Genomic DNA, 71,864 nt, shown 5'->3' on the forward strand with positions numbered 1-71,864 from the left:
CAGCAACTCTAAACTTGATTCTGCTTGAATCCAGTGTATAAAACTTATAGATCTGGGCTCCCTTAACTCGATTAGCACGTAAATATTCTATCTTTATGTGCCCATATGCATCCATGAAGATAAAATGGCTCAAAAACATAGTAAAGGCTAGATCTAGGGTTCTCATGCAAAGTGTCTTCAAAAGGCAATAGATCCGGGCTCTACAACTCCTAAATGAACAGATCTGAGGATATCTCGACCTATTAAGGCATCCATACAACTATAGGGTTTGGAAAATACATCAAACTAGCCCTAGAAGTGTTCTAATGGAGGTTTAAAGCATAAAACAGAAGGAATCCGAAGAATACCTCAATGAACTCTGATTTTGCCCTTGGATCTTTGCTCTACACCTCTTCTTCTTGTTCCTTTCTTCTTCTTCCTCTTCAAGCCTTCAAAATCCACACAAAAACACTTAAACCACTCAAAGGATGGATTAGAGTTTCTCACAACTCTCTGAGGGTGAAGGAGGCGAGTTTGGGGCACATAGCATGGCTTAAATAGGGAGCAAACCGGGGATTTAGGGTTTCTTCCTGGCAGGCAGACTCGCCGAGTCCCGAATATGGACTCGTCGAGTCGCCGACTAACACGTGCACAAAATCCCGTCCCTACTCGGCGAGTCGGGCTATAGACTCGCCGAGTCCCTCTTGAAAACTTCTAATTAAATACTATGGAATCATCATACCGAAGACGAGTCGTTACAGTTAAATTTGATATAATGATTTCTATATACTAAATTGATATAATATATTGATTATTTTGAATTATATGATAATATATACATTTATTATAACTTCATAATCTCAATCGTTTTGATGACTTCTATCCGCGAGTTACACATGAATAAAATTAAATATAATATATGATTTAATATTATTTATAATTGTTTTTATTGTTAATTAATTTTTTTAAATTTATTTGCTTAATGTTTTAATTTTTATCATTATAACTATTTAAAACATCAAACATTGTTTTTTTTATTTTAAAGCTAACAATATAATCATTTATATAGAGTTGTTTTTAACTATTGTTATTGTAAGTTATTTTAAGTTACTTATTTGGAAACTTTTAACGATTATAAAAATATATTTAAGAAATATTTTAGTTAAATTGAAATTACAATTTTGTTTTTGCTTTTATCACTGCAATTTATCACTTTTAACTATTTACAAAATATTCTTTAGTTTTTTTTAAATGGAACTGAAATTTATATTTGAGTTGACATTGTAATGCACAAAAACACCTATAGAGTTGAAGTCTTTACAAATATATATTTTTTAAAATATAACACTAACGTTGTTGTTAAATTTGATATAATAATTCGTATATTAAATTGATATAATATATTGACTATTTTGAATTATATGATAATATATAAATCTATTATAACATCATAATCCCAATTGTTTGAATGACTTTTACTCGCGAGTTACATATCAATAAAATTAAATATTATATATGGTTTAATATTATTTATAATTGTTATTTTTAACTAATTTTTTAAAATATATTTGCTTAATGTTTTAATTTCTATCATTATACTTATTTAAAACATCAAACATTATTTTTTGATTTTAAATGTAATAATATAAGCATTTATATAGAGTTATTTTTAACTATTATTATTATAAGTTATTTTAAGCTACTTATTTGAAATTTTTTAACGATTATATAAATATATTTAGGAAATATTTTAGTTAAACTGATGTTACAATTTAGTTTTTTGCGTTTATCACTATAATTTATCACTTTTAACTATTTACAAAATATTATTTGGTTTTTTTATTGGAACTGAAATTTATATTTAAGTTGACACTGTAATGTTATATTTAAATTAACAATTTAAGTATTTTGTCTAAACTGTTCAAAAATTGTAGCTTTAAACTGATAATGGTTTACACGCAACAACATTTTAAATCTAATAAATTAAGTATAATATGTTAAAATTTAAAGACATAACTTTATAAATAGAAGTAAAGATATTATTTTAAAATTGAAATTTAGTCTATTTATGATTACACTTTAGGTTTGATATTTATTTAACCTTATTAACCAACTTACAATCATTATTAGAAAGACACTACAATTTATCACTTTTAACTATTTATAAAATAATCTTTGGGTTGTTTAAGTTAAATAAATTTTATATTTAAGTTGAGCCTATAATGTTATATTTTAATTAATAATTTAAGTATTTTATACAAATTGTTCAAACATTATCCCTTTAAAATTATAATTGTTTACATCCAACAATATATTAAAACTAATAAATTAAGTATAATATGTTAAAAAGTTTAAAAAAAAACATAATTTTATAAGTAGAATTAAAGATATTATTTTAATATTGAAATTTAGTTTATATATGAATACACTTTAGATTTGATATTTATTTAACCTAACTACCAAATTATAATTATTATTATAAAGAAATTGAAAAGTCATGAGAGTTTCAAATGAATGTGGTGAAAGAAAAAAAAGAATGGGGGTTTCAAATGCATGAGATTCAAGAAAAAATGCTAGCTTTATAAGTATGTATGATATTATCCACTTGTCAATTTTTCGTTTGTTTCAATTTTTAAAATTAAAGTTATATATATATATATATATATATATATATATATATATATATATATATATATATATATATATATATTATGTAACAACGTAAATTTCAAAACAAATTTTTCATTTTTCAACAACCAAATTCATATAAAAGCGTTCTCCAATATTTCCAATATTAGTTTTTGTAACATAGCATATCCCAAGATCATAAAATCAAACTCTCTCTCTCTCTCTCTCTCTCTCTCTCTCTCTCTCTCGTGTGTACGAATCACGTTGGCGCCTTCCCACGGCCCTCGCTAGTACCTGAAACACATAACACAACAACTATAAGCATAAATGCTTAGTAAGTTCCCCAAGATACTGCATACAACACATACGCCACTCGAGGCTAATATACGACCCTCTGGTCGATGTGTCTCAGCGGGACCCTCCAGTCCCGTAGCTCGTTGGACCCTCTGGTCCGGTCATAGCTCGTTGGACCCTCCGGTCCGGTCTATATCATCATACAACATACATATATCACATAGCACATAATCTCATACATAACACATAAGACCCTCTGGTCATCACATAATACCACTCTAGGTAACGTATAGTGAGAAGACTCACCTCAGGTGTCTCGGTAAGTCTCTAACTCGGTAGAAATGTGATCTAGCCTCCGCCTAATCACACAAAGTAAATACTTTCATAAATACAACTATACTCAACCCTAAAAGTCAACAAAAGTCAACGGTCAAACTTTGACCCGACTCGTCGAGTGCACTTGGGTGACTCGGCGAGTTTACACGTGTCCACTGACTCTCTTAGTCCCTCTCTTGGCACATCGAGTACTTCCCCTGACTCGACGAGTCACACCTGGCATGAATCGCGGGGGCCACCCCAACTCAACTCGCTGAGTCTCAAGAACAACTCGGCGATTTCCGCCTTGAACTCCAGTCCCCCTAACTCTTCCTGACTCACCGAGTTATTCCCCAACTCGGCAAGTCTACTCACTGAGTGATTTATGGGAAACCCTCATCCTACTCGTCGAGTCTGTTTTTCGGACTCGGCGAGTTCATTCCATGCACAAACTCCATAGGCTTCCTGAGGTCAGATCTGTTCCTTACATTCATAAATCTGGCCTTCCCAAGCATGATAATCACATAAAGTTCAGACCTTGACACTTAAATAACATCTACATGGTCTAACTTGGTGATTTAGCCCCAAAAATGACATCCCAAGCTCATGGCTCCCAAAATGACTCATAAAGCTCCAAGGGTTAAGGTCTCTGGACCTCTTTGGGTCCAGATCCAAAGCATAGACTCGAGAAGGGACCAAATGCTCCACTTATCCAACCTCTAAAAGGGTTAGAAAACCCTAACACTAAGAATTAACACCAAAACAGAAGAAGGTCCGAGCAAATACATCAATATGATCTCTATGAACTTAGAAGTCACCAAAATCGCACCCCCTTCAGCCTCATCTTGCCTTGGTTACCTCCTTCTTGCAAATACACCAACAAAAGGATCAAGAATAGCCTCTCCTTCCTCACAAACGCTCTAGATCTCTTAGGGTTTCTCTATGGGGTTTGGTAGCCGCAAATGACGGCCTAAAGGGCCTTTAAATAGGTCCCAAACCCAGGAAATTAGGGTTTCATTAAACAGCGTGGACTCGTCGAGTCCACTCATGAACTCGCCGAGTCCAGCTGTGAACCCGGATACGAATCCGCGACCATACTCGGCGAGTTTAAACACCAACTCGCCGAGTCTCCTCACAACTACCAAAAATAAAAGAATAAAATATTATACATGGGAATCCGGATGTTAAAATTCTCCCCCACTAAAATTAGACTTCGCCCTCGAAGTCTCACTCTGCAAACAACTCTGGATGCTGCTCCCGCATCTCACACTCCGGCTCCCAGGTCAACTCTGACCCTTTCCGATGCTGCCACTGGACCTGCACCAGAGGCATATCCTTGTTTCTCAAAACCTTGATCTTCCGATCCCCAATCGCCACCGGTCTCTCAAAATAATTCAGATTCGCATCCACCTGAATATCTTTTAATGGCACCACTGCCGACTCGTCGGCTATACACTTTCGCAGCTGCGACACGTGGAAAGTGTCATGAATCTGTCCCAACTCTTCTGGTAACTCCAAACGATAGGCTACCCTGCCTACCCTCGCGATCACCCTGAAAGGACCAATATATCGGGGCCCCAACTTGCCCCTCTTCCTGAATCGAATCACTCATTTCCAAGGAGAGGCCTTCAGGAGCACGAAGTCGCCGACCTGAAACTCGAGCTCGGACCGGCGTCTGTCCGCATAACTCTTCTGACGACTCTGAGCGGTCAACAACCTCTGTCTGACCTGCTGAATCTGCTCTGTCGTCTGAAGCACAATCTCGGTACAACCCATCACACGCTGCCCTACTTCTCCCCAGCAAATAGGGGTCCGACACCTCCTCCCATACAACAGCTCAAAGGGGGGCATGCCAATGCTCGAATGATGGCTGTTGTTGTAAGAAAACTCTGCAAAGGGAAAATACGTGTCCCAACTCCCGCCGAAATCCAACATACATGCTCAGAGCATGTCCTCGAGCGTCTGAATCGTCCGCTTACTATGCCCGTCAGTCTGTGGGTGGTATGCGGTATTAAAATGCAGTTTCATACCCAATTCCTCGTGAAACTTCTTCCAGAATCTGGAAGTGAAACGTACATCTCGATCTGAGACAATCGAGATCGACACTCCATGCCACGATACCACCTCTCTCACGTACATCTCTGCCAACCTCTCCGCGGAAGAGCTCTCACTGATGGCCATGAAGTGAGCACTCTTCGTCAACTTGTCCACAATCACCCAAATTGCATCGACACCCCTCGCAGTCCTTGGCAATTTGGTGATGAAATCCATGGTAATTTGTTCCCATTTCCACTTGGGAATCTCTAATGGCTGCAGCTTCCCATGTGGACGCTGGTGCTCGGCCTTAACCCTGCGACAGCTCAAGCATCTCTCCACAAACCATGCGACATCCCTCTTCATACATGGCCACCAATATTCATTTTTCAGGTCCAAATACATCTTAGTGGCCCCGGGATAGATCGAGAATTTCGATCGATGAGCCTCTTCCAGATCTGAGGTTGCTACCTCAGATCTAGGCTTGTGATGGTCCAAAATGTCATAAAGCTCCCTAGTCCTAAACCCTAGCCCTAGGGTGTTTTGGGCCTATATCTCCTTGGTTTCAAGTATAGTTTGCAACTTTATGTGAGGGTTAGGCTGTAGAAGAGTGGATCTATGGATTGGAGCCCCTGCATGGCTCGAAAAGCCTATGTATGGATTGAGAGCTGGAGAGACTCGGCGAGTCACATCGATGTACTCGACGAGTTGTATGAACATAAGCATGGACTCGGCGGGTTGGAAGAACAACTCGGCAAGTTTGTTGAAGATTGCCTTGGACTCGGCGACAACGAGTCTGTTCTTGGACTCGGCGGGTCAAGTCGCAGAACCCCAACCTCTTGTGGTTAAACCTCAGATCAGTGAATCGGTTGGCGACTTAGTAAGTTGGACAGGATGGAATTCCGAGTTCGTTGAACTCGACGAGTCTTGGGGCGACTCGGCGATTTGAGTCGTGTTATGGGAGTTTTTAGAGTATAAGAACTCGACGAGTCGACGGTTTGACTTGGCGAGTAGAGTCAACCATGAGGTTGACTTTGATTGAGGACTTTGACTTTGACCAAGAGTTGACCAGTTTGACTTCCAAGGGTATTTTGGTAATATTGGTATTTATGGAATTGGTTCTTTGGTAGTTTTCTGTGGTAAAGTTCGTGTCGATGGTCGGAGCAGCTTGGCCTGGTCTCTTCGGTCGACAATTGCAATGTGAGTTATCCTCACTATATCGACTGGGTCTACGACACCAAGGCCGACCCTTTATCGGACGGAAATCCGGATATTTTTTGTTATGTTATTGTTTTGCTAGAACTGCATCCTGGTATTTAGGATGGTGTTATGATAGTGACCTGGTTAAGGTTGGTACCCAGTATATAGGGTAATGTTATGCTAGTGACCGGTTAAGTCGGAATCCTGGTTAGGATGTTGATATGTTATGTGATATGTTAGACTGCTTGTCTGGTTAAGGATTTGTTATGTGATTAATTGTTTTATGTGCACATGGTTGTTTGACGGGGTTGGGTTGAGGCGGGTCCTGCTTTGTGCTGTAGGCCAACATACCTCGGGCGGATCGGATATCCCGAAGGCCCAACGAGCCGTCCGGATAGGCTGAAGGCCCAAGAGGGCGGACCAAACGTGCCGAGGCTCGGATAGTGGACCAAGCCGACTGAAGGCCCGGTGTGGGCGGACCAGTCATACTGTAGACTCATAGAGTGGACCAGGTGGATTGAAGGCCCAATGCGGGCGGACCAATCACAATGTAAACTCAATGTACATGGCTAGACTCGGAGGGTGGACCAGGTGGACTGAAGGCCCGGTGCGGGCGGACCAGTCACACAGTAGACCCGATGTGCATGGTTGTTCTATTTGCGATATGTTATGAGTATGTTTATGTGTGGATGGTATTTTGGGGGTAACTCACTAAGCTTTCGGGCTTATAGTTCAGTGTATTGTTTCAGGTATTTCAGGAGATCGTGGCAAGGCGAAGGCATGATCGTACCGCTCCTCATGTTTTATGATCTATGTGATATGGTTTTGGGGGATACTCTGATGTTTAAACTATTTTGAAAACAATATGTATGAACTTAATGTTTTTTGAATGAAATAAAATGTTTTAATTTGGCTAAAATTTTATGGGTGTTACAAGTTGGTATCAGAGCCTTGGTTTGAGTGAATTGGAGGAACATTTGTGTGAATCCAATCTCAAATCAAGGAGGGATTTTCAAAATGGTTTTCCAAAGGTTTTTCGAAATAAGTAAAGGATGATGCATAGGGTACGATCAACTAGAGCCAGTAAGTATACCCCAAAAATACCATACAAGTTATTTGATTATGTGATATGTTAGAACAACATGCTACTACTAGGCTAGGGATCTTCAAGAATTACATGATAGAATTCCCTGATTATGTGGTGCCCACTAGCCTAGGGTTTCCCTTTTATGAGATATTCAGCTTTCCTCTAGGAGTGAGGATTGAGCGCTCGCTGTGTGTATATGGTTAGGGTGTTGTGATGATACTTGAGACAAATATGGGTAGGTGTGGAAGGTAGCATGGGCCCGTACTACTGAAAGCACAAGACCCATACACGTATCAAGGAAATCACAACCCCTAGGGTTTTGTTGGGAGCTAGTTCTCGGGGTTATTATGAGGAATGCTTAATATCTTGTGGCGTATTTTCAGTATGGCGATTACGAGACGTTTCGAGGCAGGATCCGGTTCGGGATCGGGATCAGGAGAGGGTGGTCAGGATGGATCAGTACCACCCGAGGTCATTGGTCAGATGAGTACGGATGAGTTGGATGTCAGGATTCGTGAGATCCTGCATAATGAGGTTGCTGCTATGTTTCGGGATGAGTTGCCAGATATGTTTGGGGCGATCAAGACCGGTATGGTTGAGTACTTTGATGAGCGCTATGCAGCTCTTACAGAGACGGCTGCCGTCGCGGCTATAGCGGCTGTAGCAGCGGCAGGGGGAGGAACCGGTCGAGGTTTTCAGTATCGAGACTTCGATAATACGAAACCCCCTACTTCGATGGATTTCAGGATCCGATCGTTGCTATGAGTTGGTTGTTAGACGTGGAGGCTTGTTTCTTCACGTGTTCATGCCTTGCGGATCAGAGGGTGAGGTGTGCTCTGAACCTTCTGAAGCTCGGGGTGAAGGATTGGTGTAGGTTGACTACGGGATCTTATTCTGATGCGCAACGGTCTGCGGTTTCGTGGGATCAGTTCTGGGAAATGTTTAGTACTCATTATGTTCTGTAGGTTGAGAGAGAGAGAGAGAGGTTGGCTCAGGAGTTCCTTGAGCTGAAGCAGGATTCAGAGTCAGTGACAGATATCACCAGGATGTTCACTGAGAGGGCGATGTTTTGCCCGGAGTTTGCTTCGGAGCAGGCTCAGATGTCCCGATATCTGAGTATGCTCAAAAGGGACATCAGGCAATTTGTGTCTACGCAGAGGTGTGCTACCTTGTTAGAGTTGCTGGAGGCCGCCAGGCGGCGGGAGTTAGAGATGGAGTTGCAGTTACGAGAGCAGAGACAGGCCCCGGTGCAGTCGCAGCCGGTGCTGAAACGGTCCAAAACCGTTGACTCTAGGGTTGGAGGTCAGAGCAGCCACACTTGTGAGAAGTATGGGAAGGGTCATGTCGGAGTTTGTAGGTCCGGTGGTGCGTGTCGCAAGTGTGGGAAAGAGGGTAATTATGCGAGGGATTGCCGTAAGTCGGTCCCGGCTTAGGATATGAGGATCTGTTATCATTTTCATCAGGTTGGACACTTGAGGGTCAACTGTCCACAACTTGTTGCAAGACCGGTGCAAGCTCCAGCACTGGCCACTTTGAGGATTACGGGTAGAGGTCAAGGGGGAGCGGAGCCTCCGAGGGCTCAGGATCGTGTTTTCCAGCTTATTGCAGAAGAGGTCGGGGCAGAGCCAGATATAGCTGCGAGTATGTTTCCATCTTGTTATCTTGTTATTTGTGTGGTATTGTAAATCGGTCTGCCTTGTTCTGCATGATTCGTAGTATGATTGAGGATCTTAGTAGTTAGGAGTTGTAGTTGGTTAACGTTCAGGAGGACTCTTGGTCGAAAGATAAAGTATATGATCTTGTTGCTAGGAATAGCAACTACGATGCGAGAAGTGTTCAGTTGAGATTTGAACTTCCTTGGAGTTCGGAATGTGCGATGCCGGGAGAGTGTTATGTGGAGACTGCTCACTCCGGAGGGAATTAGTTCCTGGAGAAGGGGGAACTTTATTAAGTAAGGTCGATCGAGTTATGCCGATTTGTAAGCGGAAGTTAGTAGTTTGTACACTAAGTGGGGAGAATTGGAAAATTATTCGGTAAAACAGCAAGTATCCAGGGTTGGTTAGCTGTTTGGATTCATCAGTGTCATTAGCCGAGGGTGTGCTATGTTTGGAGCAAGTGATAGACAAATGGGGGCAGGGAACATACCTTGGTTTCAGGTAAGGTAGTTGGTCGATGTGAGGCCTAGGATTAGGCCGTGGAAAAGATTTCGGGAACGGATCTGGAGTTCGGAATCCCAAGAGGGCTAGAACAAACTGCATGTGGGAGGGATTCCTGAAAATAATGGTTCAGGGTGACGTACGACAGTTTTGAGCGGTCCGGATAGACTGAAGGCCGGAAGGCATACTAGTCAGGCCGAAGGCTTGGAGAACGGTCCAGACAGGCTGAAGGCCCAGGAGGGTAGTCCAGACATGCTGAAGGTTCTGAGAGTGGTCCAGATAGGCTGAAGGCCTGGAAAGGCGGTCCAGTCATGTTGAAGACTCTGTATGTGCTAGTGGATCTATATGCGGAGAATGGGTGATTATGTTGCCATGCAATAGCAATCGATATGGTCTGGCCTCAAGTATTGATCATTATGATGGAGTTGGCTGGAGGTCGTGCTTGGTCCTTGTTAGTTATGTGATCAGATTCAGAGTATATGGGAGTTCAAGAATGGCAGTTGCTCTACATGGATAGTGTAGAATGGAGTTTGGCTCGGTGGCACTTATAGGTGTGATAAGGGTTGTTGAGCAGACTTCCTAGAAAGGAAAGGTATGTAGCTCCAGAAGGGAGTGTGGGTCCTCTAACATGGAGACAGTAGAGTAAATGGATGATCGGAAGTGCTTCAGTTACTAGTGGTAAGCACTGGGATTGTACCAGATATATGGAAGCACATATGGGTTAGATGCCCGTTGAGGTTGTGGAATGGTTAGCATGGATGCCGAGTCAGAGGAGCTCGGAGGTGATGCAAGGGTATATCCTTGGGTCCCCAATTATGGTTGTCGTCATGAGCTATGTATGTAGTGGCGTTTCATCCTAGGGATGGCTGGACCATTGTAGGCATGCCTGGTTTTCCAGCCCGAGGCTGTTTGGGCCAGGTACGATGTGTATGAACGTTATAGTTGGGTGTTCAGGAGTGTTGCTCGGAAGCTATGAAATGTTCCATCATCTCAGCGTGGTAAGGGATTTGATTCAGGGAGGAAACGAGATGAGTTTCCATCGGTGCAAGTTAATAGAAGTAGCGCCAGTTGGGCGAAAGATAGTGGGTTAATACTGGGTCAAGCCCCAGTGGTTTAGAATGGTATCCAATTTTCGCAGGTGGCGAATGAATGCGTAAGGCATAAGTAAGGTAGTGTCTTCAGGTGACACTTAGTTGATGAGTGTTGTCATCAGAGAAGAGAAGTCGGTGGCTAGCTTGAAGCAATTATCAGGACCCTACAAGGGAAGATATGGATTTTAGGGTTTCGATAGCAGTGTTTGAAGGAATCTGGGTCAGTTTGAGATCAGTGGATGCATTGTGGGAGTATCATCCGGAAGTTTGTGTTGCCGCAGGCTTCGAGGACGAAGCCTAATTTAAGTGGGGGAGAATTGTAACATCCCAGGTTCGGAAGCAAGAAGTTGAAGGGTGCTAAGTGTAAATTAAGGAAGCTACTCGTCGAGTCAGAGCGGGATTTGATCGTGGGTTAAGTGGCCAACTCGCCGAGTCGGAAGCTGTACTCGACGAGTTGGTGTTGGAATGAGAAAACCCTAATCCCGGGGGTTGTGCCCTATATAAAGCACATTATAACCCACCCTCAACCTCTTTGCTACCCTTTTGAGATCCAGAAACCCTAGAATCGAGTGAGCCTTCATTAATAGAGAGAATAGAGCTTTGGAGGAGAAAATCTTGGAAAGGGTTTGAAGATTAAGAGGCTTGCTGCAAAGGAGTGGTGTAGATCCGGGATCTATTTCAGTTGGAGCTTATATTGGAGGTAATAATCTGTTGCTTGGGATCTTTTGCATCTAGATCTATTATCATTTGAGATTTGGGGTATTTTTGGTATGATTGAGAGCTATTTCGAGTTAGAGGCTTAGATCTGAGGTTGCTACCTCAGATCTAGGCTTGTGATGGTCCAAAATGTCATAAAGCTCATGTCTAAGAGTTGTTAGTGAAGTCCCCTAGTCCTAAACCCTAGCCCTAGGGTGTTTTGGGCCTATATCTCCTTGGTTTCACGTAAAGTTTGCAAATTTATGTGAGGGTTAGGATGTAGAAGAGCGGATCTATGGATTGGAGCCCCTACATGGCTCGAAAAGCCTCTGTATGGATTGAGAGCCGGAGAGACTCGGCGAGTCACATGGGTGTACTCGACGAGTTGGAAGAACAACTCGGCGAGTCTGTTGAAGATTGTCTTGGACTCAGCGAGTCTATTCTTGGACTCGGCGGGTCAAGTCGCAGAACCCCAACCTCTTGTGGTTAAACCTCGGATCAATGAGTCGGTTGGCGACTTAGTAAGTTGGACATGATGGAATTCCGAGATCGTTGAACTTGACGAGTCTTGGGGCGACTCGGCGATTTGAGTCGTGTTATGGGAGTTTTCTGAGTATAAGAACTCGACGAGTCGACGGTTTGACTCGGCGAGTAGAGTCAACCATGAGGTTGACTTTGATTGAGGACTTTGACTTTGACCAAGAGTTGACAAGTTTGACTTCCAAGGGTATTTTGGTAATATTGGTATTTATGGAATTGGTTCTTTGGTAGTGTTCTGTGGTGAAGTTCGTGTCGATGGTCGGAGCAGCTTGGCCTGATCTCTTCAGTCGACAATTGCAATGTGAGTTATCCTCACTATATCGACTGGGTCTACGACACCAAGGCCGACCCTTTATCGGACGGAAATCCGGATATTTTTTGTTATGTTATTGTTTTGCTAGAACTGCATCCTGGTATTTAGGATGGTGTTATGAAAGTGAACTGGTTAAGGTCGGTACCCAGTATATAGGGTAATGTTATGCTAGTGACCGGTTAAGTCGGAATCCTGGTTAGGATGTTGATATATTATGTGATCTGTTAGACTGCTTGTCTGGTTAAGGATTTGTTATGTAATTAATTGTTTTATGTGCACATGGTTGTTTGACGGGGGTTGGGTTGAGGTGTGTCCTGCTTTGTGTTGTAGGCCAACATACCAGGGCGGACTGGATATCCCGAAGGCCCAGCGAGCGGTCCGGATAGGCTGAAGGCCTCAAGAGGGCAGACCAGACGTGCCGAGGCTCGGAGAGTGGACCAGGCCGACTGAAGGCTCGGTGTGGGCGGACCAGTCATACTGTAGACTCAGAAAGTGGACCAGGTGGATTGAAGGCCCGGTGCGGGCGGACCAATCACACTGTAGACTCGATGTACATGGCTAGACTTAGAGGGTGGACCGGGTGGACTGAAGGCCCGGTGTGGGCGGACTAGTAACACAGTAGACCCGATGTGCATGACTGTTCTATTTGCGATATGTTATGAGTATGTTTATGTGTGGTTGGTATTTTGGGGGTAACTCACTAAGCTTTCGGGCTTACAATTCAGTGTATTGTTTCAGGTACTTCATGAGATCGTGGCAAGGCGAAGGCGTGATCGTATCGCTCCTCATGTTTTATGATCTATGTGATATGGTTCTGGAGGATACTCTGGTGTTTAAACTATTTTGAAAACAAGATGTATGAACTTAATGATTTTTGAATGAAATAAAATGTTTTAATTTGGCTTAAATTTTATGGGTGTTACAAATTATCCTATCAGAGTTGTATGCTATGAATTAAAGCACAAAAAAGCAATAAACTCACATTTGAAGGATAATCTTGGAAGAATAATTATAACTTTAATCTAGTTCGGAGTGAAAAAAAAAACAAAAAATATGAATAACACCTTGTGAGCCATTAAAATAGAAGATCATTTCTTGCTTCAAATCACTTCGCATATGAAGATTATAACTTTAATCTGAAACATAAACAAATTTTTTGCTTCGATCTCATTCAGACATGGAAGACTAGAAGTATATAGGAATAAAAAAGAGTGAAAAAAAAAACAAAAATTATGAAAAAAATAACCTGAGAGGCTGGGACCTTGAGTCGAGATGGAAATGGAAATGGAACAGTGGGGTTCGTCGGAGGTAGAGGCTCGAGGCCTGAGCAATCGTCGGAGGAAAGCATCCACTTCAACGAAAGAAGGAGACATGATCGCCAGAGGAAAGCATTGGTGTCGGCAGCAGAGGAAGGAGACGACGATGGAAGCAGAATTGATGGAATGCAAAGGAAGCGATGTGTTCCTTACGCCTAGTTCTCGAGTCTAACAAAAGAAAAGAAAAGAAGAGAAAAGAAAATCAGGAGATAAAATAAGAGAAAGGAAAGAAAAACAAAATTTTATTTTGTGTTTCCGATTTGGAGAGAAGTAGAAGGAAAATTAATCATTTTGTCAATTCTTTCCAAATCCTCTCAAATAGGAAGGAAAATTAGAAGAGAAAGTGATATTTCCATTTCTTCACTTTATTCCTTTAATGAAATTCGGAAACACCATTTTTTTTTTATTTTATTCTCATTTTAATTTCTTTTTTTTTCTCGTTAAGTTGAACTCGGAAACGGTCTATTAAGGTTAAAAAAAGGGATAAAATTCCAAATTACTCGATCAACTTTTATTTTTGTTAGACTCGGTAAGAGGATCAATAATAGGTTAAATATTTTTTTATCAAACACATTATCGGACCGAGTAAAAGATAACTTCTTATTGGACCCGATAAAAGATAAATCAAAGAGACCCTTAATGAGTTCTAATTACAAACTACATAATCGATAAGCATAAAGTAGTCGAATTATATAAGCATCATTCTTATTAGAAAACACTAATAGGGATTTTAATTCCATAACATACGTTAATCCTAAGGCCTTCTGGTATACTCATAACGAACATGTTCGTGGTCTATGTGGCCACGAACAAAAAATGTGAACATCATCCCATACTCTTAGTGGTGGCTAGTGGTGGAAAAATTCGTAGTCAAATGTGGTGGGGAGAACGGACAACAACATAGTGGTTAGTATGGGTATAACGGATGGTCTAATAGGGCACCGACTCATAGTTCTAAAATTACATAGTTATAATAAGCATATCGGTAAAATAATTATTTTCTTTTACAAATAGTTATTGAAACGACAAAAACCATGCGACCATGTATGTAATTTACTCTAATGAATAATTAAAGGAACATTAACTAAATTAAGCCTTGTAAATTGAGCTTTTAAATAAAGTTTTCCAAAAAAAAAAATAGCCATTTTTTAATATTCTGTGAAAAATACCAACTTCCCAAGCTTTTTTTTTCAAATAAATCTCTCAATTTATGTTTAAAATACTTATCTGAAGCATTAAAATATCATTGTTTTTCAACTAAATATATGAATTTAATTATCATGTTTGTTTAGCATTTTAATAGATTTTAGAAAAAAAACTAAGTTTTTTCTCAAAATTCCAATATAATTTACTGGATTTTAGATTAGTTATTTAAATTCCAAAGTTGTTTTTTTTTTTTTTTTTTTTTCCCTGGAAGTTCCAAAATTTATCTATTCCAAAATTATATACAAAAATATTTTTAGTTGATGTACTCTTTTGTTTACTTTTAGTTCATTTCCCATAGTTAAACATAGGGAGATTACGAATATTACACAGCATATATCGTTTTCTTTTGAAAATGCTTTCATACTTTGGTTTGCTGTAGGATTCCTCTCTTCGTGTTCGTTCTTTATCGTCGATCGTCGGTCATCTACTGCTTCAGGTACTGCGAAACCCTAGTTCTATTGTGTTGATCAGCTTTTCTAAAATTTGTTTTATTACTGGTTTATTGATGTGATTCTTGTCGTATGGATAAATTATTGATTATGATTCTCACTTACTATCCGACATCAAAGAGAGAGCTAGGAAGATGATCAATAATAATTCCTTTAACTTCAGATTTGATATTATCATTAACTCATAGTTTTTCCCGATTGCAATTTGGTATCGATTTTCTAGATCCAAATTCAGTTTTTTGGGTTTTCTGGAGATTGGATCGTGATTTTCTTATTCATAAAGTAAACTGTGACAGAATGTTTGTCAATTCACATTTTCTTCCACTTGAAAAGCAATTATAATAAGGTGATGTTAAATGTTGGTCTTTGTATAGATTTATGAATAACTTTTGGCTTTCCACAAGATTTGGTGGTGAATTTGGGAGCCTATGAACTGATAATTCGCCAAATGGCCACTTGCAATTCTTCCGATTCATTTTATGTAGTTAGCATCGAGCAGTGTGCATTACTGTTGTGGCTGGATTACAGTATAAACTGTGAATAGAACTTGCCAGAGTTGGCCAAAAAAATCCATCAAACTGGTTTAGGAATGTTCAATACATGTTGGCAAAGATTTATTCTCTCTCTTTTTTTTTTTTGCAAAAGATTGCAGATTTAACCATCGAATGTCAGATAGGTAAGAACTTACTTCAAAACTGACATGAATATTCCCAATTATAAGAAAAAGTAAATACGTACATTAAACATAGAAGAAGTGGAAGAATTGAGAATGTTTTGACATAACAAAACTGAATACATGTTTTTTCTGTTTACTTTGTAAGGTACAGAATTTGAATTTTAGAAACTAAAAGTGTACTATTTAGGAATTAGGACATGGGAATTGGGAAATAGTATCTAAAATCATTGCATGTTTGCCTACATGATCATGCCAGAAAAGACTTCAAGTTTCATCCCTTATACAGGCATAAAGTTTGATTGAACAACTATACATTTTAATGGGCTGTTCATTTAGGTTCCAAAAGCAGCTTTTTATTAGAAAAGGAAAAGAAATTATAAAAGATCTTGCATTTGAATATCAGCATTCAGTCAGATATTATAAAATAGACTCTACAATGAAAAGAAGAACATGGATAATTAAAATAACTGAAAGTAATACTGAACGTATTGCAAAAATTGGAATGTGAAGCAGTTAGGAACACAAGAAAATAACAATGCAACAGCACTACTGAAAAACATTGCTACTTTATGGAGGTGTAAATTTTGTTTACCTTATCTTGTCCCTGTTATGAGCCCATTATTTAGCTAACCCAATCTATCATATAATTTGATCTTTGTGTTTATAATATTCATTTGCAAGATAATCTGCCAGTGTTTGCTTGCCTATGACAATGTTTGACTGTACATATTTCTTGAGGGTTCTCAAGTAATTAGTTAAACAGTTGGAATGTCCCTAACTTTTACTCTTGACCGAGAAGGGTATCTTTGTCATATCCAAAAACTTGTTGAAAAGTACTGTACCTTATAAAAGCAAAATAGTGACTTGATTGTAGCGAACTTGAAAATCTTTCTATAAATAAAAAAATTTCACATAACATGTAGTTCTATATATCTGTGATGTTGAACTACTAAAAAGCTATATATTTTTTCTTGATGTTCCAAGAAAGAAGATACAATTGTAAAATAATGATTCTCTGGTTGATGATTAATGTATAATCTTTCTTCAGAGTTTGTAGATCGTTGAATTGAAATCTGATCAATCTTTTTTTTCTATCCCCCTCAAAAAAAAAAAAAAAAAAAAAGGAAGGAAAGTAGGTTGTTAATACAAGACAGAAAGAAGATGTTGCTGGCTGTGCTGATCGCCAACTCCGAGGGCAATATCCTTGTTGAACGGTACCTTCAAACCCTTTCTCTCCCAAACCACCATTTCCATTATTCATATGCTCTCTAAGGGGCTTTTTGGTCATTATGAAAGGAAACTCCTTCCAATATAAATTACAAAACTATTTTGATCCATTTATATATGTTTATACAAACTCCACATATGATTATGAATGTGATGCAGATTCAACGGTGTTCCGGGTGAAGAACGGTTGCATTGGCGGTCTTTCTTGGTCAAACTTGGAGCAGACAACCTTAAAGGTGTCAAAAATGAAGAACTTCTAGTCGCATGCCACAAGTGAGTGAGTAGGGGATTCATTCATTCCTAATCCTATATGTCATGTGTCAAATTATCAATTAAGTCAAAAAGAAAAACACCTAAGCCTAAAAATAGTATGTATGCTTTTCAGGTCTGTATATATTGTATACACCGTGCTTGGACACGTCAGCATCTATCTTGTTGGCAAGGATGAGTATGATGAACTCGCTTGTAAGCATACAAATTAATTTCTTTTACATATTTAAAAAATAGTAGTCAACATTTTACTCAAGTCTCTAGTTACTTCTTAGATTTTGAAGCTGTTAATGTTGGATTTTTTTTTTTTTTTTTTTTTTGCTTTGTGAAAGTGTCAGAAGCAATATTTGTTGTTACATCGGCCATAAAGGATGTATGTGGGAAGCCTCCAACTGAGCGGCTTTTCTTGGACAAGTATGGTAGGATTTGCTTATGCCTTGATGAAATTGTATGGAAGGTACCCTCCCCTCCCATCCTTTACTCTATATATAATATTCTTTTAAAAAAAATATAAAAATCTTTGTGTAAATTTTTTTTTTAACCAACCAACTTCATTTTTGTGTGGAATAAAAAATTACATGGACAACTCTGTTGAATGTTTATTTATTATACTGATACTGATGTTATGGATTTGTTATAAAAGGGGTTGTTGGAGAACACGGACAAAGATAGAATCAAAAGGCTGATAAGGTTGAAGCCTCCGACTGAGTTTTGAGTTTTGATGGAACTTGTTGATTGGTGGGTGGCTGTTATTATGGAGTTTTTGTTTGTTATGATGTTACATTTGGTAGTTGTTGTCATCTTCTTTTGCTTCTAAATTCTATTGTTGCTTGTTTACCATATATATATTCTTCTCATTTACGCATCAAATATATATTTAGGTGTTTCTTCCTACTTGGAATTGGAATTTAGTTTCATTCCAGTCCCCTATGGAATTCAGCTCCCATCATTTTCTCCTTGGAAATACAAAATGATTTTGGTCTACTTTTTAAACAATCGTGTTTATTTATTTATTTATTTATTTTTATGTTTTCAAACTTGAACAAAGCCAAGTACGATTCGGGGTTGGTCAATAAACTAGTGGTCCAATTATTTTTTATTTGGCCAAATTGTAGGGGGTAACAACATACTTTATTTCCGCTACTAACAAGGAATTGTGAGGAAAAACAAGTTTGAATATGCCTAAAGGCAAATGTCACGGTATTTATTAGTTTTAACAATATTCATCAACTTTTTACATGAGAGAATTGTGAGAAAAAAGGAAGGTAAATTAGGTAAAATGTCATTATTATTAATATATTATGTCATATTCTAGGGCGACAACAATACTCGGTTACATATATAGAATAACATCCAACATTTTTGCAACTCGTATGCTGATGTTTGCTATAGAATTTTCAACAAATAATTATTCAAATCTATCATTATATAATAATAAATAAGCATCATATCAGACCATATGGTTTCACAAGTTATATGAGTGACAACCATACCATTAACATCACAAATTTATGCAGCAATTGTTGATTCTTCATGCGAAACTGTGACTACATCATCTTCCTTGTTAGAAACAATCTTTTCAACTCTATCAATAAATTTCAACATTTTCTCCAACCCTTCTTCATCTGAAATTATATGAGAGAGAGAAGAGATCAAACAAATATGTGTTTTAAAAATAATTATGTGATATTAAATTATATAATGAATAGTAAAAGATTTACCGAATCTTGGAATGGTATGGCCTTTAGGATGATGAATGACGATGGGATCTTCAACTGATTTTAAAAGTTCAAGTCCATATGGTTTTAAAAAATCCGCTTCCCCTGACAAAAGATATAATAATAATACTATAAAGATACTCCAAATCATATTCAAAATAAAAGGTTTCTCTAGCTGATGTGGATGTCCAATATTTTATAATGAGTGTTTTTTCTAGAAAATGCAAAAATGCAATAATAACGAGGAGCTAGAAATGTGGAAAATATGCATCGTTATTTATTACGTCATTATTGGGTTTGGTAAGTTTTGTGGACAAGAAGAGTTGTCTACATGTTGAAATAGCGTCCATATATTTTAAAAGATTCCAAAGATTCTAATGCAACATTTAATGCAATTTTGAATCTTCAAATAAAACCTACAAACATCTTAGAGTTAATCATATTTCCCTACAACAAAAAAATATTATTTCCATTAATAACTTTACATGTTAAATTTAAAATATTATTCAAAATAAACGCTTTAACATTTGATGTTATACATCGGACGTTTTTTTTTTTTTTTTTTAAAAAAAAAAAAAACATAATTTGCATCTTCAATTCTATTAAAATGATCTACACATGGAAAGAGGCCAAAAAGAGTACCTAAAAAATGGAGAGAAGGACATTGTATGGGGAGCGAATATGCCTTGTCAGCCCATGTTTGATTTTTCAATTTTGCCCCTGAGACTATTATCACAAATCTAATCTTTGGTACCCTCGTCAATGCCAATCCCTAAAAAATATTTATTTAATTTAAAAACCACCAAATTGTCAGTAATATATAATTATAATAATTGATGTCTGAATTTGATTAAGTGAACTTTGCTGAAGAAATGATTAAGTTCTGTGACCTATGAAGGTTTTTGTTTGTGTATTTTCTTTCATTAATAACTTCAAATTATAAATTACATAGACAACATTACTTAATGTTAATTTCCAATAAGGAATGTTAGTTGTCATTATTGTTACAAACTTGATCCTACAACTTCATTAAATCTTTAATAACTAAATTAACAATTGCAAAAAACAATATGTGAATTAATGTTTGTCGTAATGCATTGATCATGGTTCTTAGCAAAAGTTTTGGTTATGGAGAGAAGAACATGCCTTAGCTTGCAGTCCTGGCAAGGCAGCTGACAAAATTGCACCCTAAATAAATAAATACACAGAACAGAATCAATTCGATTCACAATCATCAAATTGTATTTGAAAAAAATATGTAGTATATATCAAATCAACGTGAAAACCTGCGAGAATCCCATCAAACCATCGATCTCATGCTTAATCATTAAATCTTCGATATGTTCAAGACACTTATCGAAATTCTCATACTCGGTAAAATCCTGTAGTTGTTCCAAAATAAAAAATCAAAATCCCTAAAATTGGTTCGAAATAGAACTATTGCGAGTAGATATGAGATAATCCAACCTTATTGAATTGGAACCATTCGTAATAAGGCGGGTCAAAAATCCCTTCGACCTCAGATTTACCATTACATGGAAACGGCGCATCAGGGAAGAAGAACTGGACCTTCTCATGAACCGATTCCGGCCATTTCTTCAGCTGTGTTTTGAAGATTTCTCCGCTTGTTCGGAATCCATGGAGGCAAAGGATCCTTGGTTTTCGCTTCACAAACAGATCAGAACCTTCACTTCCCATGGTTTTCTCGAGCACAGCTCGATTGCTTCTGAGGTTGTGAATGGTTCCTGTGAGATTGGAGCATATATAAGGAGGATTCTGGCGGTTATAAATGGAGCTTAAAGTGGCGTGTTGAATTTTGACTCGAGATTTGTTAATCACGAGGAGGGTCACGTTAGAAATTGGGGGCACTATCAGGTGCATTGTTGCATTGAGTTTGTGATTTGACTTTGGTCAAATGATAATTATATGTTGCTACAACATAACCTTTTTTTTCTTTATTCATTTTTTTTCAAAATAATCTTTTTTTTTTCTTTATTCATCAACTTTTTTTTTTCATTTCGTTTTCAAATTGTACATAACATGCTTAAATGTATCGTTCTATTCCTTCATGCCAATCTAAATACGTTAATGGCTTAGTCCATTACCTTTTATTGTTCATTTCATTTTAAGAATATGAACTTTTAAGGTAATTAACTTTTCGGTTTTTTCATATTTAAGTAACTATAATGGTCATATGTAAACACTTTCTATAAATTACTTACATAGTCTATAAAAAATAGTTACTTAAATATAAACACAACAAAAAAATAAGAGTAAATTACAGGAATGATCCATGTGGTTTGGGAGGATTTATGTGTGTGGCTCCTAATTTTTTTTTTTAATTTAGATGATCCCTACTGTTTATTTCTATTGTACGTTTGGTCCTTGTTTTATCTAAAAATACTATTGTGCCCTTATTAATTTATTTTTTTATTTATGTATTTATTCTTTATATATTTAAAAAAAATGATAGACCCTATATATTTGTATATCCTCACCACCTCATCTCTCGTCTTCCTTAACTTCTATTTATTTTCCATCTTTAGTGATATCGACGTCTTCACAATCCCTTCTTTTTTTGGTCCTTCAACTCTGTCGAATCAAGACCACAACCCACTAAAGATGAAGAGCCAGTGGGTTTCTGGTGTTGGTTCGTCAGAGTTGAAAGACTAAAAAAAGAAGGATAGTGAAGACGTCGATGTCATTAAAGATGGAAATGAAATAGAAGTTGAGGAGGATGAGAGATGAGATGGTGATCGTGAGACCTAGATTAAATTTCTCAAATGTGGTTTCAGGTTTACGGTGAAGAGATACATATATGTGGGGTCTATTAATTTTTTTAAATATATAAAAAAATACATAAATAAGAAAATTAATTAACAAAAAAATTAATAAGGGCACAATAGTCTTTTTAGATAATAAATGGACCAAACTCGCAACAACAATAAACAATAGGGACCATCCGAGTTAAAAAAATAAGTTACGGACCAAAAGCACAAATTCCACCGAACCACAGGGACCATTCGTCTAATTTACTCTTACTTTTCGTTTTGTTTTGTTCATATTTAGGTAAATATTTTTTTATACACATCTAGATAACAACTTGTTGAAATTGTTCACATATGACCATTATGATCTGTTGTAGCAGGATGTAGCCTGCTACAGCATGTCATAATGGCCATATGTGAACACTTCCAACAAGTTTTTGTTACCTAGATGTGTAGAAAAAAAATAGTTATCCAGATATAAACAAACCGGAAAATTAATTACCTTAATAAGTCATATTCCCTTTCATTTTCCATTTCTTTTTAATTTTATTTCATCGTATCAAACAATCCATTTTATATTCTTATGTGTATTTGAAAGAATATTTACAAATAGAGTCCATTTTTTTAAACAACCATATATAAAAAAAAACAAGACTCAAGCAAAGAACTAGAGCACAAAACCAACTACACATTGTTTAGGGACAAATAGAGTCTTTGTGTTGCTGCTAAAATGCATGCTCAGTTTTATTTTTAAAAATTAACTTGGACCATCTTTTATTTCATAAAAGGTGCACACTTCGTCCCTACAAACATGAAATGACGATATTATATTTTTTTTATTTCTTTTTCATTTGATTTTAAGTTATTCTTGGTTCTTTTATTCTTTTAAATGTAATATATCGCCCAAAGAGTACTCCAACAACTCTTTCTCTCATTTATTTATCCTTCAAAAACTTTATGACGACCTTGGACATCTCATATAATCGCCACCGAAGACCATTAAAGATGCACAAACCCAGGATCCGATCCGATCCGATCCGGTCAACAATCCGATCCGGTAAAATCCGATCCGAATATGTCAAAATCCGATCCGAATCTGGTCAACAATCCGAATTCGATTTGAAACCGGTTTGATCCGGATTTTTTAAGTTTTACCAGATTTTTCAACGGTTTAAGAACCGGTTTATGTAGAATCCGGTTTGTGATCCGGGGGTAAATCCGATTTTGAGTCCGAAAAGTCAAACCGGTTTGAATCCGGTCACCGGTTTAATCCGATCCGGTTTGGTCAAAACCGGTTTTGACCGAAACCGGTTTTCGGATCGGATCGGTTTCATTTGGTGGATCCGGTTTCTATGTGCACCTCTAAAGACCATCGTCCACTGCTGCTAACTGCTACTACCCACTGTCGACTACCACCGCTTCTCTCTCCCCTCTCTCTCTCATTCTCTCTCTCTCTCTCTCTCTCTCTATATATATATATATATATATATATATATATATATATATATATATATATATATTTGTCACCTCTTTCTTCCATATCTTATTTCTTAACCTCGACACCACCACATATCACTGCTAACACTTCTTGAAACTTGTAGTCAACATGTAGTACAGCTCGATCTGAAACCTCATACGGCGGTTCGAAACCCTAGACATCGACAATTTTAGATCTGAGGCGACGGTGGCTTTCATGATCAAGAAAATGGAGTATTTCCCGACAGTGGCTTTCACAATTCATGACCCTTTGACAATGTGGTTGACGATTTTAAATTGTTGGTTTAAGGAAGGTGTTGTCGTCGCTGATGGAATCATCCTCGGTGGTTTAAAACCCTACTCGACGGTTTGTAACCATCCTCAACAAAGATCTTAGATCTAAGACGAGGGAGTATTATCACCAATTTTAATCACATAAAATCCCTAGATCTTTTAAGATTTTCATTGAAACGTCGATGCCATGTTTAATCTCGGATTATGCTTTTACCAATTGTGATTGGGATGCCGATTAACACAATTAAGATGTGAATAACCATGAAAACTCACGCAAACACCCCTGATCGATTAGTAATCTCTCATTGATGTGTCAGTTAATCACACACACACACACCATCAACAATTATAAACATGAGTTGTTTCATCATTTCATATGTATAGTACCATATTAGTGTACCGGTTAACCACACACCCTCCACTAACGACTCATAAAGTAATGATGTGTGTTTTTATAGATTAGCGTACAATTTCATATTTTTTTCCCTAAAGTAACTAAAGTGAGATTTTAAAATAATGTTCTAGTGCTTTATAGATTCTACTTTTAATCAGGATCGTTCCAAACATATTTTGGGCCTATGACGAAAGAGGAAAAAAAAACCTTAAAATACAAAAAATTCATCAACTGTTTTTATATTAACTTAATAATTGAAAAAAAAACTTACTTATACTAGCTTCTAAGTATATTTAAAAAATACTTCTTCTAGCTTTTTGAGATGCAAAATCACTAATAATATCTTCAAAATCGATCATGTCTAACATTATATTAATAAAGTCTATAAAAATTTTGGACCCATTCAGAAAATGGGCCCTAGATGGTCACCTCTATCGCTCATCCTCTAGGACGGGCCTGTTTTTAATCGTTTATGTCCTATCAAATTCATTCGACTAACGACCATCCACCCTACAAAGGAATGGTGGGTGAAAAGGACACACATTCAACGATTATTTTATAGATCGTTTCCTTATACCCCTCTTAGAGCATGACTTCGTGAATGAGGGCTATTATTGAATCGACTGAAATTTCTTATACATATATGTAACATCGTGATTTTTCACCCAAATAAAAAAAAACAAAATTTAACACCTTTTTAACAGATTACATTTGCGGAAGAGTTATTAAGAATATTTCAAATGATGGGTTTTATACAAAAGAACAATCATTTGTGCTCATGCAAAGCCCTAAAGATTGGATCTAGGTTTCTATATAGTACATGCAATTCATCCAAGACTTGAATACCCTAATTTATCATACTACAAAACTTGAGATCTATATAAATAACCAAGTAAGAATATTACCTCTTGATTGTAGTATGAAACTTGAATATTCAAAGCTTACGATAACCAAGCACCTCAAATGTGATGCCTCTAATGGCTTACAAACACCAAAGCAAAAGGATGATGTTTAGGAGAGAGGATGAGAGGATAGAATTCGGCTTCAAGCTTCCAAGGGATCAAGTGGCTGAATTCTGATGCTTTAGGGGTCCTTTTATACTTGAGCTGCTAGGGTTTCAGTCAAAACCCTAACTGGATAGCTTAGGCCTTAAGTAGTCCACAGAACCTTCCAGAATAAGGCCCCCTTGGACGAATTCAAGATGGACTCCACCTTAATTTCGTCCGTGCCTTCATCCATAAGAATTCTCAACCCAAAATCAATTATCTTATAATTGCAGTTCCAGCCCCCTTTATTTAATTAATATCTTTTAGTCATAATAATTAATTCTTAATTAATTATTTAACTAATATTAATTAAACAAATATGATTTATCTTTTAATATATTATTCCTATAATATATTAATAAACCACAGTATCCTCTTTCTTTAATAAATCATCCTGTCAAGCTGCTTTGTTGAAGGCAACCCAAAAGGACCATCACGCATGAGGGAGAACTAAGCATCAATAACTCATTTTTATGACTAAAGACCCCTCATTGGGTCTGAAAAGACGACTTATTTGGTTAAGAGCTTGCCATGCTTAAGAATCACAAAGGTTGGGACCAAAAATACCCTAAATGAAGAAATAACTAAATCCATAAGAAAAGATGATCAAGCTAGGAGATTTTTACCTCCAGAATGTTGCTAGCAAGTTGAGAATCTCAGATCCAAGCTTCTTCCAAGCTCTAATGTCCTTCTACCACATTCTCCTTCTTCAAGAACACCACCAAAACACACAAATGAGTTCAAAGATGCACTATTAACACTTAGGGTTCGCTAGGGAACAATTTTTAGGTGGAGGATGATGAGGGTGAATGTCTTGGGGCCATAAAGAGATTATATATGGTGCAAACCCTCAAAACTAGGGTTTTGGTCTGAACATCGTACAATCGACGTACATGCTGAGTACGCCTGACGCACGCGTGCGAGTCCCACTTTCTCATGCATGAGTACGCCATGTGTACACTCCGAGTACGCATGACGTACGACCCAAAAAGGAAACTTAACATATTTAGGGTTAAAAATGAACCTTCTTGGGAAGTGTGTTGCATTTCCACCTCTTTCTTCATTCATGACCACTGATAATTGGCTTTCAAGTCTCAATACATCTTTGTTGCAACCGAATGTATTGAATTCTTCGATTTATGTGTATCTCACAACTATGTGTCACGAACACCACCCACCTTAGGGACCCATACTCGCCCTCGAAAGGTCCTAAGTCCCCGATCATCCTTTCAGGGGCGGAACATGAGCAATATATATAAGGGGGCCGACCGAAACAAAGAGATATCCATAATTTTTTACTTCAAATGAGGGAAAACTCTAAAAAATATATATACAATAAATATTTCACTATTATATATATATATATATATATATATATATATATATATATATATATATATATATATATATATAGGGTAAAGTGAATATACCTAACAACCTTATATAAGCTTAGGTACCTAACTCCATAATACAACATCGGTTTGTATCATATTTACATTGTAATTGCCTAAGGTTCTTAAACTTCAACCCCATAACTTGATTACTTTCAAAATCTTTGGACTTTCGTCAATATCTTTCTTTTACATCACGTCTTTCTATCGAATATCACCTGATGGGCTTCATATCCTACCACTACAAATGAAAGAATGTAGGAGAAATATAATGATGAATTTCCAAATTTTTTTTGAAGTAAATCAAGTTTAGGAATGAAGTTTAAGAACCTTGGATGATTGCAATGAAAATTTAATGCAAAATGACGTAGTTTGATGAGGTTAGGTACCTAAGCTTATATAAGGTTGTTAGGTATATTCACTTTACCTATATATATATATATATATATATATATATATATATATATATATATATATATATATATATATATATATAACATAATAGTTGTTCTTATGCTAATATGTTTGTTTCGAAATTGATATTCGTATAATAAACTTATACATGTCTTGTTTATATATAATTTCATATCCTAATCAAATGGAGTAGAAAAACAGCAAGTATGCTAATAGAAATATAGAAACGAACATTAGACATTAGGTTATAGTTAAATAAAACATTGTATACTTGATAGAAGTTTTTATTGAAAAGTAATTAGAATAACACAAAAAATAACAGTTAACACGCAACACTCGACATACAATTAACAATACTTTAGAAAAGAAAAGGGCAATAATAAACACACGAGTCATGGAGAAAAAAAAATAACTAAAAAACACTTTAGGCACTATAATATAGGCTAGCAACACATTTGACTAAAGCAATCCTCAAATTCTATTAAATAACAAATTAAAGCTATAGGCTATATCCTAAGAGTAATTAATTGAAAACAAATGAGAGGATAAAAAAGAGCCACCAAAACTTGAATTAAAAAAAGCAGTATCTTGATTACGGGTATCCTCATAACTAATAGAAACATAGCTGCAAAAAAAGAACCACCTGGAGATGGTAACTGGCGAGGCTACAAGTGCATAAGCAGTGGCACGCAAGATCCATGAAGGATGAATGATATAGTGAGAACAAAGATAGGAAGACATGTGATCGTAGAGATTTTATTTGAAGCTACTAGCATAGCGAGTTTTCAGGAATTGTCATGGATGCATTATCTTTTTTTTTTCTCCTGTTTGATTTATTTCCTTTTATTTTCTCATAATAACGGATCAAATTGTTCAAACCTATACCGTTATCTATTTCGAAATTTCAGGAAGGCCGATATAGTGATTATTTTAAATAAGAGACTAATTTATAATTGTTTTCATATTAAGAGGATAAAAACCTGGAGGGCCATGGCCCCTTAAAGGATTCGCCACTGTATCCTTTATCAATAAGTCCTGTTGTCTAACCATGACCTCACTCTTCACATGATCCTCCTTCAAACCCTCATGGTGGCCTGAAACTACTACCAACCTCGTAGATTTCAGCTGGTATGCCTCTCTCAGTTCTTAACGACTCAACATCAACTCTTACATTTGATTTTCCCGGGTAACTAATTTTTGATGTTATTATTTTAACATGTGTTTGTAGATTATTATTTCACAATTTTCTTTTTATCTATTTTATATATTTGATCACGAAGATAGGAGATTTGTGGACGTAAACTTGACAATGCAAGCACTTGATTTTATCAAATATCTTAATACTTAAAAATCAAATATTAAAAAGTGATCTAACCAAATTATTCAAATCAAACTTTTATTTAGTCAAACTATTTAGATTATTATTAAAAAAAAACAAAATTATTTTGGATTCTTTCACATTGAATGGATCGAACCCGACCCATCCAAAAGAACATCCCACGAAGGCACGAAGGCGAGAGCTCAATCATACCCGTTTTCCAGGAAAGGACTAGTTGTATTTGAAACGGCTTACAATTTTTAGAATTGGGACAAGTTGTAATTGAAAACAAGGATTACAAACAGTGAGATTCGATTAATCGAATCGGAAGTTTCAGTTTTCTCTCGAAATTGTAGAACCAGATCTCCGATTTTGACCTTGTTCTTCTCCGATCTTTGCGGCTGATACGGATCACGATTTCAATCGGTAAGAGTTTAAAGTTTAATTTCCCGTTCAATTTTATGGATCTGAATGTCTATTTGGATAAATTTTTTGAAAAAGTCGTTTATTTATGCATGAAATTTCTACATAACTTGAACCCTAGGAAAATGGGCTTATGAAAATTTTATTTTACAAGTTGATCCTCATATTCCAGATCATGAATACATGGTATTCGTGTGGATTTGCGATCAGTGATTACAACGTTGCTCCTGACACAACCTGTTTGGTTTTACAATTACTTTTACGCCCTTTTCATCTTATATCGTATGGTGTTCGTGCGTGTCTGTGTCTGTCCGATTGCGTAATTAGGCTGTGTGTGCTCTTTGTTATGATGTCGGAACTTACTGTTTGAGATTGAGAACGGCTAAAAGCTGTTAAAACATCATTAGTCAATATAAATCAGTGGGAAACAATGGTAGATTAGGGCAAACAACCTCACCCAAATGGTAAAAAGCATCAGTACATGAGGTGCAAGGCTTCTGTACATGAAGAGTTATATTTTAGAATCTTAATGTCTTACTAGTGAAAAAGAATCGGGTTTATGATTCTCCCTGATTTTCCATGTTATACATAATATGCTTTCAGCGCAGTGATCTTATTCACTTCTTTGTTCAGGGTTCCTTTGTTTTTCTTCTTGTTGAATGGCGTCCAGTTCTAACAGAGGTGGTGGCTACTATGGTGCTGATCCATATAGATCCAGGTGCTTATCTTCTTGATTTTTTTTTTCTCAGTGATATAATAGGCTTAATAGCCATACAAAGCTTAATTGCCTATAAGAAGAAAACAAGTGAAGAACATTATAAATGTATGTCAACATGGCTATTTGAGCCCTAACTTGATGTTATTAGTACTCTTTTAAATATGTTGACAGAGAAGGACTTAGCACCAGACAAGGGGCCGGCTCTGATGAAATTCAACTGCGTATTGATCCAATGCATGCGGATCTGGATGATGAGATCAGTGGCCTCCGAAAGCAAGTTAGACAGTTAAAAAATGTAAGCAACTTTTATATCAGTTTCTTATGTTACATGACCTCACATTATATTTTTCTGATATATTGATATACTGTATTTGGTGGATGTTTACCAAGTACTATACCATATCACTGTTTATGTGTATAACAAAATAAATGGTAAACAAATCACAAATGTTAAAATGAAATATTATTGTTGCATTACAGGTGGCATCAGAGATTGAGTCAGAGGCCAAATTTCAGAATGACTTTATTAATCAGCTGGTATGTTTCTTGATCTGGACATCTGGTGTATATATATATATATATATATATATATATATATATATATATATATATATATATTTTAACAATAAGATCTAAATTGCTGTCTGATTTTCTTAATTATTTACATTTTCTACGAATAAACGGAAGTAGATTGTTATTTGATGCTAAAATTGGAAGGTAGAATAATAATAATAGTATATATCTGAGTTGATGATGTTGTGAATTTAATTATAATTTGAATGTTGTTGCAGCAAATGACACTTATAAAAGCACAAGCAGGAGTGAAGAACAACATGAGGAAATTAAACAAAAGCATTGTTCAATCTGGTTCAACCCATGTTCTGCATGTTGTTCTCTTTGCTCTTTTTTGTCTAATGCTCGTTTATTTCTGGTCTAAATTTTCAAGAAGATGAGCTCACCTTTTATTATTATATTCCTTTCATGAAAAAAGACAGAATAGCAAATACTACCTAAAAAGCAACCGTGTTTTGTTTCATATTATAACTTACTTCTGCATAACTCTATAAAACCATAAAGTCAGTAAAGTTTTCCTCTCTTTTTTTATCTATATTTATGCTTGTATTGTGATGTTGTTGATATGAATATGCTGTATTATTTGTTGAGAATACCTATGGATCTGTTGGCAAAAAGAAAAAATAAAAAAAAATCTGTTGATAAAATAAAGATGTGCTCTTGGCATGAATTCGTTTCGTTTTGATACAAGTTGTCATTTGTCACATCAATACAATGTTGAAACAAAAGATACTTGCTAGAGCTATTAATGAGAGAAATGTGGTTTATTTGCTTACATTAATACGTAGAATTCCTTTATTTATCTAGATACACAAGACAATGTCGATTTAATAACATGAGGGTTAAACGACGTCCAAAGTGTATTTAACTTTTTCAAGTCCCAAATCACTTTATTAAAAAGAATAAACCATCACTTCGAGGATAATAAAATAAAATGCCAACATGAGGAAAGTATCATTGTCCACCTTCTAGAATGTATTACAAAATAACCCCTCATTACTTTAAAATGAACTTTTGCTTTTTCTAAAAGGTTAATGTTACTTAAACTATGCATTTTTCACATTTGATTCGAAAGGTCTTTTATTTGTTTTTTTGGCACCCTAAAGTGTATGTTGACTTGCTAAAAAAAAAAAAACTTTTTTCCACCCAATTTCACAGGTAAAAACTGATGTGGCTATGTATCTGACAACCCTGTGCTTAGGGGTTGTACATCTCAACTTTTGTTTCAGCAGCCTAGATATCTGCGCCTTGTACGCTTGCTTTTGGTTTTCATGTTTATGATGGAAAACATCATCATGAACGTTATTTCTTTTCTTCCATATGTTGGATAAGGGATTGTTGGGAAACTGTTAACCAATCATCTATTGGAGAGAATCCAATGGTTTAGGATCGTATGAGGCTTCTTGTATAATATTCAGGTCCTTTTGATGCATCTTGTTCGGGTATTGAAATACCAAAAACTTATATTACTTCAGTTTGAGATTCTAACTCTCCACTGGTGACCAGATTATTATTAGTTGAGTGCTTTCAATTCATCTATTCCAGGATTGCCAAACAAGGATTGTTCGCTGGATATATGAGATTCAGTTGATAACACAACAAACCTTCATTCGTGGAGGTATAACGAATCAAATTGCACAATTTTCATCAAAAGTTAAACTATTCTTCGTCTTTTGCACCCTCTCCCTTCCATTATAACATTACAATTTGGATAAATTGATCTCGCAACATCATCATAAATTTAATGATGAAAAAAAAACAGATATTGCAATTTATCGTCTGTTAAATAAGACTTTTAGTAACAGCTCACACATACTTTTACGCTTAAAAGATAAAGAAAATCGATATGATAAAAACTCATTTGAACAATTTATTACTATTATTCATATTTCATTCAGAGTCTGTGATTGCTTGCTACAGTTTCCAGATTTAGAAAGACAAGAGAATATAAGAAAAGAGCAAGCAAACATATATCATCATAATAATAGCAGGCCCTCCAAACCAATCTACACAAATCATCATCATCATTACTAGCTTATATTTACATTCACTATATATACCAACTTGTTCATTCTTCATTAAGCTTTCAGTAGTAAGTCAAAGTTAGAGAGAGAGAGAGAGAGAGTCAAGTCAACATGCTTTGCAGAGGTGGTTATTAGTTGTAGAAGAGCACTGTTCTCTAATGGGACTTGTGGGTACACACAATCGGCTCCTCTTGGGTTCTGATATTCTGACATGAGAGATTGCAACTGTAAGTGCATCAACCAAACCACTATCATCATCCTCATCCTCTGAAACTGAGCTTCTAGATGTTGTTACTAATATTAATGGAGATGATGACTTCTTCATTCCATCATCCATCATCTTCTTCTTTCTACTTGATTCCAACTCCACTACAGTTGATGCAGATGCTGTGGCTGTTATCACATGCTGCTTTGACTTTGACTTGAATGATAGAGACCTTAAATTGCGCTCCGTGTAGAATATAATCCATGGATGACCTGAAACAAAAACCACCATCTATTAAGTTAAAGGAAACGGAATTCTGTTATATTATATTGTACTTTGGCTTTTTTTTTTATTTAGTAAAAAAAAACATTAAGAAACTTACTTAGTACTTCCTCGGCTGATATTCTGGAATCAGCATTCCGGGTGAGAATGCGTTCGAGCAAATCACGGGCGGGTTTGGAAACGGAATCCCAGATTCCGGTGTGGAAATTGAGTTCCCGAGTTTTGATAGCCTCAAAAACATCTTCCAAAGAGTCTCCTTGAAAAGGCAAAACACCAACTAAAAGGGCATGCAAAAGAATACCAGCACTCCATACATCTACTTTCTCTGAATAGTTCCCTGTTATCACTTCTGGTGCAACATATGCTGGACTTCCAGCCAATCCAGCTAAGCTCTGACCTGTTATTATTATTATTACAAAATATAACTAACTTTTAGCACCAAAAAGATAACACAAAGAAATGAAAGTAGTAATATGCTACTATGCTATAATAAACATATGAATGAAAGTATGCTGCTAAGTTTTTTCCTAAAATGCTTCTTTACATGACCTTTTACAACCTAACTCCAAAAATCCACGGTAACATGTATCAGATTTTCAGCAGCCTGTGGACACTGAAGTTGAGAGATTGAGTTAGCATATGTTAGTGATACTCATGATGACATGAGAAAAATACAGCTTTTTTATTACTAATGAAATCCCAAATTCCCAAATAATGTAAGTCAACAACTTAATTATCAATGTGCATACAATAAAGGAGGTGTTTACAGTAATAATTCCAGTACATGTGCACTTTGATGGGTAAGTATGGACGCATGAATGATAGTAACAGTGATACATAAAAAAGGTGACCACAATGCATGAGAGCTCCATAAATTTGCAAGGGTTGGGAAGTCTTTGTGTCAAGACATATTATTAACATTTCTCTTGGTTTCTCAAAAGGCAAATAAAAATTTCATTGCGACTTTATGCAAGATAAACAATGAAAAAACACATAAATGTAGATCCAGATGGCAGAAAAGACTAGTGTACCATTTGTGATCCTCATTGCCAAGCCAAAATCTGCAAGCTTAATTTTCCCTGAAGCTGTTAAAAGAATATTCTCTGGCTTCACATCCCGATGGACCACACCCATATCATGACAGTATTTAATCACCATCATCAACTCCTTGAATATATTAGCAGCTCTTTGCTCAGAATACCGACCTTCCTTTGTCATCTGATCAATCAACCTACCTCCTGAACATAACTCCATAACTAGATGAAATGATTCTGAATCCTCATACACTGCTTTCAATGTCACAACTCCTGGATGCCCTGACAAATGCTGCATTATCTCAACCTCCCTATGAACTGTCTCCTCACCTTTCACCAATGTTTTGCATGCAAACTCCACACCACTAACCCTGCACCTACATAACCAAACAGACCCAAATTTCCCTTTCCCAATCGTTGCACCCTTAATATAATCCTCTGCGATCTTGTTCTTCCTACCCATTTGAGTGGCTACATCGATACACCCAATTTTCCTCTTAATCCCTCTACCTGATAAAACCAGAGACGAGGTTGCACAGGGAGGAGCAGTGGCAGCAATACCAGCAAGCCTATTCTTGCATGATCCATTAGAATCACCGCCACCACAGATCACATCTTCCTTACAACACCTTTTTTTCAATCTAACATAATCTTCTAAAGAGTAATGACACTTGAGATTTGATATCAAAGACTCTGAATCACCGGTTGATTCCACGATTTCCTTTCTATTATCACTCCATAATAGGTCACTGCCTTTTCTCTTCTTCCTCATCAAAACCCTTAAACTAAATATCTATATAAACCTAATTTCACTTGCGATTCCAAGAACACCCTGATTCGCTCCTACACGCCATAAAAAAACACAAAGATTAATAGCAGATAACCCAAAAAAAAAAGTAAATTGCATGTGGATCGATTTGGGTGTATGATGGAATGGTATTAAATAATATTATATCAAAGTAAAATTAAAACGAAAATTAGGGCAAAGAGATGAACCTCGAAGAAGCGGCTGTGTCGGGGAATGCAGATTCAATGAGTTAGGCAGAGATGTAGGGGAAAATAAACAAGTGTTTGATGGAATTGAAGGTAGAAAGAAACCCTAAAACACTCGGGTGCCATTGATGGATGGATCGGTTGATTGATGAAGATCTGGGTACGCGTAGATTTGGAGGGGGTTTAGCGAAATGCCTTTTTATAGATGGAATCGACGTGTCTCTAATGCCAACGACCCGGATGCGTTTTCTATTCTTTTCTTTTCTACCCCGTATTTCTTTATTAAATATTAATAAATTAATGTATATAATAATAATAATAATAATAATAATAATAATAATAATAGTGCATTTTACGTTTTTGGAAAATGTGTTTATGCATAAAATAATAATATACTCTCGTCTATTTTTTCTTAGCTACATAAAATAATTTTGGTAAGGGAAATTTATAATATGCTGCTATGTGACATTGAGATAATAAAAGTGCACATGAAAGCAACATATTTTTTGTTATTACGGGTCTTTGACTATTTTACCACATTTATGTTCATTTACCATCGCGTATCTCTTCAAAATAATGAATAGTATAATTAGCGTATCCAAATTAGGATGCGTTTAGATTTTAGTAATCGAAAATAGAATTGAATGGTATGAAAAAAAAATCGTGTTTAATAATCTTCTTAAATTTTTCAAAACTTCAATTAATATATTTTTATATTTTCTAAATAAATATATTTTATATTATAATTATATTCTAAATTTTATTAGATATAACTTTTTATTTTATAATTTTTTTAAATAGATAACTTTCTTAATTATTGTAAAGCATATAAGATATACTTTAAACCAAATAAATTATGTTTATATGCACTTTTATTTAACGATATTAATTTCTTTAATTAACATTTATTATTATGAAACATTTTTTTCTTTTTTTTTATTTATCAATTTTACAAAAAATAGGTTTATATGTATTCATAAAAAACATGCTTGAATGACTCATTTTATTCTTTCTAACCAAACATGATAATGAAATATAATGCTATAGTTTATTGATTTGTTTATTCTATTACATTGTCCTATCCATTTTTTAGCCATTTCATTCCATCTTATTTCCATTTTTTGGCCATTTCATTCCATCTTAGTAAACATATGCTTAAACTTCATTTTGGACTTATTTTATGTCGGAATTTTCATATTTTGAGTTGATAATTATAGAAATTTATTGAATATATCTAATTTTCTAATATTTTTTCCAGATTTTTTGTAGCGAAATGATACAATTTTTTTGAATAAAAATATGGTTTCAAATTTTCAAGGTATCTAAACTCAAATCTGAAAAATTGGGTTATACAAAGCGGATATTTTAGAATTCAATATAAAATAAATATTTTTTGCATGTCATCTGCGAAATATAAGATACATTTAAGAGAATTTTGTTTTGTGAGATAGTTTTGACATTTTCATAGATGACATATAAAGAAAATGTTATAGATATGTGAGAAAACAACATTTGCATGGATAAAGAAACATAACCCAATATTAAAACGACAACAAAACTTATTGTAACATGTAGATTATATCGTCTTCTAATTTCTATAGAGAGAATTTGTGAGAATATGCAAAATTAATATGTAAAAGTTGAGTTGTTGAAAATTTTACATCGGAGAGTGTAGATAGGGTGGCTATCAATGCCCATTTATTGTAAATAGTTAGAGATTTTTGTAGAAGATATTATTTGCGAAAATCCTTAAAACAATCGTGCTGATCTAAAAATTTCCACAAATAATTTCTGTTGTGTCATATGCAAGGTTCTAAAAAGCTCGCCATGGCTCCAAGGCTTGCACCTGCCGCCAAAGTTTGCCAAAACGCCGCCTTAACTCATATATATGTATACAAATGAATAATAGTTGAAAATACATATAAAAATATTAATTATATAAAAAATTGCCGTTTTAAGTTACGCCTTACAAACGCTGTGACTCGCCAAGGCTCGGAAAAATTTGAAGCTTAACATTGTCGCCAAGTCACGCGTTACATTATTTAGAACGTTCGTCGTATGCGAAAATAATGATTAATACGGTCCAAATGTTTACTTAAAACTTGAAAAGATAAATAGGGTTAAGATTTTTTTTCTTATCTTAATTTACCTTAATTTTAATTGAATTCCAATACATGTTTTTTTTTCAAAGTGTTATATCTAAAATTTGGTTATGAACTTATAATTAACAATCTCCAAACCCTAGCTCCCCGTTTTTAATCGAATTTGAGCATTGATTCTCGGTTAAGATTCCTACCCGTCACCATCTCTCTCGGTCTCTCTTACAAAGTGTTGTGTGAAGTCACAAATTCGAGAAGGCAGGAGACTAACCGTCTCGTCAATTTGAAGAAGGATGGCGTGTATCCCAGGCTTAAACCCTCCCAAAACCCTAGCCATCATCTCCTCATCGTCATCGTATTCAATCAATAACAATTTGCCTTTATCGTCATCATCGAAATCTCATTTAAAGATCGCTCAACTTTCGAAGAGATTGCCGAAGATTTCCATTGTAATGGCAACCAAGCAGCAAGAAGACGGGCTGAGTTTGAATGCATTAACAAGCAGTGACCGTAGAGATGAAGTTATGATTGCTGCAAAAAGTTCACTTTCGAATTGCCTTTCCGAGACAAATCTTCATCTTACCATCCCTTCTCTCAAATCTAAAACAAGAGGCAAGGTAAAAAGCTGTGTATTTCTTTGTTCCCCGTCTTTATTTGTCCAAAAGAATCGATCCCCGGTGACAATAGCAGCCATCTGATCAAATTGTTCGGCTATTTTGGAAGTAAAATCAAAAGAAATCATGAAGTGGTGTGAAGTTTTTAGCAAGATGCGAACATTAATTGGATTTTGGGACATGCATGTGTCATCGATATTCTGCAATACTTTCCCCTAATTTCTGTAACCATGGTGGCGTTTATAAATTGCATTCATGGATCTGAAATTGGTTAACTTTTTGACATTTTATAGGTTAGAGATATTTATGACGGGGGAGATTATCTTGTTCTAGTCACAACTGATCGACAAAGCGCATTTGATAGGGTTCTTGCTTCGATTCCATTCAAAGGCCAGGTAATTCTTCTCCCTCTTATGTTCGTTCATCTCATTTAGTTGAAAATTTTACAAGGTTGGTTGAAAATTTTAATATTTTGCAGGTTCTTAATGACACAAGTTTATGGTGGTTCAACCAAACTCAGCACATTGCTCCAAATGCAATAATAGCAGTTCCGGATAAAAACGTTACTATTGCAAAGAAATGCTCTGTTTTCCCTGTAGAATTTGTTGGTATGTGCTCCGACATTAACATTAAGGATTTTTTTCCCCCTCATGGTTTATCATCTATTCCTTTTGTAAATTGAAATGTCTCAACTTTTTAGTCAGAGGCTATGTGACTGGAAGCACGGATACATCATTATGGACTGTATACAAGAATGGGGTGCGAAATTACTGTGGCAATGCTCTTCCTGAAGGTTTGTAGTAAAATAATCTGAAAAACTTTTTTATTTTTTTTATTTTGGGATTTAACATACCAACATATGTGACATCAGGAATGGTGAAAAACGAGAGGCTACCTGCAAATATAATCACACCAACCACTAAAGCTGCAGATCATGATGTTCCTATTACTCCAGATGAGGTTTGTCTATTGTCCTCTCTTCTTCTTCTCTATTTTGTATAATGAAGTTGTTTAACCAAATGTCCAAAATACCCTCGAGTAAAATATCTATCTTGCAGATTGTCCAACAAGGGCTGATGAGTCAAGCTGATTATGATGAAGCAAGTAGGAAAGCATTGAGTTTGTTCGAGTATGGCCAGGTGATTTATCTGAATTCTTTATTGGCAGAAAGATTTTTCAAATAACAAAAAGGATTTAAAATAAACAAAAAAATGGAAGTACATTGCTATTTTGAATGATTCTTCTGTTTTGGGTTTTGCAGCGTGTGGCATTAGAACATGGTGTGATATTAGTGGATACAAAATATGAATTTGGAAAGGGTCCTGATGGTTCTGTGCTATTGATTGATGAGGTCCATACACCTGACTCAAGCAGATACTGGTTGGCCCATTCTTATGAGGCCCGCTTTAACAATGGGCTTGAGCCCGAAAATGTCGATAAGGTCCAAGTCCAACCCTTCTCTTTCATTACTCACCAAATTTCTTTATGGAAGCCTTACTTACAATCACTTGATATATGAAATGTTTTTAGGAGTTTTTGAGGTTGTGGTTCAAAGATCACTGCAATCCCTATGAGGACAAGGTAAATATTAACATTTATCTGTTTGAATGTTGATTGGTTAAATGTGATTCATATTAATAATTTTTTTTTTTTTTTTTTTTTTTTTAAATCATTTAGGTTCTTCCCAATGCTCCTGAAGAGCTTGTTACTGAACTGGCTTGGAGGTATGCCTTGATTGATTGATTTGAACCATTGTACTTGTCTTTTAGTTGCAATTTTAACCACTGTTGTTGTAAAAATGCATAAATATTAATGTTTTTGAATGGCAGATACATTTTCTTGTATGAGACGATAACAAAATCAAGATTTCAGATACCCGAGACAACAACGGTAAAAGGAAACTCTCCTCTAATGTTAATTGTTAAGTAAATATTGAGTGAAGTGAAGAGGCTAAGTTGTGTTGTTATTTGTTGTGTGTGCAGGAGCCTATACATGATAGGATAAGTCGCAATGTTTCACATGCATTGTCATTGCTGCTACCCAATTAGTTATAACCATGTGAATCAAAGCAGTTATTTAAACAATGTTTAGTGTCCTTTGTTTTCTTGTTACGCAACTTAGGTTCCCAAAATGTTTCAACTCAAAATCAGGTTGTCTGAATGTAGATCTTGTTTTCGTAACCGATTTGTATCGGTAAAATTTAAGTTATATTTTGTTGGCATTCTCAACCGTATTTTGTGATCAGGTTATAATCCTCAAGGTTGTGTTTGGCAGAAGTTAACTGAAAAAGTAGTAGTGTTTGGTAAAAAAGTAGCTGCCATTCTCTACTTATTTGTATCTCTCAACCGTATTTTGTGATTGGTTACAATCTTTAGGTTGTGTTTTTGGCAAACTAGCTTTTGTAGTATATAACCTAGCTGATAATATAATAGTGTTTGGTAAAAAACTAGCTAATAAGATAAATAACAAAGGTAAAACAAACATCAAATGACAATGGCACATATAAGGGTATATTTGAACAACTTGTGAATAAACTTCAAAAATAAAAATAAACTAGTTATCGATGTTTATATTATTCGGCTTGTCTACTATATTTAGTTTAATTATTAGCCTTGTTTCAATGAGTCGATTTGAGTTCTGTTTTAGTTGTTTAATAGACAAAATTGAAAAATATAGTTAATAGACTGAAAGTCGTACAAAGTGTCTTCCAGTAAAAATCATTTTACTTCAAAAAGTAGATTATTCAATAGTCATTATAGTTATAATAATCATACTTAAATTGAAAAAATAGAAAATACTTTCAGGTCTATCGGTATCTCTAGAAATAAAAACCTTGAGCAACTATGCTTGAGCCTTAAGTCCTTAACTCATATAGGCTTAGGTTTACCGTTTACATATGGGAGAGATCGTTCAGCATCCGCTATGAAAATATTGGGAGACCACATTTAGGATCGAGGTGGAAGCATTAGAAGCTGGTAAACGACTAAATGCCTTTTAAACTTTACTTTTTATATTAATTATAAATATAAATTATAAATTACTAATTTTGTTTTTTTGTCTTGGATTTTGTACAACTGTTTGCTGGAATTGGAGACATAGAGTAACATTGTTGGCTCAAGTCATCTGGTATTGTGAAAACTGTCGAGTCTTAATTAATTTCTTATTTCCAGTCATTTTGATGTTTATTATAATTGGAAATAAAAATCAATAACTAAAGTGAATGACTTGCTTTTTTACATGTAGATTAGAATTTAGATACAATCAAGTAGGATTTAAGAATTAATAACTATATAAGCACGTGTTTGCTGTATACCTTGTACAAAGTAAACCGCTTTACAAAAAAAAAAAAAAATTACAGCATCTCTGATAATGCATCATTTTGTGAAGCTAGAGCAATGGTCATAGTTTCACCATCCATATCTATCTTATCATCCTCCATCATTTCAAGAATGTCACTACACGCTTTCTTTTTTGCTACATGCATCCTAATCAAAGATCGATATACACACAAACTAGCAAGATTGAAACCCCTAATAACATTTAAAAACTCCTTAGCATCTTCCAACTTTCCACTCTTTTCAAAATACTCAAAAATAGACTCAACAATCGTACCCGAAGGCCTCCAATCACAATCCTTCAACATCTTAAACCCATTCTTCATTGCATCAACAACTTTCTCCATGTTTCCATTTTTAAGATATCCCTCCATAAGTATCTCCCATGTCTTATAATTTGGACACCCACCTCTCTCCAATGTTCTTACATGTAACCCCTCCGCTTTTTCCATTAATCCACCCCTAACATAAGCACCAAGAAGAATATTAGACACCCTGATGTCATACTTCCAACACTGTGACTCCCATTCCATAAAAATCTTTTCTGCTTCTTCAACATCATCAAGCTTCACTAAACTTAGCAACATACACATGTAGTTTGCACACGTGAGTTTTGCATCTACCCTTTTGCAAGCTTTCCAAACGCGAATAACCCCCTCTTTGTTTTTCAAAGAAACGTAGTTTGTAATGAGGAAAAAGTAACCAAAATGGTTTTTGAAAGATAGCTTCTTTTCTGCGTTTTCAAGTGTCAAAGTTGCTTTCTCAAAAAGTCCTGATTTCATGTAGATATTAGCCAAAGTACAAAGAGTGCTCCATCCGATTATAACATCCTTGTCGTTCAACATTTCTTTGTAAACAATATCGACATTTTGGACCCCGTAAACCTCATGGGTTGCACTCATCCAAAGATTATAAGAAAGCACGTTTCTTGGGATTTTGTTTTGCTTCATCTGGTATATGACAGATAATACTAGGTCAAACTGAGATGTGGCTATGTAAAGCTTCATCATTGCGTTAAATGGATGTGGAGTCACATTAGCACCCAAAGAAGTCATTTTGATCATAAGCGACTCGGCTTTTTCTGTGGCTTCTTCTCTAACGTATGAATTGAGAAGATGGAGATATGAAGCTTTTTGTGAAGCTGTGTTAGGTAGTTTGGCAAAGTAATCTTCGGCTTCTTCCAAAGTACTTACTTTGATGGTTAATTCTAACCTGAGAGCATGATCAGATTCGGAAAACTGGAAACGTTCTTGATCCTCCATCCACTTCAATACCTGTCAACAAATGTACATCACAAACTTCTCATTTTGAAAGGAAAACCATCAATGCAGTTTCATGATTATATATGAGCTACAGTGTAAAAGGAACAAACCTCAAGAGCGTGTTTGTAACGCCCACGTCTCACAAGTTGATTCGAAATATCTCGAAGATCGTAAATGGAGACTTTTCGGCCTTCGCTGATCCAGTTCTGGAGCACACTCGTCGCGCTTCGTCGGGGATACCTGAGGAAAAGTAACTTGCTTTTAAGGTCGATGTCGTTATTTTGTTTAGAAGGCGGCAAGTCATGGTATGCAGATGCCGATAAGTTGTTCGACGAAATGCGCCTTAGAAAATTGAATCCTTTTGCATTTCCACCGTAGCGTATTTTACGGAAACTGCAATAAAATCTTTGTGGGTATTGTGTGTTTCATATAGAAATACAGATTTGGGTCAACGAAGCTTACCTTAGTGGCTGAAGACGGGTGAGAAGTGAGCGAATCGCCATGGCTTATTACAATGAATTCAGCAGAGTTCAGTCCGGGTAGGGTCACTCACGCTGGCAAATGCGGGAATCTGAATTTAGTTTTTCGGTGTACACATAAGACCAACTCCTAGCAGTATAAATCATACTATTTTTATGCAAAAAAGTATAAAAATCATTTTCAAATCCAACCACGTACTAAAATTTAACATTAAACATATAATTTAATATTATAATTATAAAAGTAAAGCTTTCTTATTATTAAATAAGGGTTATATATATATATATATATATATATATATATATATATATATATATATATATATATATATATATAGTGGTGATGAATAGTTTCACACAAGTTTGTTGATTTGCTGTATCACCACACAAAATTACCGGCAAATTTACAGATCCATGGGAACAAATTAGGCTTGCAAAACATAAGTTTGCAGGTTCATTGGAGTTGCTCTAACTCCCTACTCTAACACATAAAATAAAAGGACAATATGTCAAAAAGGTAATAAATATCATATAAATTTGTCAAATGACCAAAATATGGGTTTGAAAATAACGACCCAATAAAAATTGGTTTTCAAAAAATGACTAAGGTTTCCACATAACCGTCTCTGCAGAACGAGTTTATGCCCTGTGGAAGCCAAATTGTTCTAAGGAAGTGGACACATGTGCAAAAAAAGACAAAATTATGACGTCTGACGCTACGGATCTTCAGAGCAGGTCTCTGCGAAATGTGTACGGACTATGCGGAAATGGTTCACTCTGTGGAACTGAACACGTATGCAAAAACATATTTTCTGAATTAAAAAAAAACACATTTCTAGAGAGGTCATGTAGATCCTCAAAGCAGCGGATCTGTTCTTCAAGTAGCATGCCTCTAAGGAATTGATCTTCACAAAACCAAAGATTCCCAGGATTTTGTTAAATGTTTTGTTGTTAATTTAACGAGGTTTCACATATTAAGCGCATATCATTGATTTAATATACAAATTTTAACTAAAAACCTAAGTTTATAAGAGTTTAGAAGCTAGGTAAAAGCTTATAACAATAAGTTAATATATCTTAGTTATCATCGTACAATGAATGAGAATGTAAAAGGGCAACAAATTGCGATGTTAAGCCTTTTTGTATGGTAAAACCAATTTTTTTTGAAGACTACATCCATAGATCTAGGAGATATAACATTGCTATGCATGATCCATTGTATTCTACTAAGAAGCTCCATCGCAAGGAAACCAAACGTATCAAATGAAAATGATATGAACACGTGTTGATTTTCCATGCACGGTTTCTCATGTTTGGTGACCTTGCATGTAGCAACTTTTAATGCAGTCTGTCCCCGCCGTGAAACCCTGACCCTCAAGCCTACGTGAAAAGATACCCTTGTAAGGTCCACACATGTGTGTTTCCCTCTAACCCATCCAAAAATCAAAACGTCAACCGGTCTAAGGGTTGACCTTCCTTCTGTCGGGTCAGTGAGGAAATTCACAGGAGCCTCTTTCTTGGAAGAAACCCTGACACGCTTAAATATGTCGACCAAAACATCCCTTACTATATCATGCCTGTATTTAAACCTCGTGAATTCTTTGCAATGAACTGCATGCTCTCTAAAAGAGTCCAAACATGCCTTGCGGCACATCGGACATATCTTGTCGGTTGAGAATATTGGAATCATGAGTTAGTATTTGAGGATGATACGATAATCCACAAGAGACATATATTGGCCAAACCTATATATAGGGATAACTAGAAGAAAATCTTGAGCATGTGGTGCGCGTAAACACTAGAAAATTGCTTTCTGCTGCGTCGTCATGTTGAAATGCACTTCCATATCTTGGACAATTTTACTAAAAATGGCACTCTCCAGTGTATTTTGGGATTTAGGGGGGCGGTGTCTTTAGTAGTAAAACTGAATCCATACCATAAATGTCGCTATCCCGTAAGATGTGGTCTTGCAATACCCAAGATTGGGCCATTGAGGCAACAAAAACATATGAGGTAGCCTCTACTGCCGAGTAGAAACCCAAACCACCAAACCGAATGGGTAGGGAAGCAAGTCGCCACTGTATGTCACCAAAGAAAGAGCCACCACAAACCACAATGTCCCCAATCGTCCTGCGCAACCCATTATTAAAGAACAACGTCGCCTCCTCCATGTGAAAGAGTTGGCATGTCCTCAGCCCAAAGAAAATTTTAGCAATACCCATACAAGAACGAAGTAGAACGAGCTCACTCTGCGGGTCAAACAATTATGGAAGAAAGTACATCAAATTTACAGCGTTTTCAACTCTCTTTATGGCTAAGCCGCAAATGAAACTAGCATCTCTCCCAAGAAGTTTCACCCCCAATGGCGACCTCCCGATGCTAACCAGGAATAACCCCTCACGCAGCTTCCTACCATTACACGAGGGGCAAAAGAGCTCAGTTTTCTTCATATTCAACTAAAGGCCTAATTTTACACCTATAACCTTAATGATGTCTAACACTTTGGCCACCTCCTCAGATTCTCCAATAAGTGTGCCATCATCAAGGTACCATGCATGAAGAAGAAGCTTGTAATTGTCTCTAATATAATTCTAATCAACAAGTCATACTTTATAAATATAATTAGGCAAATACCCGCACGTTGAGTAGAATACAACAATATATTTGAAATCATTACAAATATATGTTTTTTAAATCTATCCATGACGTTGTTGTTAAATCTTATATAATAAATCTTATAATAAGTTGGTTTAAATATTGTCTGTTTTGAATTATATGATAATGTTGACATCTTTTAAAATTTTATGATTTCAATTGTCTCAATGACCTCTACCTATTGGTTACTCATGAATAAAATTAATTATAATATACGGTTTTATGATATTTATAGTTGGTGTTATGATTAATTAATTTTAAAAAGTTTATTTGCTTAAGATTATAATTTTCATCATTGTAATTATTTAAAACATCAAACATTGTTTTGTTTTTAATGGTAACAATATAATGTTTGTATATAACGTTACTTTTAAGTATTATTGCTGTAAGTTGTTTAAAGTAACGTGTTTATAACTCTTAATTATTTTAATTTGGTTTTAAAATTTTAACTTTTTTAAAAATTTATTTGATGAATATTGTTAGTTTCTTTGATTGTAATTATTTAAAACAATAAACATTGTTTTTGGTTCTAAAGATAACATTATAATTTTTTATATAATATTACTTTTAGCTATTTTTATTGTAAGTTAATTTTAAGTTACTTATTTGAAAATTCTTAATGATTATAAAAAATAGTTTCATGTTTTTTTTTTTTTTTTTTTTTTTTTTTTTTTTTTTTTTTTGTTAATTTAGGATTACAATTTAGGTTTAACACTATAATTTATAACTTTTAACTATTTATAAAATAGTTTTTCGATTTTTTTCTCAAGTTTACCTAAAAATTTGATTTAAATTAACCGTTTAATATTATATTAGAACTAATAGTTTAACTATTTTACATAAAATCATAAACTATACAAAAGTTATGATTTTAAAATGACAATTGCTCAAATCCAAGAACATATCTAACTTAATAAGTTAACTATAATATGTTAAAAAGTTAAAGTCATAATTTTATAAATAGAAACGAAATATGATATTTTAATATTATAGTTTAGTTAATTTATGATTAAAATTTAGTCTTTGCATTCATTTAACATTATTAACCAATTTATATTAATTATTAGAAAAAAATTAAAAAATCATAGAAGTTTAAAATTCATGTGGTGCAAATAAAAAAGTCTTTTGTAAGAGTATATATATATATATATATATATATATATATATATATATATATATAAATAATATTTGTTTTCAGTTGACAGAGTTATTTTCATGACCAACTATGTGGCGGATTTATGACAAAATTCCAAAGGTAGCACACATGATTTTAGAGGTAGCAGCGTCCAAAAATTTACATTATATAAAAAAATTCTTAAAATATTATTGTGGTAAAATTTTTAAAGGGCAGCAACGGGCTACCTCGGGTGCCCGTAGGTCGACGCCGAACCAACTCATATAAACTTGTTATAGTTCTCGTCATATACGTTTACATGTTTATATGTCTTTTCACACTAATTTCTTGTAGTGTTTCGTTTTTAACTAAAAAAACCAATGCGTCTTATAAATGTGCTATGTTGTCTTTTTCTTTTGTCCATTGTCTTTAAAACCGACTTATCAGCTTTACTATGTCATAATCAAAGTCTTAATTATGTCTGAATTGAAAAAAAAAAAAAATAAGTGTACTAGAAAGGGATTTTACAATTTGAATGTTTTCAAATACAACTAATGAGGGTCCTCTAACATGCTGTCAATTAGGGAAAAAGAAAACAAAACAATGGTCATACAAACCGGCACTGCATTCATATCATCATATGCGATATGTGTATATTATTCTATCGATAATGATACATAATATATTTGATATTATCTATGGGATAACCTTTAAGCCACTGTATTTTTTATTTTTATTATATAAAAAGTAAATATTTTAATTTTCTTTAAGTAAGAGTTATCATTAAATGTCAAATATTAATTTTTTTATAATTAATAACTAAATATTATATATATTTTCAATAAACAACCTAATTTAAAATAAATATTTGTGATTTAAAAACTATCGTTATTACTTCATGTAATTGTTATTAATAATAATTACTAGATTGCCTTTGTTTTTAATATCGGTATTTTTTGTTTTTTTAAAGGTTACTAGATTGTCTTTGTTTTTAGTATCAGTATTTTTTGTTTTTTTAAACGTTTATATTTTCCATGTTATATTTTTTATTGTTTTTTAAAGATGTCTTATTTTTAAGTTTTCAATTATGTATTTTGGTGTGCTTTTTAAATGATTTGTTTTACCAAGGGCGTGTTTGACACGGAGCTTTTGAAAGCGTTTGGGAGCTTCTAGCTTTTAGCTGTTGACAAAACGCTCTAGTTTAAAAAAAGCTTCGTTTGGCAGTACGAGCGTTTAACTTTTAGTTTTAACAAAACGTTCCGATTCTAAAAGCTACTTCATGTAGCTTTTAACAAAACGCTTCGGAGCTTTTGAAATCAATTTCCATAATTACCCTTAAAAATATAATTATATATATATTTTTTATTTTTAATCAATTGTCCTAATATGTAATTTTATATGTTTCAAAAGCTTCCCGCTACTTTTGCCAAACATTCATATTACAAATAAAAGCTACAGCTTCCCGCTACCAGCTACCAGCTACACGCTATCAGCTACCCGTTACCAGCTAACCGCTACCCGCTTCTAGGTAACAACTACTTTTGCCAAACACGAAGTCTTTTCGATGATCAGTTTTGGTTGTTTACTTGGAAACTTTTGAATTAAATTGGAAATATTTTGAGAATCCACATGTGCATTTACATAGGATGGAATAATTTCAAAGTCATTCATGACATTCATACCAAATTTGACTTTTTGGAAGTGATTATCTTTTTGTAGATAATCATCGATATACACAATGAAGGCCAGCTACCCATCGGTGGTGCTTTTGGGATGGTTCATCATTTATCTCGTCTGGACAAGTTTTCAATGTATTGAGTAGATATGTTTAACATGCATGAGCCCATTTTAACCATCGTTGTGAACTTAGACTTCTTAAGGGAGGAGGGGGTCATTTACAATAATAATCATTTATAAACATCATTATAATATAACAAATTACATGCAATGCTTTATGCTTCTAACCCCTTTCCAAGTGATCCCACGTCCAAATCCTCTTTAGTCTTTTGTCACTCGTTATTTATATTTGATTGCTCACTGGATACTAAGCAATGGCTAGCATAAAACCCACTAAAAGTTTACTCCACAAGTGTGCTTTCATCACAAATATCACACATGAGGTGTACAGTCTAGAATTCCATCACTAGGACATTTGGTTTTTCATCATTAGTTTCTTCATTTTCAATGGACTTAAAGAGACATTCAAGTCATTTCAATAGCCATAAAGAGACATTTAAGTCAACACCCATCATAAGTGTAAAGATAAATTTCATGAGAAAATCATTTAGACAAAAATACAAAAATGGTCCGTATGGTTAATCGAAAATTATAACTTTGGTCCAAAAAATTTTGGACTAGCACCACCAATCAAAAACTTTGATTTTGTTACCAGTATGTTCCATTTAAAAAAAAATCCTTAAATTGATGAATTTACTCCTTGTTTTGTGTTTCCCTTTTTCTTTTATTACAAACAATTAAAAAAAAGGCAAAAAAATAAAAATAAAATACTACTCTCTCTCTCTCTCTCATGATTTTCAATAAGGTATGAACAAACACCACCACTTGCCGGAAAGATTTGAACAAACACCACCACTCACAGGAAAGATTTGAACAACCGCCACCACTCGCCGAAAAGTCGTCGTCTTTGTCGGAATACACCCTCTTCCTTTTGATTTTCACAAAAAGCAAATTCCACCACTACCGGAAGGTCGTTGCCGGATCTACAAACCATAACACCTCTGCAAAACTGCTGGAAATATATGACCAACCACCACTACTAAAAAAATGATGGTTGAGGGAAAAGGAGAAAGAACGAACATATCTGAATCCGTACATAACGAACAGATCCACTGAAACTCGAACTTGTACCACATCAATCTTATACATGACAAACCCCAAACGTCGTTGAAAAATCGAGGGAGAATGAGATCATCTGAGCCGAGAAGAAGGAGATCATCTGAGCCGAAGAAGAAGGAGATCGGCTGAGCCGAAGAAGAAGGAAATCGTTGTCGTTCTCGCTTCACCCCTTTACAAATGCAGATTATCCTCATTCTCGAATAAGGGCAGCGACCTAGGGTTTCGACGTCAGGAACCACAAACGCTGGTGGTGTTCGTTATAGGTTTCTAGAGATGTTTTTGGCAACTGAGGATATGGAGATAAGGGGATGTAAGGAGAGAGGAAGAGAGAGAGAGAGAGAGAGAGGTGTTGATCTGGTTAGGGTCTGAAAGATTTTCAGATCGGGGAGAGGGGATAGAGGGAGAGAGTGTGTTCAGATCAAAGGTTTGCAGGAGGTGGTGGTGGTGTTGACTTATCGTGGTGGGAGTTTACAAATATAATACTTGAGTTTGAACTACATATCTGTAAAATTTTGTTTGAGTTTATCTGGTGGTGGTGGTAACTGGAAGTAGTGCTAGTGCCTATGGTGGCAACGTTGACCGGTAGCGGTGATGTTTACTGAAGGGCAAGAAGGTGAAGAATGGGGAAGACTAGTCTAGTAGTAGGAAATAGAATAAGGGGTGGGATGGGGTTTATTTTTCTTTTTGATTTTATTTTTTAATTGTTGTACTAAAAGAAAAATAAAAAACAAAATAATAAGGGCAATTCCGTCAATTTAAATATTTTTAAAAAAATTGGACCAAAATTGTAACATCCATAAAATTCTTTAAAAATTTAAACTTTTAAAACCAACCTAAAAACATAAATCATTTACAACATAATTTTCAAAACATGTTCCATATCAGAGTTTTCCCAAAATCATAAGTCCAAAACATGAGGATGTGTATTGTGTTAGAAATCTTGGGTATAGAAAGGCTTGAAAATTTTGGGAATTATGTTAAACACTTTCATATTAAAGTATTTGGGTGGTACTCTCAATCTCTAATCGGATAAGACTCAGAAAGTTGAGAAAACAGAAGAGAAAATGTTCAAGATGTTATGAAGTATCAACCACACATTTCGAATATAATCATATAACCAGAAAAACTTCCCGTCTTCAAACTGCCACATGACAATTTTATGTCCTAAAACTGTCAAAATGTCATAAACCAACTTAAATTCGGGTCTTGAAGATGGATCACAAAACCGGGTATATTTACCAAAATCTGGATTTCTGATGCATTTCAAATTGCCATATGATCATATAACCAGAAAAACTTCCTATCTTCAAGCTGCTGCCCCTTGGACCCCGCTCCCAGGGGCGCTGCCCCCGTACCCCCTGTCGATTCAGGGGCTTTTCCCCTAAATAGCAATGTACTTTCAACAAAGACAATATTAAAAAAATGTGCACTCCGCACCATACTGATTTGCTCAATAATTGTCAAAGTGACATTGATCAACAAATTAACCCCCATTCCACTTAAATAACATTAATGATATAAAATCACCAACATATGGTTATGCCTTCGCCTTCCCGCGATCCTCTGAAGTACCTGAAACAAAACCCAAAATTGTAAACCAACGCTTAGTGATCTTTCCCCCAAAGTACCAACACATAATACATATAGCAATAACAAATATCATGCATACAGAGCCTTCAGCATGACTGGACCGCCTTACATGCCTTCAACCTATCTAGACCGCTCACAAGACCTTCAACATGACTGGACCGCCGCACCGGGCCTTCAACCTATCTGGACTGTCCTCTGGGCCTTCGGCCTGACTGGTCCACCTTGCAAGCCATCATTCTATCTAGACCTCCCTGGGTCTCTTGGCCTTCTGTGCACAGCAAGACCGCCTCAACCCAATACACCATCACATATCAACATGTAACATAATCAACCAAAGCTAGCATATACCGGTAAACATACAGATCTAACAAATCACTACAACATAGCAACATCCTATCTACCAGGATACAAATCTAACATATCACTACAACATAGAAACATCCTATCTACCAGGATACATATCTAACAGAACTACAACATAACAGTCATACGATAAACTAGGATAACATCCAAATGGCCGACCTTGGTGCCTTCGACCTAGAAGTACAGAGAGGAAAACTCACCCCAATTCGCTGATAAACAATTTAATGAATCTCTGGCAGCTGGTCTAGAAAATCTTTGCGCTATCAGTATCAAATAACATCCAATTAATATTTGAATTCTGACCCATAACCAAGAGTCTAAGCTACATACCCCAAAACCGGGGTAAAAGACCATTCTACCCTTTGACTCGTTAGGCCCAAAGCCAAGGCCCAACTCAGCTACTTTCAAGGCCCAATTCCTAAATGATGCTCTAAATCCCAATATGGCCAAATCTTCCAAATTGGGCCCCCAAAACCCATCATGGGCCTAAATCCTAAGGAGCCGAAAAGAGACAAACCAAAAGCCCAACATAGAAGTCTAATGGCCTAACCAAGAAAACCTAACAATGATCCATCCTCAATAAGCCCAAAACGACACACTGGGGAGTACACCTCGTGTACCAGAATGGTACGCCCCGCGTACTCGCCCCTGCAGCATATTGTACAAGTCCATAATGCACAAACTCAACATTACGTTGAGCGTACTCTTAAGTACGCCTATCATACTCCTCCAGCCACTCCGATAAGCCCTTAATCAGTTAAGATAAAGTGCCAAACTCTCGGATCTGGTTCTATAAGACTACTTATCATGTAAAGTTGGCAGCTTTACTTGCTCGCATAACAAAAAGGGACTCAAAAGCTCAACATGGACTTAATAAAGGTCTTAATGCTTGCATGGACCACAATAAATCACAAATCTTGCATTTTTATGAACCTTGCAACTGAATGGAGCTAAGATCTAGCATCCATTGCTTCCGGAGTAGATCAAAAACACATCTTTATCACAAAAGACTCCAAAAAGCACAAAATACTCCATGAACTAGATCTAACATATAAGATCATCAAGATAGAAACTTTATACCTCTAAAATATAGATCAAGATGCAACCATCCTGGATCCAAAAGCTTCAAGCCATCCCACACTTCTCTAAGAAATTCCTTCTTCTTCTACGAACACTAAAAAGCTTGAAATACCACCAATAGCTCAAAAACCAATCAAATGGGGGCTAAGGTTCGATTCTATGGTTTAGAGGGATGGAGGTTGAAGACATTAGGGTTGGGTGATGAGATAAGGAGCTTAAATAGGGTCCAAGACCCTAAAATAGGGTTTGGGTCTGATTGGTGTACGCCCAATGTACTTTTGGTACGACCTGTTGGGTTTTATGTACTACAACATACTATGATGCACATACAACCCTAAATGCTTTGGATCTAAGTTTTCTCTAGTTATACATGCAATAAAATATCCAAAGCATGAAGCCTACAACTATCATACAATTTGATACTTGAATCATAAAAACATATTAGATGATTACCTCTTTGTTGTAGCTTGATGTATTTGGCCTTTAAGAACTTAGCACCCCAAGTGTGATGCCTCTTCACAACACACCATGAACAAATGAGAACTTGATAGAGAGGTTACTAAGCTCAAAAATCGGCTATATGAAATCCAAGAACACTAGTCTCTAATTTTAGGCTAAAGGGTGTCATATATATAGTGTAGGAATCCAAGAGTCATGGGTAAACCATAATCCATACATTTAGGTTATGATCCATATCTCATGTGGGTTAACTCTTCATGAATACTTACATAAACTTAGCCCATCATGGATCAATAGCCCAAACAATATATATATCATTGATTTACATAATCAGTCCCCGTTGATTTAATTAGTCTATTTTGATCACTAAATTAATTCCAAATTAATTCTTGATCAATACTAATTAAATAATATGATTTCATATTAATATATTATACTTGTAATATATTAGTAAATCATAATAACCTCTTACTCAAATATCCATCCTATCAAATTGTCCTGGTGATATGCAACCTGAAATGCACCATGCTACTCTCGGGCCAAGTACATACCAATTATAGTTATGGGCTTAGACACCTAATCCAACAGTCTCCCACTTGGATAAGTCTAATAACTATTATTGCAAGTATGACTCCAAAATCCCGACTAGCAATCGTAGCTCTTAAAAGCCGCTGTCGAACTCTAACTCAGTCAATGACGCGTCTATTAAATAAGGGATCATATATTCCTCCATTCTACAAGATATCATATGGACTGAGACATGGATTATAATCATTCTCTCAGTCCATCTGTTGTTTCTCGATTTCTGATAACAAATCAAATCAGTCCAGGCTTGGCCAAGCACTCCGGGTGTCATCACTAAATCATCGAGGGGCCCGCATATATCTCTTTTATCCCTCTAAGGGTAAAAGGAATAGATAAACTTCGATTCATATGCTTGCTATATTTACTCATCAAATCACACACAATGATACGTTTTATAACACTAAGTTACTGGTGTGTTTACATATCATCAATGTGCAACCGACTTGTAAAGTGAAACTATATGTCTCTGTTTCAAGAATATAAGATATTATCATCTCACAATCACTCGTGATGAAATCCATGAAGTGATTCAGATGAGCATGGGTTTAATCTTATACTCGAATCTTATTCCAGGAGTACTCATGAACACTGCAACAAAGTTGTGCTATGTCTAAAACACCTAAACAATTTACAGTCAGATTCATGACAGTCTTGCCTCAATACCTACTTCCAAAGTATGATCGACTGTGGATTGTTTGAATAATCTTATTATTCTGGAATTAAAAACATGCAAAGTGAAACACAAGAATAATCGAATCCAATATGGTCTCAAAACTTATGAATATAATTAAAACACCTTTTATTTAATCACCATATTGATTACATATTATTCATTGTATAATGTTTTGATTAATCAACTTAATACTTGAATTAGAACAATAGTTATCCCATGCTCGAAGCATGCACACTATGTTTACCTATGGTCCTTACTTTATGAAATAGATCAATTATAACCATTTCCAATGATACTCATTTCTCAATCCAAATCCTTATAGTAAGTGTAAGAATACCAAATTCTTGCCATTTACTATAATATGTTAGATTTGAAACTTAAATGCAATAGTCCTTTTGTAATGTCAATGCACGAAGATCACAAAGACTATGCTAATGATATTACAAAGTATTCCCTTTGGACATTGGTTACTGGACCAATTCCATGGAAGTGAAGTCTCATATTCAAAGTACATTCCTTTGAACATCCTTCTTGCATTAAGGTTTCAAATCTTACACATATTTTATGATTAACTTCCACTTATGGAACATTTCCATAATTCCATATGACTAGCACTTCTGAACAAGAGTTACCTCTTCTCCGAAGTTGTCAATATTACCTCTTCTCATAAGTTGTCAATTTGGACCTTCCAAAACTTATACTATACTTCCATCTGTCCATAAGCAACCAATCTTTGGTAAACCTCAGATTGTCCTCGACAATTGCTTAACCATTTTAGGCATATCTCGTTCTAGTCCCTTTTCCCTCTTAATGCCCTAGGTATTTGGAAAATTAGAACATATATTATAGCATATGTAATCAATCCTATATCAGAAACATATGGAATACGATTCATAATGTCTCACATAAAGACATGATACATTACCAGTCTTTCGCTATAAAATTTCCACATACAAAATTTCCTTATGTTGAATCATTTCAACATAACATTCACATATGTCCATGACTAAATTCGATTAAAATCTCAATCTAAGCTTTTAGATTCGAAATGAAGTATGAATTCCTCTCCCTTAATTATAGCAAAACAACTTTTCAAATCCTGCAACTTTGCGAATTGAAACTTTTGTTTTCTATAATTAACATTGTTAACTCGCAACACTTACCATAATAATTATGCTCCCACTAGCATAATAATTATTATCTTACTAGAATAACACTTATGCTCCTAGTAGCTTTGACATATACCCACAAATTAGTTGGACTTCTAGAAATCAATACTTGTTGACTTTCTTACCAAAGTTCAGATTTGTGATACAAGATGCTTTGATAAGACTTTATCTAGGCTCCTCAAACTCACAAACCTTTCCTTAGATAGTTCACATGTGTGTCTAAACAATTTTAGAACTTACAGTAATATGTCCCGAATGTTTAGACCTTTTGTCATTTCTCACAATCCGAACTATGAAAAAGGGATGTCGTAATCATAATCGAATTTGAGAATGCAAATATCACAAATGCTATCTCCTCAAAATCTACTTAGTGAAAAGCGTTTGCTGTTGGGTTATGCGCATAACATCATTCCTATGGTGTACATGCAACCCTAATTGCTTTGATCTAGGTTTTTCTAGTTTGAACATACAACATTGAATACCAAAGCAATAAACCCTAATCTTGCATGCTTATTTTGAATTTAACATAATAAACAAGTTAGAATGATTACCTCTCTTGTTATGTAGCAATAACAAGTTTGATCCTTCTTGATCTTGACTTTTGAAAGCCTAGTGCCCCAAGTGATGCACCTCTAATGGAGTCACAAACACTCAATGCAAACATAATGACTTGAGAGGGAAGAAGAAATCGGCAAGGGTTTCCCAAAAACTCATCGGGGCGAATTCCACTAGCAAAGGGGTCTATATATAGTTGTGTGGGCTGCTAGGGTTTTTCAGGTGGAAACCCTAATACCTCACTTAGGCAACAAGTAGCCCATGAACTCCTTCCTTAGAGCCCATGGACGAAATCTTATAGACTTCACTATAAATTTCGTCCACTCCACTCTATGGAATCCATCAACCCAATTATGCAACTATCAACGATTTACATAACAGTCCCCTGATTATTTAATTAGTCTCTTTTGATCACCAAATTAATTCCAAATTAATTTCTAATCCATACTAATTAAATAATATGATTTCTAAATAATATATTAATCTTGTAATATATTAATAAAACCATTTTGAGTATGAAGTTATTATTCATATAATAAATTATTATTCACATAATAAATTCTATTCTCTCTCCTCTTGTCTTCCTATCAAGTTGCATGAGTGAAGGCAACCCAAAAGGACCATGCTCATAATCGAATCAAGTATATACCAAAAATAATTATGGGCTTAGACACATAATCCAACAGTCTCCCACTTGGATAAGTCTAATAACTATTATTGCATACGACTTCACAATTTGATTAGCAATCGTAGCTTTCAAAAGCCGTTGTCGAATGCTGATCTTATCAGCAATGTGTACTTTAGATAATGGATCATATATTCCTCCATTCTAGATATCCTATGAACTGAGACATGGATTTTAATCATTCTCTCTGTTCATGTGGTGTTTCCCGATTTCCGATTTAAGATGGCTGACTAATTGAACAAATCAAATCAGTCCTGGCTTGGCCAAACGCTTAGGGTTCTCATCACTAAATCATTGAGGGGCCCGCATATATCGCTTTTATCCCACTTTGGTTAAAAGGAACGGATAAACGTCAAATCATATGCTTGTACTATTTACTCATCGAATCACATACAACAATACGTTTTATAACATCAAATTACTGATGCGTTTACGTATTATCAATGAGCACCCGATTCGCAAACAATAACTCATAGCTTTCCGTTTCAAGAATAAGATATTATCGTCTCACAATCACTCGTGATAAAATCCATGAAGTGATTCACGTGAGCGTGGGTTTAATCCAATACTCAAATATTATTTCAGGAGCACTAATGAACACTACAACAGACTTTTGCTATGTCTAAACACTTTAGACAATCTACAGTCGGATTCATGACAGTCTTACCTCATTAGCTACTTCCAAAGTATGATTGACTGTGGATGTTTGAATAACCTAGTTATTCAGGAAGTCGAAACATGCGAAATGAAACACAAGAATAATCGAATCAAATATGGTCTCAACACTTTTAAGTATAAATAAAACACCTTTTATTTAATCACAATATCGATTACACATTATTCATTGTTGTGACATCCCAAAATCTTGGTCAGAAAAGACCGATTTTCATTTATGCTTTTAAATATTTTCAGAGTAAATCCTTTTGATTTGAAAGAGTTGCGGAATTCGTTCCCAAAAAAAAACATGATAAAACATTGTTTACCGAAGCATTTCATAAAAGAAATGTATTTTCATTATAATCAAAACTCGGGGTGTCATGTTCCGATACAGACCAATAAGCGTAAACGAATACATTACAAGTCATATAACAAATATAAACATATGCAGACTTGTAAACAAAACAACTTGATGGTTCATCCATCTCATGCCCTTCCGCCACTTCCTGTAATACAATTTAAAACTGAGTGGGTCAGGCTTGGGAGCCTGGTGAGCATATAGGGTTTTCAACCCACAATAAATATCATATTTAATTTTCACCAACCAACAATAACCCAATTACCCATTCCCGTTATTCTCACTTTAATGTCCCTAAAACAACTAACATAAGGGACCTAGTCTAAGAATATTTCATCGGGGCGACAACACATGCTTCGGGGGTACCTCAGCAATATAAGTCAAATAAGGCAACCATGAGGGGGATGGAGTACAGCGAATGAACACCCAAGTTCATTAACACCTACAGGTGGCGAACCTGCTAATGTTTCCACAAGACTGTCTAGAATAGCCAGTGGTCGTCATCTAAACTCCGCTAGATAACTCAATCAAACAACAACGAGGCCTCTCATCTGTTTATTACACACCAACTATCTACCCATGTTCTAACCAACATATTAGTAGATAAAAATATACATTTGTATACATAGTTTAAAGAAAACCTGTATAGCATGCTTTAATCAACACATATATCACATAACAGATGAGGCACACACATATAACACATATCTCATAAAGAAATAAGCAGATCTATAAGATAGAAGAGAGTGAATACTCATTCACACATAACACAACCAAATATATACACATAGCACGTATTTTATATATAATACTTCGTATTATTGTATTTGGAAGAAAGTAACTACACACTCACTTGATCAGAAGATGATCAGACAGCACTACGACTTATAGAAGTAGTAATCCACAGCAGATCTGGAAGATCTTCACAAAAATCGAACTTCTCGCGGGCAGAGCTTCGACTCGGGAACCGCACTTCTCGGGATCTTCGGGATCTCGGGACTTGCCTCGGGGCTAGAGTATGATACCGGGGCTTCGGGGTGGCTTCGAGGGTAAAAATGCAGAGCTTCGGCACAAAGATGAGAAGAAATGAACAAAACTCTCGGCTGCCTTCGGATCCTTTATATAGAGGCTGGAGCCTCGGAGTACGCGGGGCGTACTGCAGTACGCAGCGCGTACTGCTTCCGAAATCGTCACTGCATGCGTCATCCGAAGTGTCGACACTATGCTGAGTACGCGGGGCGTACTCCGGATCACACCGGTGACTCGCCTTCGGATAAGGCTTCCGATTTATAATTAAATTTAATTACAAAATGATTAACAAACTTCGGAAATTCATAACTTCTTCATACGAACTCCGTTTTCGACGTTCTTTATATCCACGGAAAGGTGAGACCACGCTCTACGACTTTCGTTTAGACTCCATCGGCTAATTTTGACTTTATTTTTATTAATTATTTTTAATAGGCCGGGACAGAAACTTTCGTTATAAATTCATAACTTCTTCGTTTGACGTCCGTTCTCGCCTAACTTTTTATCGCTTCGATACCAACAATGAGATCTTCGATTCTCATTTAGATTGCTTCGGCTAACAACCGCTCGATCTCAAATCGAGTATTTCAGGCTGTATACCGCTAAGCCGGAACTTCGATAAATTATAACTTCCTCATACGAAGTCAGATTTGGGCGTTCTATATATATTCGGAAACCTCGTTTCAATTACTACAACATTAATCAAAGATATTGAGTTTATTTTACACTTAAATTTTGACGCTTATTTTTATTCTTAATTAATCAAACCACATAATTAAGCAATTAAGCACAAAACACATAATACTCAAATAATACAATCTTATTATTTCAAAACGGGTTACAAAGGTTAACCTAGACTATTATATTGCTACAAATGGCAAGCCCGGAAACACAGGCGTTACAATTGTATAATGTTTCGGATAATCAACTTAATACTTGAATTGAAACAATAGTCATCCCATGCTCCAAGCATGTACACTACGTTTACCTATAGTCCATACTCTGTGAAATAGATCAATTGAACACATTTCCAATGATGCTTATTTCACAATTCCCAATCCTTATCACAAGTGTAATAATACCAAATTCTTGCTACTGTTAGAATATATTAGATTTTAATATTTTACGTAATGATCCTTTTGTAATGTCATAGTACCAAATTCACCAAGACTTTGCCAATGAAATTACAAAGTGCTCTATTGGAGATTGTTACATAACAATTCCATGAAAGCGAATTCTCAAATTCAAAGTACATTCCTTTGAACATCCTTCTTGCATAAAAGTTTTTAATCTACATAGATTCTTAATATCCAACTCCCATTATGGAAACATTTCCATATTTTCCATATGAAAACTTATCTTAATAGGATTCGATCTATTCATAATAATGTCAATATGTTCCATCCATTATCATACTTCTAACTGCTCACAAGTGACTAATCCTTGGCGAACCTTAGATTGTATTTGACAGTTGTTTAATTTACTTTAGTCCTATACGATTATTGTCTCTTTCCCTCTTAATGCCATAGGCATTTGGATTAGACAGAATGGTCGAATATTACAACATATGTAATCGATCCTATACCCAAAGCATATGGGATATGATACATAACGTCTTACATAAAGGCATGATGCTTTACTAGTCTCTTGCTATAATATTACTACATATAGAATTCCCTTATGTTGAATATTTTCAACATAACATTTATATATGTCCTTTGACTAAATTTGATTAAAATTTCTCGATCTAAACTTTTAGATTTGGAATGAAGTATAAATTTCTCTCCCTTAATTATAGCAAAACAACTTTTCAACCTCTGCAACTTTGCAAAATGAAACTTTTGTTTTCTATAATTAATATTGCTAACTCACAACATAATAATATATGGAACGAACTTGTCCAATCTTGACTTCTTGCCACCTGGCAGCACAAGGGTCTACCTTGTCTTCAAAGTAGTTGTGCAACTCACCCATACAGATTAATGAACTTTCTTTGATTAAGGTGCTTTGCCTTTATGCATTCTAATGAAAACTCATAGAACTCACATGCATAGTCAACTTTAACTGGAATGGGCACATAAACAAGAATATGTCAACACGATAGGTTACAAACCTCAAGTCATGTGCTAGTGTTTAACAATAGGTTTACTCTTGATTAGTTCTTGAAATCTTTTTCAAGATCTTTACTGACCTCTATATAAGATTCTCTTGTCAAGAAACATTCCTTGACAAACAAATATTCAAGAGATAGTGTGGGTTCCTATCAAGACAAACACTTTACACATTTGGTCTTAGTTGGTCTTTGTTTTATCCAATACATCACAACTTACCAATTCCAATTGTGTAAGAGTAAGAAAAACATTTTTCTACTCCACATTTGATGAGTGTTATAAACCTACTAAAGATGTGTCACTCAATGCACAATCTTGGAGTACGACTCTAAGACTTGTTTTTGGAACGATGTATGATTCACTTTTTGATTTAACCATTTCAACAATTTCCGATTCCTCCTCTTAGCCATACTAGTGCACTAAGGTGTCCTAAGAGCATCAATTGTGATATGGTTTCATAATCACTAAGTTAATCATAAATTATGATACATAAGTACTCCCCCTTCCTTTCAGATTGGGACTTTTTATCTTTCTGCCTAATTGATTCTTCTTATTCGTTCTGCCATACATTGAAACTTTTCAATGATTCAGAATTACACTTAATCTTGTAAGCATAACCATATTTACTAAACTTTTAGCAAATCATGACGAACATTCTTATCGTTCTTTGTGGTGGACTTGACCTAGTGCACAACAATGCGTACTAGACCCTTTAGTCCTTCACTTGACTTACATACTTATGTGGACAAGGAATTAGTCTTAATTTCCCAAATATGAAGGTTCTTATTCATCATACAATACCAGTTGCGTGATTCCAAGTTTATGTCCAATTGAAACTTGGGTGATGAGAATCATTCCTTATTTGGTAAATTTCTGACACTATCACAAATAACACAACTAAGAATCACATCCTTTTCAATATTGCTATTAATAGAAACATATAAACATCAATTTTCACAAATGCTATGATGGGTTTTGAGCATTCTAACACTTCCTATGTGTACATGCAACCCTAATAAACCTTGGATCTATGTTTGTCTAAGATTCATGCAAATAATTATTTTTCCAAGGTTCATATCCTAACTAGCATGGCATGGGGAACATGAATCAAATAAAGCTAGTAGAAATACTTACCTTGTAGTTGTAGTTGATTGCTTGGAGTTTTAGAGCCTAGCACCAATAGTGTGGATGCCTCAAATGGAAATCACAAATCACCACAAACTTGGAACTTTGAGAGAATAGTCACTACTATCTTGAAATCGGCCCTCTTGCTTTACTCACCTCAACTAGTGTGATTTCAAGAACCAAAGCCTCCTTTATATAGTGTGGTGGATTAGGGTTACATCCATGTAAACCCTAATATCCATGTCTCTTCATTTCCATGAGATCCATGGGTTAAAGCTCCATGGAGTATCCATGGACTTTCCATGCAAACCTAGCCCATTCCAAATAAGCATTAGCCCACACTATATAAATATAGAAGCCCATATTTAATTAGTAATACTTTTGATCTCTAAATTAATCCTAGATTAATTATAGATCAATACTAATTAAATAATATGATCTTATATTAATATATTAGAACTTATAATATATTAATAAATCATAACTTTTACTATTCTCAAAGATTATCCATAAATTGTTCAGGTGAAGTGCAACCTAAATGGACCATGCCGGGTCGGGTCAAACACATACCAAATATAGTTATGGACTTAGACACTATATCCAACAGTCTCCCACTTGGATAAGTCTAATAACTATAGTTGCAAGTATGACTTCAGGAACCGATCAACAATCGTAGCTCTTTAAACTCTGTTGAACTAGAACGCGCCATTTTAGATAAGTGATCATATAATCCTCTGTTCTAGATATCAGCCGGACAAATACATGGAGCATGGTCTTACTTATTGTACAACATTTGTTTTCCGATTTCCGATTTGTTTGACATAGAACTTAACTGAACACATCAATTTAGTTCTGACCGGGCCCGGTACATAGGTCAAAACAAAATCATCGAGGGGCCCAGATATCGCTTCTAATCCTAGAAGGAACAGATAAACTTCGACTCATATGTTTGTTCTACCACTCATTGAATTATACACAAAAGCACGTTTTATAATATCGAGTTACCAATGCGTTTTCGTACAATCAATGCATAACCAACTTGTAAATAACAAATCATATCTCTAGGTTTGAAGACTTATATGATATTACCGTCTCACGATCATTCGAGATAAATTCCATGAAGTGATTCCAGTGAGCATGGGTTGAGTCCAATGGTCAGAACTTATGAGCACTCATGATTGTTGTAGCCTATATCCAACACCTTAGACCTCTGCAACCAATCATGACAGACTTGATTCATACCTACTTCCGACGTATGACTGACTGTGGAGATTCGAATAATATGATATACAAAATATAATTATTCTGGAAGTCAAAATACGCAAAAGAAATATAGTAAACAATTGACAAGTGATAGTAACACTTTACTCATAAATAACATCTTTTATTTATCATCAAATGTCAATTACATTTTACAAATTTTGAGATTATCTAACTACTAAAACTAATATCATCCTTCAGCCCTATGCTGCGAGCATGCTGGAGATGCTTAGCCCGAGTCATTCCCTTCGTGAGGGGATCTTGTGGGTTCTCATCCGATGATACCCTCTTTGCCACGAGGATTCTTTCTTCTATTCGATGTCTGATGAAGTGATATTTTCTGTCAATGTGTCTGGATCTCCCATGATCTCTTGGTTCCTTGGCTAAGGCAACCGCACTATTGCTGTCACAGAAAATCTCCATTGGCTCCTTTATAGCTGGTACAATTGCGAGGTCTCCGATGAAGTTCTTTAGCCATATAGCCTCTTTTGCTGCCTCGTTTGCTGCTATATACTCTGATTCACCAGTGGAATCAGCCACTGTCTCCTGCTTGGAACTTTTCCAAGTAATTGCCCCTCCGTTTAGGGTAAAGACCCAGCCCGACTGAGAGCGGAAATTGTCCCTGTCAGTCTGAAAGCTAGCATCACTGTACCCTACAACTCTCAAGCTATCACTCCTACTAAGGGTAAGGACCCAGTCCTTAGTCCTTCGCAGGTACTTGAGGACATTCTTTACCGCAGTTCAGTGTGCCTTGCCAGGGTTCCCCTGATATCTGCTAACCATGCTCAAAGCAAAAGCTACATCAGGTCGAGTACACGTCATAGCATACATGATCGATCCTACAGCTGAAGCATAAGGTAGTCGACTCATTTCTGCTATCTTAGCCTCAGTACTAGGGCTTTGTGTCTTACTCAATCTGGCGTTACTCTGAATGGGTAACTCACCTTTCTTGGAGTTATGCATGTTGAATCTTTTCAACACTTTGTCCACATAGGTGCTTTGACTAAGTCCAATTAGTCTTTTACTCCTGTTTCTCAAAATCCTTATCCCTAGGATATAGGCAGCTTGACCAAGGTCCTTCATAGCGAAACACTTCCCAAGCTAGGACTTTACTTCCTGCAGGGTTGGGATGTCATTTCCTATGAGTAGTATGTCATCCACATACAGTACCAAAAAACTGACTATGCTCCCATTAGCCTTGATATAGACACAAGATTCATCTTCACTCCTTGAAAAGCCAAATTCCTTGACTTTCTCATCAAAGCAAAGATTCCATCTGCGAGGTGCCTGTTTCAATCCATAAATGGATTTCTTGAGTTTACACACTCTATTGGGGTACTCTGTACTGACAAAACCCTCTGGCTGAACCATGTAAACATCTTCAACCAACTTTCCATTAAGGAAAGCGGTTTTGACATCCATTTGCCATATTTCATAGTCATGAAATGCATCAATGGCTAACAGAACCCTAATAGACTTTATCTTGGCCACTGGTGAAAAGGTCTCATCATAATCAACTCCCAGAGTTTGAGAATAACCCTTTGCAACCAGTCGTGCCTTATAAGTGTGTACATTACCATCCATGTCGGTCTTCTTCTTGAAGATCCATTTGCACCCAACGACCTTACGATCAGATACATGGTCAACCAAGTTCCAAACTTGACTGTCATACATGGACTGTATCTCGCTATCCATAGCCTCTTTCCATTTTGCAGCCTTAGGGCCTGCCGTGGCTTTCGTGTAGCTGTTAGGCTCATCCAGATTTACCAGTGTGTTAAAACTGATAAGTGTCTCACCTTCTGCAGTAATATGGAAACCATAATAATGCTCAGGTGCATTCCTAACTCTCGTGGAACGCCTCAGAGGTATAGACTCGTCAATTGTCTCAACAGGAGTTTCCTCCTCAAGTTGAGGGCTAGGGTTTGAAGTTCCTTCACCACTTGACTCTTGAAGTTATTCATGGTCAATTTGCCTCCCTTTGTCTCCTTGGCTTATAAACTCTCTCTCTCTCTCTCTCTCTCTCTCTCTCAAGACTCCTCTTCTTGCTACAAAGACCACATTATCACTGGGTCTGTAAAAGAGGTAACCAAAGGATCTTTGTGGGTACCCGATGAAAATACACCTCTCGCTTCGGGGTTCTAACTTATCATGAGTTTCACGTCTCACGAAAGCTTCACAACCCCAGATTTTGATGTGGTCTAGTTTGGTTACTTTACCAGTCCACATCTCGTGAGGAGTTTTGGCAACTTTCTTTGTAGGGACTAGATTAAGGATATAGGCGGCAATCTCTAAGGCATACCCCCAAAATGAGATTGGTAGCGAAGCTCGACTCATCATGGAATGAACCATATCCAACAAGGTTCGGTTACGCCTCTCAGCTACACCATTCAACTGTGGTATCCTGGGAGGTGTCAATTGTGAGACAATCCCACATTCCCTAAAATAGTCGAGGAACTCTGAACTAAGATACTTACCACCTCGATCGGATCGATGCATCTTAATGTTCCTGCCCAATTGATTCTTGACTTCCTGTTTAAATTCCTTAAACCTTTCGAAAGTCTCTGACTTATGCTTGATTAAGTAGACATATCCATATCTACTGTAATCATCAGTAAAAGTCAAATAATAACGATTAGCATCCCTTGTGGCATGTTTGAAGGGTCCACACACATCCGTGTGTACAAGATCCAACAAACCTTCACCCCTTTCACAAGAACCAGTGAAGGGTGACTTTGTCATTTTTCCAAGTAAGCATGATTCGCAACTCTCATCTGACTTTAGGTCAAATGACTCCAAGACTCCATCCTTTTGGAGTTGGCCTATGCGTTTCTTGCTTATATGTCGAAGACGACAATGCCATAATGATGCTTTATCCAACTTATTATTAGTAACAGAATCAATACACAAAACATTATTTCCTAAGTTATCAACCACATATACAGTTTCATACACACCATCACAAGGTAATGTTTTAAAATAAAGAACATTATTAAAGAAAGCATCAATAGAACCAACTTCATTATTAAATGAAAAGGTAAAACCTTGTTTATACAATGCATGAAAGGAAATAATATTTCTTGCCATTTTTGGCGAATAACAACATTTATTCAAATCTAAACTAAACCCACTACTTAGCGATAAATTATAAACTCCAATCTTGGTGACAGGTGAAGCTTTCCTGTTTCCCATGATCAAGTTTATTCTTCCTTGCTCCACATTCTCACTTCTTCTTAGTCCCTGCAAATCAGAAGAGATATGAATACCACAACCAGTATCAAGGACCCATGAGTTAGAATGGGGTGAGTTATTAGATAAGATAGTGTAAATACCTACATGGTTGGGTTTAACTTTCCCATCCTTCACATCTTGCTGGTACTTTGGGCAGTTCCGCTTCCAATGTGCCTTTTCATGACAATAGAAGCATTCAACCTATTTTGGGTCAGACGAAGGAGTGACGAAACCTTTCTTGGTTCCAGAAGAGGAGCCTTCAAGGGTCTTAGCCTTGGTACCCTTCGAGGGGCTCTTCCTCTTCTTACCCTTCCCTTTCCCGATTGCCAAGACAGGGGTGAAGTTGGTAGGAGTAGAAGTAACAATCGCCTTACCCTTAAGACCACTTTCCGCGGTCTTTAAGAGTCCTTGAAGTTTGCTGAGTGTGAGCTCTTCCTTGTTCATGTGGTATGTCATGCAGAATTGATCATAACATGAAGGTAAGGAGTGCAAAATGATATCTATTGCAAGCTCCTTGGGGAAGTTCACATTAAGCTTCAGCAAACGGTCCACAAATCTTTGCATTTTATGCATGTGGCCCGTGATGGGTTCACCATCCTTCATGCGATTTGTTATCATGGAGGAGATGATTTCATACCTCTCTTGACGAGCACTTTGATGGTATCTTTCCATCAAGTCTTGGTGCATCTCATAGGGGTAAAAATCTTCATAGGATTTTTGGAGATCGGCTATCATAGTGGCCATCATGATGCATGCCACCTTGGTGGCATCCCTTTCATGTGCCCTAAGGTCAATGGTCTCTTGAGGAGTAGCAACTGTCTCATCAATCTCCTTAAGCTCCTTATCGAGGACATATTCCTTGTCCTCGTAGCGAGTAATCATTCTGATGTTTCTGATCCATTCATTAAATTTGGATCCATCAAAAGTTACTTTCCCACACAAGTTCATAAGGGTAAAGGAGCCATTAGGATTAGAGCCAGAAGCAGCAGTGTTTGCAGACATCTGAGAAGAGAAGAAAGAAAGGATTAGTTTAGATATAGAGATAGTCCTTAATAAAACACCCAAATGTAATATTAAGGCTAGGACCCAATCACAATATATTATACTTAGAAGAGGTATGCCGTAATCTAAGTAATAACATATTTGAAAGGTAGGTGAATGACGATTCACCAATTTCCACCAAAAATGAAATATTAAATATTAAGTTTTAATTTGGTACTTAGAAATTCCTAGATTCTTTTTGAGATTCAATGAACTTTTCAAAGGCATGTTTCAATCTCGAGTGTGCCCTCCAAGTTTTGTGACTGGGATGCCGAGGATCACAAAACGAGGTGTGAAGTAACCATGCAAATTACTTGGTACCCTTAATGTATTACCCCTCAATCGATGTGCCGGTTAACCACACACGCTCCATCGATACTATGATAAACATTAAGTCACCCTTTACCTCCCTTGTTAAGTTCAAGTTAGTGTGCCGGTTAACCACACACACTCCACTAACGACTTAGACAAAGTGTAAAGTGTAATTTCATGGATTAGCACCTTATTCACATTTTCCTAAAGCAACTAAGATTGGGAATTTAATAAAACATTTAGTTACTTTATAATATTCATCATACTTTTAATGAGAATTTATAAGTCCTTGTCCTACCCGTTCGGCTAACGACCCTCCACCAGTCAAGCAAGCGGTGGGTGAGAGTGGACACCCATTAAGTTGCCATTTTATAGGCAACAACCTTATACCCACCTTATAGACCGGCTTCGTGAATGAGGCGTACTAGTGGTAAGACGACTTTAATCTTATACATATCTTTACTATATTATTAAGCATATTGGGTATTTCTTGAAATTTAAGAGGTACAATTTCTATTAAACGATGTACAATCCTATTATGCTTGTAAATAAATATACATATTTATGGATGTTTTACGGATGTAACCCCCAAATAGAATTAAAAATGCTCTCTAAACTCACATTTCAAAACACCCCCAATTTACGGCACAAATATTTCATACCCTCTGCAAAACCCTAGGTCATTTGCATTTATGCAGAATCTGACCGCTTCTTCCTCACCACCGTCATCAGTCTCATTGTCATTGAACACCACCATAGCCGCCATCTATCACTGTCTTCCTCTCTACTAACCCTAAGTCGCCACAACCATGACCTTTCTTAACAAATGCAGCCATTTGAAGCAAACGTTCACACGCCTATAAAACTTGTATTGTAGCTTTATTCAGATTCGCTATCAGCGGTTTTCGGTCTTCATCTCCGGTTACCACTTGCAACCGCTTCATTCTTTTCTTCTTCTCTCATTCTCTTTAAATCCATTCATGTTTCTTCCTTTATTTCGTCATCCATTTTGTTATTTAAACCATTTTCGTGTCAATTTTGCCCTAAAATCTTCGATTGCAGGTACGTTTCACCACAAAATCCATTTACCACGATACTTACAGTCATGTTCTGCAATTTATTGATCCCCAGGCACGACAATCTACCCTGGAAATGATTCTCTCTCCAATGCAACTATATCATTCAAAAACACCGCCTGGCCATTGTTGTTGATCGAAGAAGGTTATTATTTTTGTCTACCTAAACTAATTCATATTTATTTTGATTAAAACATCTAAATTCAAGGTTTTTATTTTTGATTCTTTAGTTTTTGAAACTAAAAAGGCTACAGGTTACTTCAAGCAAGAACATGAATAGATGATTATGTAAGTTCTTATATCAACTCGTTTGAAATATGTTTTTTTATTGATTTAGTAATGTTTATTTTTCATGCTACAAATGGCTTTTCTGATTAATATTGGTTGTTCTTACATCAGGTTTGGAACCCATTGGCTACTGGAGTGGAAATGAAAGAAATCCTTTTTTTGGATTACCACCCATTGTGTAACATGATATTAATGACATAACTACATTCTTCCATACTTTCTTCTGCTTGGCAACTTGCATAATCAATGTGTCATACTTTTTAGTATATTCTTCCACTTGATTATGATCTGGGTACGATGTGACAGGGTTGAATATAGGTTAACAATGTGATATCTTGCAAAGGGCTGCTGAAGTTGGCTGTTTGATAGTAGGATAATGGTAAGTATGCATTGATAAGAGCTTTTAAAGTTGTAAACCATTTATGTTTTAGATACTTTCTATATGCATTGATACTTGTGATAGTTTCTATGTGTCATAGATTATGTTTAAATGAATATGATGTTTTCTTAATCTTAAATATTTATAGGTTTTGTTGTCTGGTAGCATAAAGAGAAACAATTTTATTAGGGATGGAGATTACATTTAACAAATATGTGAGAACAAAAAGAGATCTCATGTATTTAACCTGATATGGGGTTCTGCATAGAATACATGTTAATCTTTAATTCAATGTGACTAGACAAGCATCCATTTTGACAATAAGGTATTGTCCGTCTACATGATAAGCATATAAGTTGATCAAGCGGAATTAAGTTGAGATGACATAATGAATGTGAGATAAGATTAGTGGCTTACTTAACATGAAGCATGAATATATTAATCAAATAATTTTATTGTTAGATTTGCAAGTTTCATTTTTTTGTTTGATTATTAATTCAGATTTTCTGCTAAGATGGATACATGCTTCAACTTTTCTTCTGTATTTTATGGTAATATCTATACATGGTTCCATATATCAACCTTTCTTTTTAATCTTTTTTTTATTTATCAAAATGAGATCTAATGTTTTTATCCTTTATTTTCCTTTTTAATATTATTGGTTTTATTGATATCAGGTTCGTTTCAATGGATAGAGAATATTTGGAGGTATTACTTAGAATTAATAATTAAAGGTAGATCTTAGATTCTGCTTTCTAGGTAGTTTGAACAAATAAACTGGGTCACAAGAGTCTATATGTGGCTCTCTTTTTCTCAGTGTTACCATTTATTTCTTTCTTCCCCACTTTCTCATTCATTTTATGAGGTTATGTGTATTTCCCTGGATATTTCAGTGTATTTGCTTTCTTTTAATCTTTTCAGGTTTATATTATCAAAGTGCTGATGATCTTTAAAGGAAGTATTTTCCAGCATTGGGGATGTCATTTAAGGTAAAAATAGCTTGTAAATTGTGTGTATTTGTGTATATTTTTGTGAGTTTGTGTGTATTTAGTGTATATGTGGGCCTGAATGTCTATGTGTGGGTATCTTCTGTTCTACTCTTATTTCCAAACTAAAAATGTTTCTTTTTGTTTCTTAAAATTGTATGGAAGATTCTCATCCAACACAACCTACTGTCTCATTAGCTTTGTATGATTCCGGATTTTGCAGATCTCATCTACTAGAGATGCATAACAGATTGTTATCATCTATTACCTTTATAAAGCATACATAAATGTAGGACCCTAAAAAAATGAAGACAATTGTCTTTAACTCAAGGAAATGAAATCTATACCCTTGAATATTTTTTGGGCCGGAAGCATTCAAGAAATTGCCATCTCTACGTTTCAAAAGAAAGATACAAACTAAAATGATATATATGATTGGAATCGATTGTTATGGTTTGTGCTTCTATTTGGTTTCAAGCTTAATTAGTAACATCTTTGTTATATGTAACATATTTTTCTATGTTTTTGTTCAGGATGGTTGATATATTGGGTGTGAATATCCTTCTCTATGGCACTTATATGATCTTTATTGAGTGCACAGTGAAGTATTTAAAGATTGGCTGGTAAGTGGTTTTTGAGAGTATTCTGAGTGCAACGAGAGGCAAATCATAAAAAACTAATTATCCAATATATTTCATCCAAAAATCGGATAAATTGCAACTGAAAATCCTACAATAGTAATTCTGAACACAGCAGCTCACTTCTTCATTTTAAATCAGCCCAAATTGTTTAGATTTGAGCTAATTATGACAGCCAATACTGAGCTGTTGAGCAAGTATCTTTGAATGACCATGTTTCTGTTGCATTTATGAAGATAAGAGAGGTAAAAGCTTTAGCTATCTTTTCAAGTTTTTATGAACCACCAATGCTTTAACTAAAGTTTGTTTCTTGATCAGGTTCGTAATCTTGAAGAAACTACTACATATTCTTCAAATCATACAAGCACAAACCGCCCAAAGATAATTTTTAGTGTTTTAAATACTTTTAGTTTAAAGTTCTTTTTTAGTTAGGGATCGGAGTTCTTTGTTCTTAACAGTGGATGTACCTTTCCTAGATTCATGTTGGTGTTCATATATGTTTTTTATTCATATTTGGCAGTTCCAAAAAGAAAAAAGTTGTAAATATAATTTAAGAAGCAATTTTGTTGTGCTCTTATTTTATATCGCTTAGAGAAGATAAGAGAGATTGAAAGTTCTAAGAAGCAAAGTACTTAGGGTTTTTGCTAACTATTTTACCAAATATCAAATCGTTTCTTTTAAAAGGCATAGAGATACTATTGGTTGTTACCACTTTTATATTCCAATAGTTTCACCTGAAGAGCATTTGGTTTTTTATTTTTTATTTTTTTTCCACATACGAATATGAAGGACACAACTAAGAGACATACTTTCATATTTCAAGACAAAGTAACCAATAACAGCATTGTAATTTTGTTTTTCAAAAATTAACCGGTTATAACTTTCACTTTAAATTTTTTTTGAAAAATAGCCAATAATAACATTGCACTATCTTTTAAAAAAACTAATCGGTTATAGCATTGGATTTTTAATTTTCCTGAAAAAACTACCCAGTAATCGCATTGCATTACTTTTAAAAAACGAACGTGTTATAACATATCACTTTCACTTTTTTCTCCAAAAAACAAACCAATAATAACATTTCATTTCCATTTATTTGTAAAACTAATTGGTTATAGTTTTGCACTTTCAACTATCTTAAAAAACTAAACAATAATGGCATTACACTTTTATTTTTTTGAAAAACTTATCGGTTATAACTTTGCACATTCAATTTTCTTGAAAAACTAGCAAATAATAGCATTGCACTTATATA

The 71,864-nt window shown here is 35.5% G+C and overlaps 6 protein-coding genes across 6 annotated transcripts; 3 read left to right on the forward strand and 3 right to left on the reverse strand.

Moving 5' to 3' along the window:
- Window positions 1-15,152: 15,152 nt before the first annotated feature.
- On the forward strand, window positions 15,153-18,347 carry LOC145081408 (SNARE-like superfamily protein). Its single transcript, XM_079023244.1, has 6 exons — window positions 15,153-15,291; window positions 17,105-17,194; window positions 17,367-17,480; window positions 17,593-17,672; window positions 17,810-17,934; window positions 18,121-18,347. Exons 2-6 carry the CDS (start codon window positions 17,142-17,144, stop codon window positions 18,190-18,192), a joined length of 444 nt encoding a protein of 147 aa, XP_078879370.1. The 5' UTR covers window positions 15,153-15,291; window positions 17,105-17,141; the 3' UTR covers window positions 18,193-18,347.
- A 400-nt stretch (window positions 18,348-18,747) lies between these two features.
- Window positions 18,748-21,080, reverse strand: LOC145081248 (uncharacterized). The gene is made up of 6 exons (XM_079023233.1): window positions 20,663-21,080; window positions 20,482-20,577; window positions 20,342-20,383; window positions 19,838-19,967; window positions 19,199-19,300; window positions 18,748-19,102 (listed from the first exon to the last, which is right to left on the reverse strand). The coding sequence occupies exons 1-6, from the start codon at window positions 21,074-21,076 to the stop codon at window positions 18,987-18,989; spliced, it is 900 nt and encodes a 299-aa protein (XP_078879359.1). The 5' UTR covers window positions 21,077-21,080; the 3' UTR covers window positions 18,748-18,986.
- A 7,371-nt stretch (window positions 21,081-28,451) lies between these two features.
- On the forward strand, window positions 28,452-30,545 carry LOC145081725 (bet1-like protein At4g14600). Its single transcript, XM_079023268.1, has 5 exons — window positions 28,452-28,722; window positions 29,353-29,437; window positions 29,609-29,732; window positions 29,918-29,974; window positions 30,229-30,545. The coding sequence occupies exons 2-5, from the start codon at window positions 29,379-29,381 to the stop codon at window positions 30,388-30,390; spliced, it is 402 nt and encodes a 133-aa protein (XP_078879394.1). The 5' UTR covers window positions 28,452-28,722; window positions 29,353-29,378; the 3' UTR covers window positions 30,391-30,545.
- Window positions 30,546-31,857: 1,312 nt separating this feature from the next.
- On the reverse strand, window positions 31,858-34,772 carry PEPKR2 (phosphoenolpyruvate carboxylase-related kinase 2). Its single transcript, XM_079023255.1, has 4 exons — window positions 34,552-34,772; window positions 33,553-34,398; window positions 32,622-32,918; window positions 31,858-32,511 (listed from the first exon to the last, which is right to left on the reverse strand). Exons 2-4 carry the CDS (start codon window positions 34,325-34,327, stop codon window positions 32,141-32,143), a joined length of 1,443 nt encoding a protein of 480 aa, XP_078879381.1. The 5' UTR covers window positions 34,328-34,398; window positions 34,552-34,772; the 3' UTR covers window positions 31,858-32,140.
- A 2,028-nt stretch (window positions 34,773-36,800) lies between these two features.
- PUR7 (purin 7) lies at window positions 36,801-39,515 on the forward strand. Its single transcript, XM_079023284.1, has 11 exons — window positions 36,801-37,264; window positions 37,555-37,656; window positions 37,740-37,869; window positions 37,962-38,054; window positions 38,133-38,221; window positions 38,320-38,400; window positions 38,523-38,702; window positions 38,792-38,842; window positions 38,939-38,985; window positions 39,091-39,151; window positions 39,244-39,515. Exons 1-11 carry the CDS (start codon window positions 36,941-36,943, stop codon window positions 39,307-39,309), a joined length of 1,224 nt encoding a protein of 407 aa, XP_078879410.1. The 5' UTR covers window positions 36,801-36,940; the 3' UTR covers window positions 39,310-39,515.
- A 990-nt stretch (window positions 39,516-40,505) lies between these two features.
- On the reverse strand, window positions 40,506-42,451 carry LOC145082030 (Tetratricopeptide repeat (TPR)-like superfamily protein). The gene is made up of 3 exons (XM_079023297.1): window positions 42,321-42,451; window positions 41,969-42,251; window positions 40,506-41,870 (listed from the first exon to the last, which is right to left on the reverse strand). The coding sequence occupies exons 1-3, from the start codon at window positions 42,359-42,361 to the stop codon at window positions 40,614-40,616; spliced, it is 1,581 nt and encodes a 526-aa protein (XP_078879423.1). The 5' UTR covers window positions 42,362-42,451; the 3' UTR covers window positions 40,506-40,613.
- Window positions 42,452-71,864: the final 29,413 nt, after the last annotated feature.

This window comes from Lactuca serriola, chromosome 1 (assembly GCF_051521515.1).
Source record: "Lactuca serriola cultivar US96UC23 chromosome 1, Lser_US96UC23_V15, whole genome shotgun sequence".
In the NCBI taxonomy this organism is placed as follows: domain Eukaryota; kingdom Viridiplantae; phylum Streptophyta; class Magnoliopsida; order Asterales; family Asteraceae; genus Lactuca; species Lactuca serriola.

What these genes read in the sequence shown, in the direction of transcription:
- LOC145081408 (XM_079023244.1), top strand. Translation starts at nt 17,142, where the DNA reads ATGTTGCTGGCTGTGCTGATCGCCAACTCCGAGGGCAATATCCTTGTT. An exon ending in TGAGTATGATGAACTCGCTT is followed by an intron (nt 17,673 to 17,809) that starts GTAAGCATACAA and finishes GCTTTGTGAAAG; the next exon opens with TGTCAGAAGCAATATTTGTT. An exon ending in TTGATGAAATTGTATGGAAG is followed by an intron (nt 17,935 to 18,120) that starts GTACCCTCCCCT and finishes TTGTTATAAAAG; the next exon opens with GGGTTGTTGGAGAACACGGA.
- LOC145081248 (XM_079023233.1), bottom strand. Translation starts at nt 21,076, where the DNA reads ATGCACCTGATAGTGCCCCCAATTTCTAACGTGACCCTCCTCGTGATT. An exon ending in AATGGTTCCAATTCAATAAG is followed by an intron (nt 20,578 to 20,662) that starts GTTGGATTATCT and finishes GAACAACTACAG; the next exon opens with GATTTTACCGAGTATGAGAA. An exon ending in TCCTTCTCTCCATTTTTTAG is followed by an intron (nt 19,301 to 19,837) that starts GTACTCTTTTTG and finishes ATCTTTTGTCAG; the next exon opens with GGGAAGCGGATTTTTTAAAA.
- LOC145081725 (XM_079023268.1), top strand. Translation starts at nt 29,379, where the DNA reads ATGGCGTCCAGTTCTAACAGAGGTGGTGGCTACTATGGTGCTGATCCA. An exon ending in GCTGATCCATATAGATCCAG is followed by an intron (nt 29,438 to 29,608) that starts GTGCTTATCTTC and finishes ATATGTTGACAG; the next exon opens with AGAAGGACTTAGCACCAGAC. An exon ending in ATGACTTTATTAATCAGCTG is followed by an intron (nt 29,975 to 30,228) that starts GTATGTTTCTTG and finishes ATGTTGTTGCAG; the next exon opens with CAAATGACACTTATAAAAGC.
- PEPKR2 (XM_079023255.1), bottom strand. Translation starts at nt 34,327, where the DNA reads ATGAGGAAGAAGAGAAAAGGCAGTGACCTATTATGGAGTGATAATAGA. An exon ending in GGCAATGAGGATCACAAATG is followed by an intron (nt 32,919 to 33,552) that starts GTACACTAGTCT and finishes TAATAATAACAG; the next exon opens with GTCAGAGCTTAGCTGGATTG. An exon ending in ATCAGCCGAGGAAGTACTAA is followed by an intron (nt 32,512 to 32,621) that starts GTAAGTTTCTTA and finishes TTTTTGTTTCAG; the next exon opens with GTCATCCATGGATTATATTC.
- PUR7 (XM_079023284.1), top strand. Translation starts at nt 36,941, where the DNA reads ATGGCGTGTATCCCAGGCTTAAACCCTCCCAAAACCCTAGCCATCATC. An exon ending in TTTCCCTGTAGAATTTGTTG is followed by an intron (nt 37,870 to 37,961) that starts GTATGTGCTCCG and finishes TCAACTTTTTAG; the next exon opens with TCAGAGGCTATGTGACTGGA. An exon ending in GTTACTGAACTGGCTTGGAG is followed by an intron (nt 38,986 to 39,090) that starts GTATGCCTTGAT and finishes TTTGAATGGCAG; the next exon opens with ATACATTTTCTTGTATGAGA.
- LOC145082030 (XM_079023297.1), bottom strand. Translation starts at nt 42,361, where the DNA reads ATGGCGATTCGCTCACTTCTCACCCGTCTTCAGCCACTAAG. An exon ending in ACCCGTCTTCAGCCACTAAG is followed by an intron (nt 42,252 to 42,320) that starts GTAAGCTTCGTT and finishes ATTTTATTGCAG; the next exon opens with TTTCCGTAAAATACGCTACG. An exon ending in GTTACAAACACGCTCTTGAG is followed by an intron (nt 41,871 to 41,968) that starts GTTTGTTCCTTT and finishes ATTTGTTGACAG; the next exon opens with GTATTGAAGTGGATGGAGGA.